This window comes from Gracilinanus agilis, chromosome 2 (assembly GCF_016433145.1).
Source record: "Gracilinanus agilis isolate LMUSP501 chromosome 2, AgileGrace, whole genome shotgun sequence".
NCBI classification, from domain to species: Eukaryota; Metazoa; Chordata; class Mammalia; order Didelphimorphia; family Didelphidae; genus Gracilinanus; species Gracilinanus agilis.
Genome location: NC_058131.1, coordinates 581,958,881 through 582,026,931, shown reverse-complemented (window position 1 = coordinate 582,026,931; position 68,051 = coordinate 581,958,881). Strand labels below are relative to the sequence as shown.

Below are 68,051 nucleotides of genomic sequence, written 5' to 3'. Positions count from 1 at the left end.
AGAGAGAGAGGGGGAGTGGGGGAGAGAGAGGGGAAAAGTGGGGGAGAGAGAGAGAGAGAGAGAGACAGAGAGAGAGAAACAAAGCAAGGGCCAGACAGAGAGACATGATGTCCATGAACTCAATTATAGCAAAGAGAAAGTTTTATAATGAGAGGGTTGTTAGGCAATAGATCCATACACCAAGTTATAGGTGCATTAATGAGACATCTGCCTGTAAAATGCCATGAAGTTCTTTGGGGAGTGGAGGATTGGTACAAGACATTTGGAACAGAACTTAAACATCTCTTAGTGGTTTACATAAAGACTTCACAGAGAGCTTTGGTCATTTCCCCAGATAAGACACTTGTAACAGCATAGCTTTGTATGTGACTTTTGGCTAAGAGCAGCAGTGCTTCTGTGTATGAGAGACTGGGACCTTGTCAGCAATCTTCAAGCAAGCATGGCTGTTTTCCTCAGTGGGCCTGACTTGTCCCAGGTACTCTATATTTCCCCCTTTTTAATTTTTTAAAAAAGCTGTATTTCATGCCCAGAAGTCTTAACATTGTTAACAGTAAGTATAATAAATCATAAGAAAAAGGAAAAATTATACATATAATAATTTTAACAAAAATGAGAATAATAATTACTCATATATGAGTTTTCCAAAAAAGTTGAGACTTAAAAATATTGAGTATTAAATCTGCTATTGCTCTTGTGTTTGCATTAAGAACCTTGCTATCTTGTTATAAAGAAAAATAGATATGTATATGTTGTGGGAAGGAAGGGGTTAGGATGAGGAATATAGTAAGGTAAGGGATGATTGGGGAGTATAGGAAGGGCTGCTCAAACAGGCTAATCACTGAGGCTAGAGACAGAGGATAGGTGCTGGGAGGAAATAGGCTACTCCTTCAGGTGGGGCTATCTCTGTGATACAAGAAGAATTGAGTCAGCCAGAAGTAATATGGGTTGTTAATTTCTCAGGTCCCTTGAGGGAGGAGACAAGAGGCTCCTCCCTGCCAGTGAAACTGAATCTGTAGGAAGTCTCTGCTGGCTACTTCCTGCCCAAAATGGATGCCCAGGTTTTCCCTCAAGAAATAAAAATAGTTATTCCTTCCTTTTCAGCCTTTGTCCTAATATCAAGTATAATGATTCACCAGAGGCTTTTGTGTGGATATCAAAGGGGATTTATTGATGTCAGGGATAAGCAGAGGGGAAAAGGGTTTTAGGGTTTTGTAACTGCTACTAGGGAGAAAGCTGGTGCTGGGGGAAGGGACTATAGGAGAGGGTCAGACTGAGAGAGGCCTGCTTTCTCAGTCAGGGAAGGTTTCACAGTATTTTATCAGATCACTAGATAAGGGGATTGTTGACTTAGTTTGTCCTTCCTGCCGACAGAAGCTAAAACCACGATGTCTAACCACCAAACCACCCTTGCTCCCAGGGCCCAGTGAGGAAATCCAGGGAAAATAGCAGGATGTAATGGAGAGGTCAGGGAGAGGTCTAGAAAGAACAGACCAGGTCCAAGATGCCCCAAAGGCAAAAGGCCCTTCAGTTGGAACTTCAGGGCTATTTATAGCCTAGCTCTAATGGTTTTCCAATGAGCCCATCCCCCAAGCTGGTTGAACATTCTAAACCCTTTCTAACTGACAAGCTGTTATAGTTGGTTTGTAAAAGCAAGGGCTTTTGCTGGAACCCTGCATTACAATCTTCAATAAAATGTGTTACTGCAAAATAAATCTTGTATGTCCATTAAAATGATACTGGAGTAACCATTCTGGCTGGCAATTTGGAACTATGCTCAAAGGGCTATAAAAGAATGCCTGCCCTTTGATCCAGCCATACCATTGTTGGGTTTGTACCCCAAAGAGATCATAGATAAACAGACTTGTACAAAAATATTTATAGCTGCGCTTTTTGTGGTGGCAAAAAACTGGAAAAGGAGGGTATGTGCTTCAATTGGGGAATGGCTGAACAAATTGTGGTATATGCTGGTGATGGAATACTATTGTGCTCAAAGGAATAATAAACTGGAGGAATTCCATGTGAACTGGAAAGACCTCCAGGAATTGATGCAGAGCGAAAGGAGCAGAGCCAGAAGAACATTGTACACAGAGACCAATACACTGTGGTAAAATAGAATGTAATGGACTTCTGTACTAGCAGCAAGCAATGACCCAGGACAATTCTGTGGGATTTATGGAAAAGAACGCTACCTACATTCAGAGGAAGAACTATAGGAGTAGAAACACAGAAGAAAAGCAGCTGCTTGAACACATGGGTTGAGGTGGACATGATTGGGGATGTAGACTCGAAACTACCACACCAATGCAACAATCAACAATTTGGAAATAGGTCTTGATCAATGACACATGTTAAAACCAGTGGAAATGTGCATTGGCCATGGGTGGGGGGAGGGCGAGGGGTGAAGGGGAAAGTAGGAGCATGAATCATGTAACCATGTTAACTTTTCTAAAAAATGAATACTAATAAATGTTTTAAAAAAAGAAAGAAATGGAAGTTGGAGCATGAGGCACATAACACAGAAAAAGGTGTCCCTAAATTCAAACAAAGTAGGGAGAACGTTTACAAATCAGAACCATATGAATCTAGCATTTGGTATATTCTAGGGAAACTGCCATAGAGAAGTCTAATCCCTAAAAAACAGTATGTGATCTCTAAACAATATTTTAAGTGTGTAAAAGTGAAATTTGGGAAATGCCATCTAAAAGTATATATATATATTTACTATGGACATGTGGGAGACTTTGAAACTACATTTCCCATGATTCCTCATGGTAGACAGGAAGTGGGATGATGTAAGAGAAGGGATATAAACTCCTGTAGTGACTTCGAACTTCCTCTTTAGCTACTGGGCACAGGAAGAGAGGAGAGATAATTATGGCTGAAGCGGCAGTTTTGAATTCTTACAAGTGCGTGGTCTAATGACTTTATCTATCAGCATGGCTTTAATTAAAATACTAATTTCTATATTTATATCAGGCTTTATTATTTTTAATTGTAATAATTATGGTGACCTTACGAAGTTTGGATTAAGAATTCTCAATTTTCTAGATAGTCTAAGAGGAAGCCATGAGGCTCTGGGACCCAGAGTCTCAGAAGCAATCTTTTTCCTCGCCCAGTCCTCTCCCGATTTTCCCCAGCCTAGAGGCTGTTTTACGGGGAAAAGAGACAATGGCTTTAATGGCTGCTGGGCTGCGAATTATTTTGCTCAATGCCCTGGGCCTGGTGGCCCTTGCGGACGCAAAAACGCCAGAGAGCCAAGCCAGTTTCGTCTCACCGCTGATCTCCTGACTCCATTCCTGCCGCTTCCTGCTGCATCACATTTCTGCCTACTCTGATCTCCGCACCTTTTCCTGACTCACCGGAGCAGACTCCCTGGTGCTGCTAGTCCTGTTCTGAGCCCAGAACCTCAAGCCCCAACAGCGATGACCCCCGGCTGCTGTGTTTGCCGAGATTTTCGGAGACTTCTGCCGCTACTGCTTAGGCTTGGGTAATATATTTCCACTACCCTCTCTTGGTAATGGCCTGCATTCTAGCCCTCCACGTGTTTCTCTAAAGACCTAATTTAGGCAACCTCCACCCCCACAAGCTCTACACGTGGGATTTTCTACAGAACTGACCTAAGCTTTTCTCTAACCCCGAGCCCACGTGGACCTAGCGTCTGAACCTCTCAGGTGCTTGGCCTGTTCAAACTTTTGCGATTATTAAAAACTGAACTTAGGGGAAGAAATTTCACCCCATACCTGCTCAGAACTTTGAGCAAAGACTGATTATATATATATATAAAAAAAACCTTTCAGAACTGAATGACTTTTTAAAGAGACTATATCTTACTGTATTTTGCTAATTAGTTTTGTAAATTAATCTTATTTCGTTTATTTTTCCTGTTGCACTGAATGATTTTAAGCTAATGAAGTTTCTGCTTATGATGTTATTATATTTCCTAATTTACTTAAAGCTTACTGTATCAGAAACAATGCGGTTATATATATATAGCATCTATGAACAACTTATAGAAGCACATGTCTTTTAAAATTTATTCTGTCTTGGTAATTGCAAAGAACCTTGAAAGTTTCCATGCTTTGAGACTTAACTTGTAATTTTACAAGAGATCTTTTAACTTTTACTTTAAATCCTTAAGAATTGTTGTCTTAAAGGATAAAGCTTTTATATATTTTATTATAAGAGAAATTATTGCCTTAAATGGGTAGAAGCATTTCCTACCCAGGATTTTTTAAAACAGGAAGCCAAGGAGCTCCTGTATATTCTTATCTGAGGATGATTATACCAGAAGGTTTCTTTCTTTTAAATATCAGATTTTGCTATGGAAGCAATAACAAAATTTGTTGAGAAACTCTTAGCCAAGTTTAAAAGTTGTAACAAGTATGTGATTTTTTTAAACATCATTGTTTATTGTTTTAAAATGTGCTATTGGAAATAATGGTACTCTATTTAAATGTGCATTGTGAATCTGCACATGGTCAGAGACTTGACTAAAATCTGCATGGATTGCAGGAGTTCTATGCCAATACTTTAGGGTTTGGAAATTGGGGTTTGAGTTCTGGAGTCCCAGTCTTTTCTAAAACTTTAGAGGACATGGGTCCCCTCAGCTTCCTAGAAAGCACCTAGGATTGGTTATTTATTTGGCTCACTTCCCTGAAAAGCTGATGATAAATCAGATCAGAGAGACACATTTCCTTTAGTCCTGGCCCTGAATGGGTAATTGCAAACTGCTGAATTCACTTTAATTAGGTCTTCATTCAAAGGTCTAAGTTTATTTTCCCTAGATTTTTTGCACATTTTACATTTCATTCACAAGTTAATTTTCTCTTTTTTCTTGAATTTTATTCTTTTTATTTTGCCATCCTTCGCTGACCTGAGGTACCCCTTTTAAGAAAAAAGGTGTGTTTAAAATTTACCTCAGGGGGATGTCTGTTAAGTTTTTTAAAATTCGATAATGTCAAAATATATGTATATTTAACTCTTTTAGGAGTAATTTCAGGGGGAATTGTATAAATCTTAGAAGAAAATGTATGTTTTGTAATCTATAAAGTTTAAATTCTTTTGAGAATAATTTCAGGATAAGGATCTTGACATCTCCCCAGAATCCAGATGACGAACCTGTTTGGTGAAGACACCATGAAGATGTCTGAAAAGCCTTCACTGTACCATGAAGACCAAATTTGAACTTTGGGGTGCAGTTGATTGAACTATGGGGAGTGGAAATTGAGTTGAATGCAATTTGTTCTAATTGTACACTGTTATACCAATAGGGGACTGCCCCCAAATTGGTTTTTTGTCAATGTGGCTAGTTTTATCCATTTGTTTATCCATTTCTTTTATCCCCCAAATTCCTAAATTTTAAGAAGTTGTCTATTTTTACAGGTCCAGCAAAGAAAAAGGGCTAACCTTTTTTTTGCCGGACCTCAGGGGGAATTGTAAAAGTGAAATTTGGGAAATGCCATCTAAAAGTATATATATATATATATATATATATTTACTATGGGCATGTGGGAGACTTTGAAACTACATTTCCCATGATTCCTCATGGTAGACAGGAAGTGGGATGATGTAAGAGAAGGGATATATAAACTCCTGTAGTGACTTTGAACTTCTTCTTTAGCTACTGGGCACAGGAAGAGAGGAGAGATAATTATGGCTGAAGCGGCAGTTTTGAATTCTTACAAGCGCGTGGTCTAATGACTTTATCAGCATGGCTTTAATTAAAATACTAATTTCTATATTTATATCAGCCTTTATTATTTTTAATCTTAATAAGTGATAATATCATGTTAATTTTTACTAGTTATTCTTTTTTTCTTTTCTTTGCATCTCTGGTTCGGGATTTTCTTCAAAGCTGAATAGATGGAATAAATAGAATCAACATGGAAAAAAAAAGTTACTGGAATATTATGCTCCAAGAATCCCTTAATATCTCTTCAATGGTTATTGAATGGAGTATGGCAGCAAAAGCTGCTCATATCTTCTAACAGAAAATTTAGAAATCATTCACCATATTCCATGTCTAGTTCTTCTATCACTGACCCATCTTGCCTTAGGCTGCAGCTTTAAACAAGGTTTTGGCACATATTTTTGTGCATCTAGGTGAGTAGAGGTCCTGGTGGCCAAAGCTGATAAGATTATATGTCATAGTAGTCAAGTCACTATACAATGTATTAGCTTGTATAGTTCATAGTAGAAAAGAATTATCGGTCATTATTTTCAAAATATGTCAGGGGTCTCACCCAAGGTGGAAAAGGTAGGTAAGCCTAATAGATAGTTACTTGTGACCTTGGCATGCTTAACAGCACAACCATTGTCAAAAATACGATTTCAAATGTCACATTATATCCTTAAGTCTGTACCATGTGTACAGCTCTGGGTGCTGAGGCTTTGACTTGGTCCTAGCCGGGCATCTCTGCTTCTCTTGTCCTCTTGATTGCTGGTCAGTGGCATCTTCTTGCTGGCTGTGTTTCTCAGCTCGAGTCGCCTTAGTCTTTCCATAACATGGGGCACAAGCTCCAACATTCCTCTGGGGCACCCACACCAGCTTCTCAACTGTCTCCAAAAAAAATATAAGTGACTCCTCTGCTCCAGATTAATAGTGGATCAGGGTCTTGTCATTGATTAGTTAAAATGTCCTTCCATATAACATAGTTTTCACTCCCTTTTGAGTCATAAAAATGAGTCATAGCAACATTTAAATTTATCACATCAAAGATTTAAAAATTGAGTATGAATATGACATTGTCTTTGGGGGGGGGAATCTATTCACATGAATTTGTTTTTTCTCATCATGTCCAGTTTTTTAGTAATTGCTGAAGGCTTTGCTGCCACTGTTGGTATTCTAGGGATGCTGCTAAGATGCTAATGAATTATCTCTCTCATTATCAGAAGCCCACAAGGTTCTTTTCTAGTCATGTGGGTAAAAAGGAAGGGAGCCAAAGGTGAAGGCATTCTTCTCTCTCCCAAGTGACCCCTTCGGATTTGGCTGGAAGACTTCTACCTTAAAGTACTAGATGCTAAAACAACCACCACCACCAAAAAACAAATCAACAAAAAAACCTCAGTTTCCAAATGGATCACTATTATCATCAGAGTGTGAGCAACTTTCCTCAACAAACATTCTTCCTGTACAACATTATTCCAGTTCATGCAGTGGTATTCAAAGATATCTAAATTGATTAAGGACTTTTCCCTCTCTTAGTCTAAAGTCTATATGTCTGACTAATCCAATAAGAAGCATTCTCATCTGGTTAAAATATCAGGGCAGAGTATCTTGTATTGTATCAGAGTATTTATGGGTGACAATTTGACTGATATACTCAAATCAGCTGGGTGGCTCAGTGAATTAAGAGCCAGGCCTAGAGACTGGAGGTCCTAGGTTCAAGTCCGGCCTTGGATACTTCCAGCTGTGTGACCTTGGGCAAGTCACTTGACCTCTATCGCCCACCCTTACCACTCCTGGGCTAAGGACAGTCCCTAGCCCAGATGAAAAAGGAGGAGGGTTGGGCGTGGGGCTAGCAACCCCACCCTGTAAAAACTACATCTGCTAAAGAAACTGCAACTTAAAGTAGGGGCAGCTGGGCTAGCTCAGTGGATTGAGAGCCAGGCCTAGAGTCGAAAGGTCCTAGGTTCAAATCTGGGCTCAGATACTTCCCAGCTGGGTGACCCATTGCCTACTGGTTGTGGCCCTATGCTCCTAGAATGGAGTCCCAGGATAAAAATTAAAAAAAAAAAAAAAAAAAAAACTCAAATCCTGCCCTCTTACCCACAATACTTTTTTTTCAAAAGCATATTCCTTGGGGACCAGCTAGGTGGCTTAGTGGATTGAGAGCTGGACTAGAAACTGAAGGTCCTGGGTTCAAATGTGGCCTAAGATACTCCTTAGCTGTATGATTCTGGGCAAGTCACTTAACCCCCACTGCCTAGCCCTTATCACTCTTCTCTCTTAAAACCAATGCATAGTATTCATTCTAAGACTGAAAGTAAGGGTTTAAAAAAAAGTGTATTTATTGGTTCTACATGTGTCTCCAATTAGAATGTAAACTTAGCAAATAAAAGGTTTCCATTTGTGTTGTATAGCTCTAGAGGTCCAATAAGCAATATTCCATTCAATATATGCCATTAACAAACTGGCCTATTCATGGATCTGCCCAGCCACAGATCCAGTCATCTATTTATTTATCTATTCAAACTTCCAAAAATGCTTTCATTCTCTCATTTTTATGTTCCCAAAGTAGTATGCTCTGAAAGCAAGTTGGTCTCAAACAATCTAGAAAGCTTTGGCTTAAAAACTTAGCTAAAAAAAAAAACAAAAAACAAAACAAAAAAAAAACTCACCTACAAATTGCTTGCAAAACAGCTTGTTAAACAGGATAGTCCTAAACATTTAGCAATCTACATCTATATCAAGGTGTCAATGCACCCACTGTTTAGTAGTGGGGTGGGAGTGGGAGTTAATCTCTCCATATAGAGAGCATTTGTTCTACTGTAAGCACATATTCCTCCGGTATAACTAGCACACATTATTCAGAGAGATTTCATACCATTTAGAAGATATAATTTTATTTCCATAAACATTATTTTTACAATTTATTAAAGGTTTGAATAAATATTTCCTCACAGAACAGGAAAAAGTAAAAATAATGTGTTTTTGTTATTTTATTCACTTAATCTGTCAGTTTGATTTTTGAACTCTTGGGACAAGACATAACTGAGGACACTGAACAGAGATCAAATATAAGATAATATTTCATTAGGAATTATCTCTCATTATAAATTTTTCACAACTTTAAATCAAGCTTCTTCAAGTTCTACAAGGACTCCACCACAGTCTTTAGGATGGAGAAAAATGACCGGTTTGCCGTGTGCACCTATTTTAGCCTTCTCACTCAGAATACGGATCTTCTTTTGCTTTAAATCAGCCACAGCTGCTTCTATATCATCCACCTTTGTGAAAAGAAGGGAAGAAAAACATACTTAAACATATTAGAATATCCAATCACCAAATTTTGAAGTCAAAATGATTCTTAAGAGATCAACCTAAAGCAGTGAAGTCAAACTCAAATAGAAACAAGGATTACTAATCCACACATAAGGACAACTGGAAGCCACATATTTACTTGGTTTTAGAATACCATATTATCTATACTTAATTGTATTTTTTGCTAATTTAAATATTTCCCAATTACTTATATTTTAATTTGGTTTTGGTCTACTCTTATTGCAGGCTGCATGTGGCCTACAAGCTGCATATTTTAAACCATATACTCTGTCTTAAATCACCTAGACTATATTAGAACCCTATTTTTATAAAGATTTCCAGAGGAGATTGCTGGATTTCCTCTTATAATAAAGTGCAATATTTAAGAATTCTCATAGGTAAATCATATGGACTGAACTAGATGGCCATGGAGGTCTCTTCCATTGCTTGGATTCTGTGAAATTCTTTCCTGATATACACAAATGTCTCATTTATCTTTCAGACTAAAAAAAAAAAAATTGGTATCATTCTGAGTGCAAAACATTTCTGTATGGATAAAAGAAAACCTTTAGTTCCTTTCAATGAGTTCCAGTCACCAGGCTTGAATAAACCAACACCAGGCATAGTGAAAGAATCCGCAGGTGTGATTGCTAAGCCACTATCAGTGATCTCTAAAAAGTCTTCTGGACACAGGAGAGGTGCCACAGAACTCAGAAGTCAAAATGTCCCTTTGCTCCAAAAAGAGAAGTGGGTAGAGTCTTTAAATTATAAACCTGTGGTATTTACTTGTTCCCTACTAGCATTCTTGAACATATTAAAGTGATAAACCATAACTATTTAGAAAAGGAAGAATGACTCAGAAAACTCAGCATTGACTCTGGGTTCATTTATGTAGAGAATGTAAATACCAGTAAGGTGCAGTTCCCACAGTAGAATTCTTATTCACTAGTCTGAACAATGATCCCATACTTAGAACACCAAGCTTTAAATTAATTAAATAAATACTTATAAGCTTTGCTTGAAAAGTGTGACTATTAGAACTGTCTTTACCCTTTTCCCACTGCCACATTTCCCATTGCCACATTCACTGCAGTTACAGAAGCAGAAAAGGATGGAAGATAATTTTGTATTTTACTTCATAGGTTGTCATGGCTAGAAAGCTCATGACTTAGTGACCAAACTACTGGCAATAAGCCTTTTTTGGAAAATGATTTTATTAATAGAGAGACTGGGTCCAAAATAAGGAAATGATAATCTGGGACAGCAAGGTGCTTCAGTGGCTAGAGTCTGTAGTCAGGAAGATCTGAATTCAAATCCAGTCACAGACTGCATAACTGGTTAAGAAATACAATTTGACAAAAACTACTGGGAAAACTGGACAGCAGTCTAGCACAAATTAGGTCTAAACCAACACTTTATATCATATACCAAAATAAGTTTTAAATTAACGAATGATCTAGATATAAAAGGTCATATCATAAACAAGTAAGAGGCATAAGAAAGAAATTATCTTTTGGTTCTATGGATAAAGGAAGAGTCCATGACTAAATAATTAATAGAGAAGCTCAATGAAGTTAAAATGTTCGATTTCTACTACATAAAATTTATAAGTTTTTGCATAAATAAATCTCACATAATTAAAATTAGAAGGGAAGTAGGTAAATGGGGAAAAATAATATTTGCAACAAGTTTCTCTCATAAAGATGTCATATCTAGGACGTATAAGAAATTGATCCAAATTTACAAGACTATGCCATTCTCCCAATAAATATATATTTATGTATATATATATGAACATATATATATGAACAGGACTTTTTAAAAAAATTTTTTTAAACCCTTAACTTCTGTGTATTGGCTCCTAGTTGGAAGAGTGGTAAGGGTGGGCAATGGGGGTAAATGACTTGCCCAGGGTCACATAGCTGGGAAGTGTCTGAGGCCGGATTTGAACAGAGGACTTCCTGTCTCTAGGACTGACTCTCAATCCACTGAGCTACCCAGCTGCCCCTGAGCAAGATGTTTTGAAAGAAAAAAACCTAACCTATCAACAACCAAGTGAAAAATCAAAATTAAGCAACTCTGTTCCAGCTGATAATCATCAGACTGGCAAAGATGCTCAAAAAAGGAAAATGGCAAATGTTGGAAGGGCTGTGGGAAAATAAACACACTAATATATTGTTGGCAGAATTATGATCTAACCATTCCGAAAGGCAATTTGGCACTCTGCCCCACAAGTTACTAAAATGTGAATACCTTTTGACCTGTATTACCAGAAATCTGTGCAATCTGCAATAAAACAACTGAGGCAGGGCTTTGAGCCAATAACTACAAAAGGGACTTGGTCCCCTTCAACAAATAGGATCCCAAACCTTCCTCACAGTCTAAGATCCCTATTTGATCCAGATTACAATTTTTATAACCCTCAAGTCTCAGATTGCAGCCTTTATGTCTCAGATTGTCCAAATGGTAGAGTACCAAATATACATTCTCATTAGTGGTTGCAGGCTGACAGAACTACACCAACCCACTCTATCAGCTCATTGTCACAAAGCAACAGGGTTAACATAGCAACAGGCCAGTCAAACTCTTCCCCTCCACTATTTCCAGGGCAATAGGTCCTAATAATGTCTGTGGAACTGCCTCTCCCCACTACACTTCCAACCTATAGACACAGGGTCCAAAGGGATTTAAAAGGCTAAAACCACTCCATTTTAGTCAATCAAGGGAAATGACAAAAGGCTGAAGGACTACTAAAATAACCAGGCATTTTCCACTGAACCTATCAAGCAGGACTTAGATGGATAGGCTTAGAGGAAGATCCTTTAGCAGTGATCAGGGAAAGAGCATGTCCTGACAAGTTTAAGTCTAAAAGATGGAAGAACTACTCAACTATTTAACCTAATCTAATGATTCTTAATCATATTATGTATTAAAATTAGTTGATTATCACTAATTGTATATTAATATGTGTTAATACAAAAGAAACATCCAAGAAATAATCACTATTACTATGGAATTCACATTAAATTGGAAAACATAGATTGAAACATCACAGGGATAAAATAATTGATTCAATACTAAGGCAGGGGTTAACCCAAACAAAGTAGGAGTTAAATCATTTCTCTCAGACTTAGCTATGCTACCACTATACTACTACTAGACCCAATATTCCAAAAAGATCAGAAAATATTATGTACAAAAATGGTCATAATATGTTCTAAAATAGTTGCAGCAGGTTTTTAATAGTAACCAAGCATTGGAAACTAATGGGTTATTCTCCTATGAGCGAGTGGCCAAACAAATTATAATATATAAATATAATGGCATATTACTGTGCCATAAGAAATGACAAAATGGACAGTTTCAGAAGAAATTAGAAAGTTTGCTATGAAAAGATGCAGAGTGAAGTGAATAAAACTAGAAAAATTTTTATGACAACAGTATTATAGGGGAAAAAACAAAAACCAAAAAACAATTTTGAAAGACTTTAGAACTCATATCAATACAATGATAAATCACAAGTCCAGAATACTAAAGATGAAACAATCTTTTTCTGACAGAGAGGTGATAAACTTAAAAATGCAGAGACATATACTTCCAGGCAAGGCCAATGTGAGAATTTGTTTTGTTGTACTATGCAGGGTTATAAGAGATTTCATTTTCTTTCTTTTCTTTGTTTTTGTTTTGTTTTGTTTTGTTTTGTTTTAAGAGTAGTTTCAGTTTAGGAAAGATGGAATTCAGATTGCAAAGGACTGAGTAGAGAGGAGAAGTGGAGGTAAAAAATAACTTTTTCTAGAAATTTGGCTCTGAATAGGAAAGATGATTATTTGAAAGGATAGTAGAATCTCAGTGAGGGTGTTTTAAAAATGGGGAGACTTCTACTGCTACATGTTTGCAGACAGCAAGGAAGGAACCAATAGACAGGACTTGAAGTTTAGAAGAAAGAGAGGGGAGGGAAAGGATATCAGAGAGGGCAATCTGCTGGAGAAGGCAGGAGAGGAGAAGATTACAGGAATGTGTAGTGAGATTAGCCTTCATGAAACAGAAGTTCAATTCTTTATCAGAAATTAGACAAAAGGAGGAAAGAATGGGGAGTTCAAAGCAAATGGGTGCTACTTCACCAGCAAAGTATGAAGTAAAGTTCTTAGCTGTGAGCCTAGTGCAGGGAAGAGACAGTATGGGAAATTTAAGGAGAAAAGAGAAGGTTTGGAACAGTTATTGTGGGGAATAGTAGGGAAGATTAAAAGAATTGTTTTACTAGTTGAGATTGGATAACTTAAACTCAAATTCAAATAGTGGTTCAACATAACTCCCAAGACTAGGTGCTGATTCCCCCATTTATCTATTTAAAACAAAATTTCAGCTATCTAGCACCCCCAGGAAATGTCATTTTGGATAGCTGTTTTGAAGATGGTGAAGGTTTCACAGTTTTAATTTATTTTTAGTGATCCTAGATGGAAATATTTCTAAAATGTTTTCCAGCCTTCATAAAAAAAACTTCATCATGAATATTAGTTATTATACTGTGTTATATATAGTTCTCAACAGGCCCCCAAACTCTGTGGCTTCTGAATTTTTGTATATTTTGGGGTTTTTTAGTTTTTAAAAAAATATCCTCTTTTGATGTCATTCATAAATTCTCAGGGCTTATCAGGGTACCTGTCCATTTCTAATCTGTAGTTTTTAATCTGCTGTGGGTTTTTGAAACCTATGCCAATTAGGGCCCCTAGACAGATAGGTGGGATTCTACATTGGAAGGTTCTGTTCAAGACTCTTTATGGCTTGTTATTCTCATCCAGAATTATTCCCTAAGAATAAAAGAATCTGAATCATATCCCTTGAATGACCTTCCAGCTCCCAGTAAGCATCAGGTCTCCAAAGCAATAAACACAGAATAGGTTTATCATGAGAACATAAAGACAGAAGAAGAAATTTACATTCAAGCCCTTCTACCAAGAACTAGAATTCAATTGAGTTCATAATTATGAAGTGAAAGAGGCAAAAGGCTCACACTCTCATACAGCAAGAATACGTTCTTCAAGAAGACAGAAGATAATAGATATGGTGAGTCTCAAACACAAAGTAGAAAATGATTATATCTTAACAGAAAACAGCTGATCGCTAATGTGTAATTTATGAATCTGACTCCTTATGTAGTCAAATCATGGACTAGCTACATCAAAGGTCAAAATTAACACCAAATTAGAAGAAAAGATAAAGATAAGAAGATATTGCATGGGATCACAATAGGTAAATAAAATGTTAACTGAAAAATGAGGAACCGATAGACATTGATCCTAGTTATCATTATCTCCTAGAAAATTGTCTATAAAGCAGTTGATAAAATAAAAAAGCCAGCACTAAACAAACATTAAGGGCCTACCTGAAGTGCTAGGAATCCAAGACAAAAGAGTTCAGAAACTATTTCAGCCAACAAATATCCTTTACAAAGTATGAGTCTTTGGAAATGAGTTGGGGAGTTTACAGAGTTTAAATGAGTCCTTTAAATGTTTATTAATGGGATAGCTAGGTGGCTCAGTGGACTGAGAGCCAGTTCTAGGGCCTGGGTTCAAGTCTTGCCTCAGACACTTATTAGTTGTGTGGCCCCAGACACTTGTCTAGCTCTTACCACTCTTCTGCCTTGGAACAAATACACAATATTGATTCTAAGACAAAAGGTAAGGGTTTAAAAAATACATGTGTTTATTAGTTATTCTTTAATAAGAAGAAAATAGAAAAAGGAGATCAGAAATGAAGTATGATACAAAGCCTAAATATCTAGATAACTATACACTAAAGATTGAAGTTAAGAAGGATAACCTTATAATAACTAGATTGTAACCAGACTAGATGTTCTTTCTTTTTTATCATTTGCACATAAAATGAAACAGCAAAATAAAATCAAGATCATTTTGTGTCTTTTTAAAGGGTAGCCCAGATCCTTTTCCCAGTACTAGCTAGAATGAATTTGACTGAAGGGACCTACTCAGCAGTAAATTTCATTATGAGGCTACTTTAAAATGACAAAAGAAACAGGTAAGTGGTTAGCTATGGTGAACTTTACGAAAGCTAAATATCTAAGGAGGTAAATGCAAATAAATTATTAACCAATGCATAGAGAAGAAGATGGCATCTATATGTGCTAAATTCATCACTTGGAGAATAAATTAATCTCCTTCATGAGATTATTTTAGTATAGAGATCTATTTCTGTAGAAAATTATAATTGGCTAGTTTATGTGTTTCTCTCTCTCTATCTCTCTCCACTATCACAACTGAAGTATCAAATCATATGCCATTGCTAAGGGTAGTAGTAGAAGTAACCTTGTCATCACTGACAATTTGGTAGTGGCTATGAGAATTGAAAAAATGAAAAGGGCATTTTCAGAGAAACATGAGAAGCCTTACATGAACTGAGTGATATAAGCAGACCAGAAGAACAACTTACTGTCACTAAATAGCACTAAACAACATTCTTGGGGAACAATCCTTCAAGTCAGTTGTGTAGCCACCCAATAGTGGTAAAATATCATTATTATTAACTATTCATTTTTGTTAACCATATACATATCATTTGTTGCTAAGAATTCCTTATGGAATGGAATCAAAAGTCTTATTCAAAGTCCAAGTATATAGCAGTAATGCAATGACCCAGGACATTTCTGAGGGATTTATGGAAAAGAAAGCTACCATTTATTTCCCTATTTTAGTTTGATTTCCAACTCTATCATCATAAGTAACTATTAGGTCAAAATTTTTAAAAAATATATTTTCCCTATAAAGGAAGGAGGAGGCCCCTTGTAATTGTCATCCTCAATTAGTGCTTTTGTAACTTATATACTTAAATACCATTTTCTATTGTTATTTCTATCTCTTGCAGGCCTTGAGTATGTATATGTGTAAGTGTATGTGTGTATTTATATGTTGTTTGCTTGCCTTGATTTATTTGACTCACTATGAGAGAGTGTATTTTCTTTGTATTCCTCTGACTCCTGTCTTTGAGGTCTGTATCACTTAGAGAATCTAAAATGGTTTAGTCAACTGGATGGATTTCATGCTGTTCTTAATATTTCTGGACATACAAAAGAGTATACTTGTGAGGCATTCAACTATCATAGAATTCTCTGCCTCTTAGAAACTGTACCTTCTATCTCCCTGGATTTCTCTTGCTGTTGTCCTAGGTTTCCTGAATTTAGTTGTCCTTAACTTTTCTTTACATTAATTTTTCTCCTTCCTTTCAAAGAGATCCTAAATTCTTTCATCTTGTGTTCAATATATTAAGATTTCAAATTACCTTTAAATAAATCTTCAACTAATTCTTCCTTATTAAAAAATAAAGATAGTTTATTATTTCATCTCCTATGCATAGATTTACCCCAAGATATTCCAAGGACCTATTTGGTGATAATGTTCCAGTTGAACTAATGTTAGCAACAGCGAACCCCTTCTTTTCAAAATCTTTACAAGACATGAGTTTAATAATTTATTGGCATCAATTTCATTGTCTGGTGATTTTTAGTCAGTCAGTCAATAAGCATTTATTAAGCATCTACTATGTCCCAGGCACTGTGCTAAATGCAGGGAATGGAAAAAAAAAAAAGGCAAAAGGCCTTTCCAAGAGTTCACAGTCTCATTGGGGAGTCAACAAGCAAGAAAACATGTACAAAGAAGCTTATGTACATGATAAATGGGAATTAACAGAGAGAAAGCATTAGAATTGAAAAGGGATAGAAAGGGCTTTATGTAGGTAAGATAGGGTTTTAGTTGGGGCTTGAAGGAAGCCAGAGAAGCCAAGAAGTGAGGGGGAATATACCTTTTATTTATCCATGAGTACTGGAATAGTTGTCTGTATCTAGTTTTCTGGCACTTCTTATTTTCCACTATCCCTCAAAGATTCAAGTTCTTTCAGTATTTTGGGGATATGGCTCAACACATAAACTTAAATTCATTTAAAATTGCAAGGTGCTTTTCTCCTATCTTGAATTACTTCTTTATTATATTCCTTCTATTCTTTCCTATTTGAAGACTATGATTCCACAGGGGAAACAAAGAATAGCACAGAACTTGAGGACCTTGGCTTTCTGCCATTACATTGAGTCTATCACTTTCTAGTACTTGCTACCTCAAATGAAACACAATTTATAAAAAATTTTTTTGTCTTCCTTAGCTATTTTTTATGAGCTTCTACTTATTCTGGATATTTATTCAGCTTGAGAATTTATTCAATCTAGCATTATTTGAAAACAACTCTGAGGTATCACCCCACACCTAGCAGACTGGTCAATATGGCAGCAAAGGAAAGTGATAAATATTGAAGGGAATGTGGCAAAATTGGGACACTAATGCACTGCTGGTGGAGTTAGGAATTAATCCAACCATTTGGAGGGCAATTTGGAACTATGCTCAAATGGCTTTAAAAGAATGCCTGCCCTTTGACCCTGCCATACCACCGCTGGGTTTGTACCCCAAAGAGATAATAAGGAAAAAGACTTGTACAAAAATATTTATAGCAGTGCTCTTTGTGGTGGCAAAAAATTGGAAAATGAGGGGGTGTCCATCATTTGGGGAATGGCTGAACAAATTGTGGTATCTGATGGTGATAGAATATTATTGTGCTGAAAGGAATGTTGAACTGGAGGAATTTCATGTGAATTGGAATTACTTCCAGGAATTGATGCAGAGCAAAAGGAGCAGAACCAGGAGAACATTGTACACAGAGATTGATACACTGTGGTACAATGAAATATAACAGACTTTTCCATCAGTAGTAATGCAATGACCCAGGATAATCCAGAAGAATTTGTGAGAAAAAATGCTATCCATATCCAAAGAAAGAACTGCAGGAACAGAAAAGCATTAGAAAAATAAATGCTCGATCAAGGGATATGATTGGGGTTTTGATATTGCAAATATGAATAATATGGAAATAGGTTTTGAACAATGATACTTGTCAGGTCAGGGAGGGGGAAGGGAAGTGGGAGGATTATGAATCCTGTAACCATGGAAAACTACTTTAATTAATTAGTTAATTAAAGCTCTTCTCATTTTTTAAATACTCTCTGGACCTGGAACCATACCTATCTAAACTTTTAAAATGTATTCCTAAATCCTAAGGTAATATCTCATCTATGTTCTGCATCCTCTGCCCTCTAGGTTATAAGCTACAAAATTATATCATCATTTGTTTCCAGGGCCCCTATCACTTGCATAACAGACCAATTACTACTTGTTGATCAGAATTAAGTCCCTAAAGAGCAGTTTCTCTCTTTACCTTCTAAGAGATTCAATTATTGGCAAGACTAGTCAAGAATTTAGAATATGTTCTGGGCTTAGTAGGATGAAATTGCTTGCAGACATTCAAATAAAAATTGATACCTTAAAATGTTTTTTAAATATAATAATGACTCAGTAATGTAGACACAAGACTTTTGGTACCTTGGAATAGTGCTAACTTCAGAAGTAGAAGAAAGAGGGGAAGGAAGGAGATGAGACATGAGGGAGGCCTTGTATTAAGGGAAATTTTGCAAGAGGAGAAGATAGGAGAACAAGTGGAGCCTTGAATATAACCTGAACAAAAGATCCAAAGTTGGAAAGTGGAAATATCAGTTTGGGGAAAAGTGAAAAATTTAACTAAGTATAATTTAATTAAGTAAGGACTAGGCAATGGGGGTTAAGTAACTTGCCTAGGCTCACACAGCTAGGAAGTGTCTGAGGCCAGATTTGAACCCTGGACCTCCCATCTCTGGGCCTGGCTCTCAATCCACCAAGCCACCCAGTTGCTCCCTAATGTTTTGGAGAAAAGGGATATGCTGTGCAGGAAAAATACTCTAGTAGTGATAAGTATGGTGTTTGGGAATAGACTTGAAGACTTGTTAAGGATTATAGCAATCATCAAGTAAGACATAATCAGAGCTTCAAATGAATAAATACAGTTGATTAAATTGTGTTTTTTTTCTGATGGGTGGCTCTGATATTTCAAAGCAAGATACAGTATACAGATATATAGAAGATATAAAAAATTATATACAGCTAGTGAAAAAAATCACCAAGCCATGAAAGTTGAATAAAAAGTTCAAAGTTTTTTTTAGGAAAATAATTCCTGAATACCCCTTTAATAGTTATTTAATGTTAAAACAATAGTAAATTGCAGCAGAAACCTTCAATGTCAATCAGTAAATATTTATTAAGCACCTACTATGAGGAATGTAAAGAAAAATAAAAGATAATCTTTGCCCCTGAAAAGTTTAAAACCTAAAAGGAAAAACAACATGCAACTATGTATAAACAAGGTACATATTAGCTTGATTGAAAATGATCAACTGAATGAAAGCATTAGAATTAAGAGGAACTAGAAAGGCTTCCTCTAGAAGGTAGGATTTTAGTTGGGACTTGAAGCAAGTCAGGGAAGCCAGGAGGCAGAGAGGTAGGGAGAGAGCAATCCAGGCCAGGAGAATAGACAGGGAGAATGCCTAGAGTTAGAAGATGGCATGTCTAATTGGAGGAATAGCAAACAAAAGATAAGTGTCTCTGGGTTGTAGTATATGGAAAAGAAAAGGTGGGGGACAAAGTGCAGAGTGGTATACAGTGTAAGACTTCAGAGAGAAACAGATTATAAAGGGTTTTGAACACCTAACTGTGGGTTTTAAAGTGTTGTGGCTGGGGGAACTGCATCCCCCAGTATGCCTCAGTGGTCTCTCTCTACTACTTCCTGGCATGGGATTAGTCTTGAATTGGACCAATCCCATGCTAGGGAGGGGCCACGCACCTCTACTTCCAGGTGCAGGATTAGTCTATATAAGGACCAGGATTGGACCAATCTTGCACCTAGGAAAGAACTTTGGATCTAACTAGATTCAAAGTTTAGTGGCGTTAGTTAATTTCAGCTGGTGGAAACTCCGTTTTTTCTTATTTCATTAAAGTTAATCAGATAAAAGAAATTGTTTTTATTTTATTCATTTCAATTGGCAACCACGAAGGGATCCCAGAACCTAACCTCTAAGGTAAGCAGAAACCACAAAACAGAAATCATATGAAACTTCAGAAAACTGAGATGGAAAAATTAATTGACTTGCCCAAGGTCACACAGCTAATAAGTGTCTGAGACCAGAATTAAATTCAGCTCTTCCTGACCAGTGCTCAGTGCCACCTAGAAACCACTGATAGTGAGTTAATTGAGGAGGTATGAAAGGATTACTTTGAAAGAGTGAGAGTGCAGTTGAGGTTCTTTAGCATGAATTTGTAGTATACTCAGTTAACATGACTTTGTGATTTTTCCCCACTTTGGTTCAGCAGCATATATGAAGGAAAGAAGGCAGTGGATGGTAAGAGTAGTCTAAGGCTGAGGCTTGGCAGGTATGATCAACAGTAAGATAAGAGGGCAAAGGAACTTAACAGACAGATCAGTATAGAGCTTGTTCAGGTAAAGAGGGAGAAAGGAGGAAAGATTAGCTAGTGCAAATGTAATGGCCAGGATGAGAAATGAGAGGTTGAGGGATTAGAGATCAAGGTAACTTCAAAACTACATGATTTTAGTCTGTTTCTAGATTCAATTGAGCAAATTTTTATTAAGCTACGTACTAGAGTTACAAAGATTAAAAGAACATTGTTTCTCTCCTCTATGAGTAACCCTGAAGAAGCTTATTTACCATCTTATAATAATTTTGCCAAGTTCCTATTTGTCAATGATATTTCTCCAATCAATGAACGTGGCATGGTGAGAAAAGGTTAGGAAAAGTGAGTTCAATAATTCAATTTTGCTTCTGATTCATGTGATACATTAATTACATGTTCTTTACTTCAGTTTCTCTATCTGCAAAATGAGGAAAATTATCCCCACAGGAATGTTATAAAGAACTGAGATTATGTCTATAAAGTATCTATCAAGTAGTAGATTTTAAAGAAGGCTATTTTGTAATATTGAGGTATTAAATAACTGAGTCTTTCTGGTACTATGCATCTGAAATCTCCAAACTTAAGAGCATTGCATGTGTCTGTGTATATATGTAACATATATTGATAAATTACATATGTGTTAACTACTATACTAATAGAAATTAAAAATTATGAGATAAAGATTAAATAATTTTATTATTTATGAATAAATAAATATTTTTAAAAGATGAAATAAATAAATTTTAAAATATTTCTTAAGAGTTAAAATGTCTTTTTGTTTTCTAAAAGAGAACAATGTAATTGAATTTCCTTCATTATTTTTGAGATTTTTTTTTAACATTTCATGATAGTGAAAGGGCCTAGTTCTAAGTTTTAATGTTTTCTTTCTTCATCCCATTGAATTATCTTGCACATGCTATAGAGTAGACATACCCCATTTTGGAGATCACTGTTCTTGACCATTAAAAATCTGTACATACACTTTATTACTCCCCTGACAAAGTCTCAGACAGACTTGCTATAAGGAATCATGTTAAGTAACCTTCTAGAAGTTATAAATTCACTGAGTTATTTCAAGAAAGCACTATATGTATAAGAAACTTGAGGTCCTAAGGACAGAATTAGCTAAATGGAAATAGCTGGAGCTTGTTTCCAGCTACTTTAGTTACTCAATTAACTTCTTACCATCTCCATGGCAGATGAATTCCTCCACCTAACTCACATGGGTATTAAAAGACTTAATTAATGATTGTAATGAGTTTTGAACTCCTGGGATGTGTTGTTATACAATTTAAAAGTTTCTTCATTTATCTATTGACCTTAATCTTGATCTGCAGTCCTTTTTCTAAGTTAGGTGCAGTACTTTCTGAAAGCCTTGTCATCTTTGGTAGCTTTTAGCTTTACATGAAGTTTTTAATTCATGCCTATGTTGAGTGAATATCTAAATTAATAAAATAAGTTTTAATTGCATTTGTACCCAATGACATGTTACTATAGCAACTAAGAATTGGGGGATTCTGTCTAAAGCCTCAATAGTATTTCGAAGTGCTTTTTATTAATTCTAATCCACTAATTGCTTTCAAGATTGCTGTACCAAGAAATAGAGAATGGTTCCTAAAGTTTTAATACTGGGTGATGAATAAATCTGTAGCATGATTAAAACATTCCACTTATGATAGAAAAAGATAGAGAATATAATGAACTTGAAGGATCACTTTGCCCCTTAAATAAAAAATAATTTAATGGAATTGGCTTTTACAAAGGGAAAGGTACCTTTGGACTTTTGCTTAAATTGATTTTGAAATCTGAACTGCTTCTCTGTCTTCCTCAAGCCTTCCATGATAACCACTCTCACAGATCAGGACCTTGCTTTACAATTTACTGAGAAAATGGAGGTCATTTGTCATAAACTCTGTTTTCTCCCCTTCTCTACATCTCTAATCTTCCCTCTTCTGCTCCAGTCTCTGATAAAGAGAGCCCTTATTTTTGCCAAGTCCAACCCCTAGATCTCTATCTTTTTTTAACAAGTTGTTCCCACGATCATGCTTTCACTCTCCCTAATTTTCAGCCTCTCTGAATTCCACCAATTTTCCAGTGCTTACAAATACACCCATTTTACTTATCCTTAGGGGGAAAAAATCTCTAGATCCTTCCCCCTATCTCTCTCTCAGAATAAACTGTTTATACTTACTGCCTCCACTTCTTCTCATCTCATTCTATTCACAGTTCTTTGGAATCTGCAATTGCTCAACTAAAATTGAAGTGACCAGTTATCTCCTAAGCACCAAATCTTGAGGCTTTTTCTCAGTTTTTATTCTTTTGATATCTTTGATACTGTAGAGTTGACATCTTCTCTCTGAATTTTTACAACTCAACTCATAGTTCTCCTACCTGTCTTATTGCTCTTTCTCAGTTACCTTTGCTAGTTTATCATCCATTTCAAATACCCTAATGGTGGCTAACTTAAGCCCTTTCCTTTTCTCTCTCTCTGTTGTCTCTCTTGGTGACCTTATTAGTTCACATAGGTTTATGATCTTTATGATATGACTCTTGTATCTATCTGCCAAGTTTAGTCTCTTTCTTGAGCTCCAAATCATTACCTATTGGAAAGTTTGAATTGAATATCCCATATGTACATTAAACTCAACATACCTAAAATTAAATTCATTGTCTTTCCTGAAAATCCATTCCTTTTCTAAACCTCTCTACTTCTGGAAAGAGAAGTAGCATCCTTATAGACACCCAAGTTTGCAGCTTTGGCATCAGTCTCAACTTCTCATTCTCCCTCATTCCACTTTTCAATTAGCTCCTAGGCTCATGCCATGGATAGAGCACTGAGTGTGGAGTTAGGAAGAGATGAGTTACAAATTTAGCCTTAGATACTTATTGGCTAAGTGATTGAGTAAGGCTCTATTTCTCTCAGGTTTCTTATCTGTAAAAAATAAGAAAAATAATGGCACCTACCTTGAAGGGGGTACTGTGTGGATAAATGAGATAACATTTGTAAAGTGCTTTGCAAACCTTAAAGTGTTATATAAATATTGGCTTCCCTTAAATCTCTTTTCAATCTCCATAATATCTCTTGAATCTGTTCCAGACACTAAACTCATATGGTTGCCACATTCTATAGGCCTTCATGACCTCCTGCCTCCTTATTGCAATAGCTTCCCAATTGTTCTCCCTGCCTCAAATCTTTCCCCTAGCTCTAAACATTCTCCACAAGGCTGCCAAAATGACTTTTCTAAAGTACAGATCTGACCACGCCTCTATCCAAATAAATAAATTTGGAAGGCTGTTATCTCTAGGATCAAATTTAAATTCCTCTGTTTGGAAATTAAAGTTCATCACAATTTGGCCTAGCCTACTCTTCCAGACTTATTACATATTACTCTCCTTCACACATGCTATGGTACAGTTAAACTGTCTTCTTACTGTTCCTCACACAAAGCACTCCAGGTCTCAATTATTTTCTTCACTTCTGGACTGTGTTGCTTTCTCACATTGTCTTTTTATGATTCCTAGTTTCCTTCAAGGCTCAGTTCAAGTTCTATTTCTATATGAAACCAATTTTAAATTCCCTTAGCTGTTGTTAATACTATCTCCCAAAATTACCTTGTATCTATGTTGTATATTTCTTATATGTACTTGTTGTCTCCCACAGCTAGACTATAAGCTCCTCAAAAGAAGAAATTATTTTTGTTTTTGTACCCCCATTACCTTGCACAATGTCTGATACATGCTAGACACTTAATAAATTTCTCTTGATTGATATACTATATAAAACTCTAAGTTAGGTTCTATTCTGACTCCTGAAACTAGCTTTCATCTGACTAAAGGCAAAAGCAACAGGATAACAATGTGAATTTGAAGTTCTTCCAGTCACATCTCACACCTCTCTTTTTAGGTAGGCAGCTTATCAGAAAGTAACCAAAAAAGTTCCCTTTAAAAGCAAAATATATTTCACAAAGTCCATATACTAAATTAATACTTTGTTTTCCTCCAAAACCTAATTAGTTTTATTTTAAGTGTAATTTGAACACATTTGTCATTCTGGCTTCCCAAGCTATAGCAAGTAAATTTGATTCTCTGGTTAACCTAGCTTATCTGGAATTGGAAACAGTGAATCAATAAATGACTGACAATGAATGAAAAAACATTAAGTATTTAGTACTGTGCTAAGCATTAGAGATATAAATTGGAAAGCAAGACAAGTCTTCTCTTAAGGAACTCATTCTAATTGAGGGAATCAACATATATTGTTGATGTCCCTCAGAATACGCTGGCAGGTCTGATGGCAATGGAGTTGATGGTAAGGCCAAATGTAATGGAGATGCTAGAGGTAAATAAGATGAAAGTTCCCACAAGTGATAGCTGACAGTGAGAGAATCAGCCTAAGAGGTCTGGCTCTGCTTTCTGTGTTAGTCATCATAAAGCTATCTTCAGTGACCAATCCTCAACTTGGTAGGCGTCAGGTGGTTTTGAAGTTTTTAAATATAACTCTACAATTCATTCTAGGAAAGATCCAAATGATAGGATTCATCCATAAATAAACTCAAGATTTCTTTGCATTATAATTGGCTTAGATTCAGATTCAACATTTTATTTTACTCTATTTTTATGGTCCTGTAACTAACTATAATGTGTCTTTGTCTTGTACCTCAAAAGTCAAGTCTTATCTGAATAAAAATAGATTGTTCCGCAGCTCAAGGATTTATTTCCAGTATATTTCTAGAAAGACTCAAGTTTTTTCAAGGTATTGTTATTAGATACAAATCAAATGTTTTTTAAAATCACACAAACTTTCAGGAAAAAGAAATGACTCCCAAGACACAGACCTCTGTAGATTTAAAGAACAATCAGTTGAATTTTGTCAGAAAATGGTGAAAACATTTCAGTATTTTCTCTTCTTAATTTCTTGAAAGCAGCTTATATAATATTTTGGGAATACTACCAGTATAATCCATGGAGATCTTTAATAAAGGGTTTTTTAAATGTCATTAATATTCTTAGCAAGTCAAAGATAATTGTAGGAAAAAGAAATATTTAAAGAAGTTTACATACCTCAATGCAGATATGATGCATTCCTCCTGCTTTGTTTTTTTTCAGGAAGCTTTCAATTGGGCTTTCATCTCCCAAAGGATGCAGTAATTCTAGCTTGGTATTTCCAAGTTCCACAAAAACGACAGAGACACCATGTTCAGGAACAGGGACCACCTCGCTTACCTGGGCCCCTAGCATATTCTCATAAAAAGAGCTGGCTACCTTCAAGTCAGGCACTGCAATTGCTACATGATTTAATCGACCTAGATTCCACAAGCCTTCTGGAATATTCTGAGACAAAGGCTGTGACCTTGAAAAAGTTCTTACTGTTGGAGTCAGAGTTTGTAGTGTGGTGAAAGTTCCTGTAAAATTGAATGACAATGCGTTAATTTGTTTGAAAATTAATGTATATCTTTTCTTCTTTTAATAAAAATGTAAATGTATATGTTCTGGTGTACTATTATTATTTTTTTTTAAGTCTTACCTTCCATTTTAGAATCAATACTGTGTTTTGGTTCGAAGGGAGAAGAGTGATAAGGACTAGGCAATGGAGGTTAAACGACTTTCCCAGGGTCACACAGCTGGGAGGTATTTGAACCCAGGACCTAGCTGCCTCTTATTATCTTTTAAGAGGTATTAGAGACTATTAAAAGTATAAAAAAATTAAAAGAAATCTTCTCCTAGAGAATTATTTGAGGTCCAATGCCAAAGACAAAGAGGTCTGGTGCTAATTCAAACCTTTGTTTCCTCAGTCACAGCACCTTTCACACAATATCCAAGAAGGGATTTGAAACCAGGTATTCCTGACTCTGAGGCTGGCCCTCTATTATTATGCCATACTGCCTGCCAATATAGTTTGCTGAAGGCAACTATAGCAGAGTCTAAACTCTACCTGATCCTAGGAAACTAGAAATGTTTTCAGTATGGTTCAATGACAGTATGTCTGTTGTCTAAGGAAGGACCCAGAAAAATTCATAAATGCTAATTATCAGGCTGGCTGCAGTGTGAGAAATCTGACAGGTAACTCTTGAAGACTATCTCCGAAATTGTAGATGTGCCTCAAACTTTGTAGGTAGAGGGAATGCCCACACTATTAAAATCACCAATCCTTAAAACATGCTGCATTTCACATAAAAGGTAATAAGGAACATAACAAGAAGAACAAAGGATAAAGACTAATCAGTTAAATTTAAATATAATAGAGTAACTATATATATATATATCAAAGTAATGTGCTTTTATCTTTCTTTTTTTAATTTTAATTTTTAAATTAATTTTAATTTTCTTGAATTCTATGGTTAAGTTCATTAAAATGAATACTCTAGCAATATATAATGTTCCATTCACATGAAATTCAATTGGAAAAATGGTGAATTGAGAAGAAAAATAAAATTTAAATTGAAGATCATAGGCAACATTAAAGTTACTTATGAGAATTTCCTCTGAGGTAGCTGAGGTATTTTTGTTCCACTCCCTCTCCTCCTCTTAAAGGATAAAGGACAGAAATGTGTAACTAGTTGTGGGACAACTGAACATGTATCTTTGGAATATATGCATACTTAAAGGTCAAAATGAGATTTTAGGAGAGATTTAAAGTTGGAAAGGACCTTCAACATCAGCTAGCCAATGCCCCAGGTGGTAAAAAACTGATGCCTAGAAAGACTGAGATATTCCAAAGATCATATAAATCATAAGTAGCAGAGCTAGTATTCAAAATCTAGTTCTCACTTGAAATCCAACACCCTTTGTATATTTCCAAGACACTCTTTCAGTTATATGTTACTAAGTTTTGTTATTCTTTAATATCAAATATTAAAGTTTTTTTTAATGTTCACATAAAATCTAAATTAGAATTATGGTTGTTGAAGATTCAAGTGTAATCTAGACTATAGAACTTCTTTATCAATTTATGCTAACATACAATTTAGCATAAGAAAAGACTAGGCAATAGTGATTTGTTGCTGGCTCTTAAAGAGAAAAACACACTGACAGTAGACAATATTACTTATGTGCCAAAGAAAGCAAAAGACTACATTTTGGCAAAATTTTTGGTCACAGGGAATTTAAGTCCCAGAGTTAAATTATTTTCTCTTATTAACATAGTACAATGGAATTCTGAGGCTGAATAGCACTAATCAGAAGTATCTTTCTTACATTTCTTACCATGTTCTTTAATTACTGAATTAACCAAAAGGAGCTCATCACAACTATCCTTATGTAGAGAGCACCCAACATAGCCAAGTTTCTAAGGATAATGGCAAGATGAAGCCCTAGTATACTGATGATTTTAAGTCAGCCATATAAATATGTGGACATATCCAAGTAGGCTATTTTTCACCACATTATTCTATGGAAAACTACACATGCTCTAACTTTACTTGCTAATATTCATATCAAAGGAGCAGTAAAATGGTAAGCTAGCATGTAGTAATAGGATTGGATAATGTGCAGTATTACTTGTAGAGACTATCACATTAGCTCATGGGGCAATGGGCTAGTAAAGGTTCTTTTTTTTTTTTACTTAGCAATCTCCAAAATTACTTCCAATACAGCTTTAGATAGTTACATGCACCTCCCCAGTTGCCTCTTCTCTTCATTTAATATTAGTCACAACTGTTATTAAAAATCTAATTTCTGGGGGCAGCCAGGTGGCTCAGTGGATTGAGAGCCAGGTCCAGAGATCCTAGGTTTGAATCTGGCCATGGACATTTCCTAGCTGTGGGATCCTGGGCAAGTCATTTATTTAACCTCCATTGCCTAGCCCTTACTACTCTTCTGCCTTGGAACCAATACACAGTATTGATTCTAAATTGGAAGATAAGGATTTTTAAAAAGAAAAAGAAAAAAGAAAATCTAGTTAGTGTAAGATTAAGACAATTTCACATCATTATGATACATATATAATACAATTAACTGAAAATTATTCTTTCCTTTTCTAAATTTCCTGCCTATTGACGTTTGACCTTTGGCACACACTTAATCACATTCTAACTTCTATGATATTTTTGCATATGAGAGGCATATGTCAAAGTAGACCTTTTGTTGGACCTAGGTTAAGTGATTCATACCATAGTATGAAACCTATGCTTGGAACTATGAATTATTTAGATCAACAACTAGCTATGACTAGTAGAGGCCAAGACTAGGATTTTTTATTGGAATAGGGGAAAGAATGAAGTTAAAAAAAATACAGCAATTGTGGGGCAAGAGGGTAGACCTAGAAAGGATGATGGATATCTGATAGTTAGATGGCAGCAAAAGGACTCTGAGCCTTTGGAAAAGTAGAGGAAGAAGGTAGAAGGGTTCAAAGGAGGAGGTCAAAGCAAACTTTGTTGTTTTACTTAATGTTGTGGCAGTAGGTCCTATACTATTAGAAATCAACTCATGATGACTGTGGATGATAATGCCTGAGTCAAGATTTTAAGGTTAATTTGGAAGACTGCCATCCTCAGCCTCACCTACATTGGCTCAAGTGTTCAGTTCGGCTCAGTATTTTTCCTGTCAAAGCAATAGTTGCTCTTCTGTTTCAAGGAGTAAAAATAAGGAAAAAGGAAAGGAAAAGATGCACAATCATTTATTTAACAAATATTTATTAAATGTTATGTCCCAGGTACTGTCTTTCATGCCACTCAGGTATACAAAGACCACCTAAGATGCAGTTCCTATAAACAGCTTATGTGTACCCAAATAAAATTCAAAAAAGAGGTCCAAATGGGAATTTAGAGGAAGACCTGCTTAGCTAAGAGTATTGAAATTTTCACAATGGAGGGTACCTGTGTTAGATCTTGAAAGATGAGCAGGAATGAGATGTGTGGAGCTGGCATGGGAGGGCATTTTAAGAAACAAGTGTTAGCAGAAGCAAGGAGAAAGAGAAAAGTTCAAAGTGTTAAGTCCAGTGTGGCTAAAGTTTGGGGTAAGTGAAGATAATGGAAAGACTTATCTATACTTCTGCTTCCACTTCCACTTTTCTCATACTTTTCTACTTTAAAATGGCTTCTGATCTTATTACCTACCTGAAACTGCTCTCTCCAAAGCTACCAAGGATCCCATGCTAGTTAAATTGAGTAGCCTTTTCTCAACCTTCAACATTCTTGTCCTCTCGTAAGGAATTTGAAGTTCTCTCCTGTCTGGGTTTTTGTGATATTCTTCTCTCTCAGTTCTCCTCCTGTCTGATTATTCCTCCCTCACGTTCTTTAACTGTATCATTATCCATGTCACATCCACTAATTGTGGATATACCCAAAGGCTCAGGCCTTGTGCCATCTTACTTCTCTTTGCAGTCTCTCGTTTAGTGACATCTTCAGTTTCTGTTGGTTCAGGCATCATCTATGTACAGATGACTCTCAGATCAGTCTATAGATCCAGACTTAAGTTTCTTGAGCTTCAGTCCCTTATCACTGTCTACCTATACATTTTGAACTGGATATCTCATCATCCTCTCAAATTCAATATGTTTATTATCTTTCCTCCAAATACCTCCTGCTTTTCCAAATATCTGTCATTATTGGAGATATAATTATCCTTCCTTTGACCTAGCTTTGTAACTAGGGTGCCATCCTTGATTCCTAACTCTTCCTTGCCCCACATATCCAACTAATTGCTAAATTCTGGAATTTCTATCCCTACATCTCTTGAATATGACCCCTTCTCTTTACTCAGGGCCATCCCCCTAGTTCAGATATTTATTTTTTCTTCTCTGGACTCTTACAATACTTTAATTGGTCTCCCCCCACCCCATTCCATCCTATACACAGTATCAAATTGCTGGTTTGTCCAGGTGAGCCCCCTACTCAACAAATACAGTGTCTTTAAATTACTTCTAGGATCAAATATAAATTCCTCTGCTTGGAATTTAAAGTGCTTTGTAATCGGGCCCTTTCCTGTCTCTCCAATCTCTTTGCATAGTATTGCTCTCCATGTAATCTATAGTCCAACTATACTATCTTTCCACAATATTTCAGTTACCGTCTCTGTGCTTTTGCAATCACTGTCCCTCATATTCTCCTTCCCCATTCCTATCTCATGTGTAAGAGGGGAAGAAGAAAAATGGGTTGCAAAAAGGTGAAAGAGAGAGATTTTGCAAAGAGAGAGGTTTGCTGGACCTGACCACATGCTATGGAACTGATGAGGCTGTGTTCTGGAATACAGGGAAGGGGATAAAAGTGAACACAGGCAGTTACTGAGATGTTCTTAGACTTCCTGTCCTCAGGGCTATCTGGAGCTGAGACTTCCTCTCTATCTCGGTGACCTGAGGTGGTTTTTGGTTTCCTATCTCCTGGAGCCAAATACCTTGATCTCTGCTTTTCTGACTGGGAAAAACCCTTCATTTGACTTGATATCATCAGTGCTCCTGCAATTGTCCCCAACTGGTTTTTTGTCAATGCACCTAGCAAACACACTGGTTTTGCTCTCTCTCTCTTCTATTTCCCTCTTAACTCCAACTATTGTAGTTTCCTCTTAGAAAGTGCAATATTGTGTTCACTTTTAGCTAGGAGATCTTTAGAGGTATAAGCTAATTATATTAAACGATTCACTGGGGAGACTTGTCTCCCAAAGAATCATAGTGGGGATTGTGAAGAAAAGATTAACTCTCACCTTGTCTATTTTTAGCTAATCAAATCAAAAATTTAAAGTACCCCTTTTTAACACTAAGTAAGAGAGTTCAGGAGTCACTTACTAGAGTAAGCTCACACCTCCAAAAGCCATTGCCCCACTCCTTGGGCAGTGCTAGGCAAATTGAAATTTCAAAAAAATTTTCAAAAAAAAATTCAAAAAATTCAAAAAAATTTTTGAAAAAAAAAACCATTGGCTTTTGTGAAGAAGGGGGAATGACAGGAAGTAACGTGGAAAAGAAGAGCATAAAAGAAAAGATCATTATGATCCAGGGGTCATTCCTTTCCTGGCGTTTGGAGAGATTGGTTCTCATCTTTCCTTCCTGGCGTTTGGAGAGATTGGTTCTGGAAATTCATTCCTTTCCTCGAGTTTGGAGTGAGTGGCTGAGATCTTTCCCTTGGCTTGGAGGAGACGTTTTCCCTGGATCCTGCATAGGCTTGCTGGGTAAGTGGCTGAGATTCCTGCCTTGGCTTTGGAGAAGGTTGCATTGCTGGAACTCTGGCTGAAGACACCTCCAACAGGACTTTTGGCTGAGGACTACTGGGAAATCCACGTGGAGACAAGAGACTTGGGGAAGCCCCTTCTGGGGCTGAGCCTGACTTCATTGGAGAAGGGCTGTTAGACTGTCTCTTTACTTACATTTTTCTGTTTCTACTCTTTCCATCTCTTTATAAATAAAGGCTACTAAAAGTCATTTTGAATATTTTAAAATTAGTGACCAAAATATTACTTTATAACTTTCATATTTAGTATAAATGCCAGGTTAAGGATGACTTTTTTTCAGAAAGTGATGTGGTGGTGCCTTTAAAGGTTTTTGAGCGGAGAGTGACATAATCAGTGCTTTAGGAAGATCAACAGGGCAATAACTGGTAGAATTCCTTTGAAGGGCAAGAAATGGAGACAGAAGATTAAGTTAGGAGGCAATTATTAGCCTGGAAGCTCCTAGAGAGCAGGGACTATTCTTTGCCTTTTTTTTTTATCCCAAGTGCTTGGCACAGTATGTAGCACATGGTAAGCATTTGAAAGAGTTGACAACTGATAGTTTTATTATTCAGAGATTTCTCTATCCCTCAAGAATTCCACAGTGATCTAGACTTTCTTTTACAATAGTTGTCTTAGGTGTAAAAGGCTTTAAGAAAGGGGGCTGGATGGTACAATGAAAACAACAAGGGTGTTGAATTCAAAGGACCTAGGTTCAAATCTCAGCTCAACTGTATGATTAGGTAAGTTATTTAATCATTTTAGGCTTCTATCTCCTCATCAGTAAAATGTGTTTAAAGAATGAGGAGTTTCAACAACTCTATTAAGCAAAAGCAATCAAGAAGTACAGTATTTAGTAAGTGCTTACTATGTGCCTGGCCAAGAAGGTGGAGCAGTGGATAGAGCCTCAGGCTTAGAGATAGGATGATTCCTTTTCCTGAGTTCAAATCTGACCTCAAACACTTACTGGTTCCTGGACAAGTCATTTAACCTTGTTTACCCCAGTTTCCTTATCTGTAAGATGGATCAGAGAAGAAAATGGCAAACCACTTTAGCTTTGCCAAGAAAATCCCAAAAGAAGTCACAAAGAGTCAGATAAGATCAAAAAAATGACTAAACAACAAAAACTACATGTTAAGCACTGTGACAAAAATCACTAGTTATAAACAAAAGTGAAATATTTCTATTTTCAAGTAAATTAGATTTTAATGGGGAAGACAACATGCCCATATAGACATTCCCTAAGCACATAAGGCAAGATTAAAGCTAGAGATTTAGAAAGGGAAAATAGCAAGAAACCTATTAAGCTGGGAAGAAAGAAGAAAAAAGATTGGGGGCTATTGGAAATAAGGGAGAATAGTGTTGGAAGCCAAAAAACTTGAATTTAATCTTGGTTCATGGAGGTGGGAGAAGAGAGAAGGAAGCTAAATATCCTAAAATTTTAACAAACCAGTTTAGAACAAGTCTTTCTAGCTGGCTTGGGGCAGCTAAGTGAGTTAGTAGATAAAAGGGCTGGGCTTAGAGTGAGGAAGACCTAAGTTAAAATCCAGGCTCAGACACTTTCTTGTATGACCCTGGGCAAGTCATTTAATTTGTTTGCTTTATCTATAAAATGGGGATAATGACAGCAGGTTACCTCCCAGAGTTGTGAGGATCAAATGAGATCATTGTAAAGCACTTAGCACAGTGACTGGTACATAATTCCATATAAATATTATTATTAGCTTCTGTAAACGTAGTGTGTGTTTACTATCATTATAGGTCATAAATATTTTGTAAGCTCTGGATCTGATTCTTTCACTCTTTTATAGAGTATGAGCTGAAACTGACCATTTTTTTATTGGAACTTTTTAAAAAGTCATTTTAAAAAATCCAATTTGGATTGAAAGTACACACTCTAGTCGCCTTCTTAAATGACCTTTCCTCAGTTCATTTAATCTTTGATGGCCTCTGGGGATGCTAGTTTGGCAATAGTGGCATTTACCCTACTAGCCTCCTCCACAGGAAGGACTGCTTTGCCCTCCATGGGAGCTTTGATTGGACAAGGGAGAGGCTTTGCCTGGGGAAGGTCTCAGCACTGACTTAAAGGACTTAAAGAAAAATCCAGTTCAATTACTCACTGCTGAACGCTGTTAAGGGACTTTAAAATGTTTAATTTCCTCCAGTGAGTAGGTGCAGGGACTTGCTGCCCTTGGTTGCGTTACAGGGTACCTTGCCCAAGGGTTCTACCTGGTACAGGGGAGTAGGAGGTCCTGAGTTCAAATCCAGATTCTTCGCATTTACTAAACCTGAGTGACTTTGACTTTTTTGAGCCTCGGTTTCTTCATCTGTAAAAGGAGGAAGACTAGAAGTTCCTTAAGATTTCTTCGAACTCTAAATCGATTACCTTTCCCTTCACAAAGCCCCGCCTGGTTTGCCCAAAGACTTCTTAAATTTAATTAGCTCCCTACTCAGGCCCGGAGACTGCGCTCCTCAGTCTTTGACCAGACCCAGCCTCCCATTCCTGTCCGCTCTAAAGCACTCACAGAAAGCCCAGAGGTGAATACCTGCAGCCCGGGCGGCAACAGACAGCCCCAGGATGACCTTCTGCACATGCGCCATCTTCGGAGTTGGGCGGGTGGAGCGGGTAGGTGGAAGAAGGCGGTGGCTCAAGAGCAGCCACAGGATTGGAGCAGGGATGCCTGCCTAAAGTGGACCAGGGGGCGCGCGCGAGGGGAGGGGCGTGCCTTAGGAGTGCGCACGACTGATGCAATTGGTCGAGCGTCTACGAGGAGGAAGGCCCATCTGACTATGTTAGGTCTAGCGGGGCTTTCAACTCCAACTTTATTGACAGTCTCGCAGAGAACAGAATTAAAATCTATCTAATGACCATTCTGCGCTTGAAATGGGATTTTCTAATATTAAAAACTCCCCGCCCAGCTGTCACAAACGACTATGGCCCTTGTCACAAACGACTTTTCAGTAATTTCCCTTAGGCTTGCCTTGCTGTAGGCGCAGGCATGATGGCTATAAGTCCTGAATAGGGAGGGGCCAGAGCAGTAGGGAGGGAGGGAGGTAGGGAGGTGGTAGGGAGGGAGGGAGGGAGGGAGGGGCCTGGGAACTTGTGTGTTGCGGAACCATAGTCCCATGCCCCGAAGTTCCCTAGGATTTGGATCGGCTTCTTAGTCGAGTGGTTTCCGGAATTTCCTGTTCCGTTCCATGTGAGACCAGGAGCGGCCAAGATGTCGGAGAAGAAAAGTTTACGGGGCAAGCGTCAGCAGACCTTGGATCACTGCTTGAAGGAGCTGGGCACTGCCACTGCTCACCCAGAGCAGTTCCTTACGTAAGTATCCTGATATGGGAGAGCTCCGAGGAGAAGTCAGAGTGGAGGATACCTCGGCCACGCGGCCTTGTCCCTCGGTCTCGCTCTTCTGTCGCGGGCTCATCTGGCAGGGTTGAAGATAGGGAGAAAAATGGTTATCGTTGTTACCCTGGCTTCGTAGGCTGTTTAAAGGCCAAGAGCTACCACCCTGTGGTTCTAGGCCAACCAGGCTGGGCATTTAGACCAGTGATTTTGCTTGACAAACCAAGGGTTTCCCACCAGGTCCCTAGGAACAGCAGTATTTGGGGATGACCAGAAATAAACATTTATTAAGCGCCTTCCGTGTACCAGGCACTGGAGATGCAAAACATTGCAAAAGATAGATCTCCTCTCAAGGAGCTGAGAGTCTAATAGGGGAGACAACATTCAAATAACTATATACAAACAAGCTTTATGATGGTTGAAGATAATCACCAGAGTGAAGGCATTGCAGGAAAGGGAAAAGATCCCTGTAGAAGGTGAGATTTTAGCAGGACTTCAAGGAAGAAGTAGAAGGGGATAGGGCGGGAGAAAATTCCAGGCTTGGGGAAAGCCAGTGAGAATGGCTGTGGTTAGGAACAATAAGTATGACTGGATCAAAGAGTATCTGGAGGAAAGGAAAAGGTGTAAGAAGGCTGGAAAAGTAAGGGAGGACAGGTTACAAAGAACTTTAACTTACTTTAGACCACTTGGATCCATCGGACATGCTAAAATTTCCTATAAAATTTGTCTTAAGAGTTTTCAAGATCTCATTGCCAGTTGGAGATATTTATAAAGAGTTAAAGTTTGCCCATCAAGTATTAGAAGAACTTTCATATAGACAAGAAAGTAAATAAGTTCCTTTCAGTCTCAAAAGGCAGAACTTGGTATTAGGTATTAGAAACAGAGAGGCAGTTATAATGTAAGAAAATACAGCCTTGTAGTTAGAACTATTTAGAAGTGGAAGGAGATTCCTCAAAAAGTAGTAGATTTTCTGTTACTGGAGGTCTTCAAGTAGTCTTTCAGGGATGTAGTAAAAGGATTTCTTGGTCCAGGTTACAATGTATTCTACATGCCCTCCGACTTCCATTACTGCCTTTAGATTCTGTAATTCTATCAGGATAGGTGTTTATATGAGTTCAGTTTTGAAGGAAAAGAGAAACTTTGACAGGCTGAGATCTAGAGAGTACATTTAAGTCAATGTGATGCCCATTCTGCAAATAGAATGAATGTAGACAGATCTAATTCAATTAACTGAATTTTAAGAACTTCCACTATCCTGGAGTGTGAACTGGAGAGAGATTTTTAGTAAATCTCCTTTGAAGAAATTAGAGCTACCTAAGCTAGAGAAAATTCTGAGAGTAAATGTCAGCTATCTCCAGCTATCATGTAACAGGGATTAGATTTATTTTTATTGACATCAGAGAACCAAACTAGATATAGTAGTAGGTAGAAAGTCCAGAAAGAAAACTTTAATAAAATCAGAGCTGGCCAAAGTGGAATGAGATTTCTCAGAAGGTAGTGGACTCACTACCACTAGAGAGCTTAAAGTGGACTCTAGATGACCATTTCTCATATTGTAGAGGAGTTTTCTGTTCAGGTATATAGGTTAAACTAGATTCCATGCAGGGGGCAGCTGGGTAGCCCAATGGATTGAGAGCCAGGCCCAAAGACCGGGGATCCTTGGTTCGAATATGGCCTCAGACACTTCCTAGCTGTGTGACTCTGGGCAAGTCACTTGACTCCCTTTGCCTAGCCCTTAGAACCAATACTCAGTATTGATTCTAAGATGGAAGGTAAGGATTTAAAAAATTTAACTAGATTCCATGGGGTCCCTTCCATTCCTGAGATTCCAAGTTCCATTATGACCTGTAATCCAAGAGGCCTAAAATATTAGCAGTTATACTTACACCTTAGGCCTTTGGAAGATTTTATAGGATGGCATGTTTAAGAATTGCAAAGGATGAGAAGACTTGGATAGGTTAGGTTTCTAGCAGTGCAGAGAACATGTATGATGTTAATTATCACAGATCTGTTGAAGTATGGCTTGCCATTGTTTTATATTTCATGTTGTACATGTCATGCAAACACCCTTAATAAGTTCTTAGACATATCTGTGCACAATGACCCAGTAGTGATTATTCAGCATCTACTATGTGCCAGGTACTCTGTATACTAAGCAATGGAGATACAAAGAAAGGCATATATAATTCTTACTCTCAAGGAACTCAATCTAATGAGGGTGGGAAGGTGGGGAGAGATAACATATAAACCATATGTACAAACAAGATATGTCCATATTGGACATAGTCTTAGAGGGAGAGTCCTACCAGTATGAAAGATTAGGAAAGGCCTGGAAGAAAGTGGAATTTTAGCTGAGCTTAGGAAATAGAGGTTGTTAGATAGAGCTTTCCAGGCATTGGAAGCAGCCAGGGAAAATGCAAGGAATTGAAGTGGCTTATGTGAGAAAGAGCAAGGAGGCCAGAGTCACTGGATCAGGGTGGAGTGCATGGAAGGAGTGAGATATGTAAGAAGATTGGAAAGGTAAGAAGGAGCCAGGTAATAAAGGACTTTGAAAACCAAAGAGAATTTTATATTTATCCTGTAGGCAGTAGGGACTTACTGGAGTTTGTTGATTTAAGGATGACATGGTCAGGTCTGCTCTTAGAAAGATCACTTTGGGAGCAGAGTAGAAGATGGGTTGGAGTAGGATAGGACTTCAACAAATTGATGAATTATCTTAGGTAGGATAATGATAAAATAGGGGCAAGGGTGGTATGAATAATTGAAATATTTTGCTTATCACCAAATTTTGTTTTGCCATAGATTTTTTACTTCTTCCTTCAACAAAGTTTTGCAGTAAGTTACCGAGTAGAGTAGCAAAATTTCTCCTTAATTTTACTACTCCAGGAAATGATGTAGGAACGTTGGTATGTCCTAAAATTTTGTACCTAAAAATGTGGCAAGTATTAATTTGTTTCATTCAATTTTTCTTCTCTTAATATAGTGTTCAAAATGGATTGGCTGTAAATTTTACATTTTTAACGAAAACACTTTATGATTTACATAAAACATTCAAGACTGATGTCGTTCTTGGGAGCCCTTTAAAAGAACTGGTGATAGAAGACTTTGATGATGAGCAGATTTGGCAGCAACTGGAATTGCAGAATGAACCAGTTTTACAATACTTTAAAAAAGCTGTTAATGGAAGCATTAAAGACAAGAAACTCTGTCTTCTTCCAGAGAGTGAAGAGGTTGACTCAGAGATGGATGTTGACAATGAGGAAGAAATAGAGCAGGATTCAAACTTGAAGCAAAAGTCAGATCTAGTTAATGATAGCCTTAAAGAAGAGATTAAGAAAAATAAAAAGTTAGATAAAATTGATGTTCAGAAAAGTTCAGATTTTAGTGATGAAGATTCTGACCTTAACTTTGATATTGATAAATTAGAACAACAAAACAAGTCAAAAGTGTTTATTAAATCAAAAGAGAAATCCATAGTAGATGATAAATTTTTCAAGTTGTCTGAAATGGAATCCTTCTTGGAAGATATAGAAAAAGAGGAGAGAGAAAAAAAGAAAGATGGTGAAGAAGAGGAAGTTGATTATTTTGAAGAAATTGTGTCTGATGAGGATGGTGACCTATTTGGAGACTCTCCAAAAAAGGTAAAGTTATTCTTTTGTCTAATGGTTAAGTTTTGCCCTTTTTCTTTTATGATATCTTTAATATAAAAAAAGGACCTCCTTTTTCATAGTTTGATGAGGCTGATAATAAAAATGACCTAAAATTTTACCAAACCCATTGCTTCCTATCCTATTTTCTGTGTAAGTTATGAGCATATATTCTGATATACTCCAGCTTTCCCATGAAACCTCAATCAAAATAGAAAAGATTATAACCTCCAGAATTCAATTATTTAAAAGTACATTTAACAATTAGTGCCTAATTGTTCTGATCATTCCACCTAAACCTACTCCTTTTACACTTTCCAGGTCCAGAACATCATTATCCTTGTAGTAGGTACCATTTGAAAACTTGGAGTCATCCTTTACTTTTCACTCTCTTTTATCCCACACATCCAGTTAGTTGCCAAGACTTGTTGATTCTATCTCTAACATGTTTTGGATCGAAAGTATTTTCTCAAATCCTAAGGCCACCTTCTAGTTCAAGGCCACATTGCCTCTTACTTATACTATCATAATGGCCTCCCATTTCGTTTCCCTGTTTCAAGTCTTTTCCTATCATTCCATCCTCTAATTTTTGCCAAAGTGATTTTCCTAAAACACAAATCTGTATCACTCTTGTACTCTTATGAGCTTGTAAACTTGTAAACTTATGAGCTCTTCATTATATCTAAGATCAGATAAAAAAACTCCTTTATGTGGCTCTTGAGACTTTTTACAACCTAGATTCAATCTACTTTATATTCTTCTTCTTACGTTCTACAGCTAATTTAGCTTTAATATTTCTCTTATAAAATGTTTTGCATTGGCTTTAACCTCTCTGAGAATTTATTCTTTCTTCATCTATAATTTACATCTTCCACACGAAACCTTTCATATTCTCTGCTATTAGTACACTTCTGCTTCCCTATCATGATCTTATATTTGTTTTGTATGTATATGTACTTAATATACATATATATTATTATACATGTGTGTATTTTGTCTCCCTCAATGTAGTGTTTGCTTCTTGAGAACAGAGACTTTCACTTCTGTTTTTTATTTTCAATGTCTAACAGTCAATGTTTATAAATTTATTTTTCTTATAGTAAGAGATATAGAATTCTGTGTTGTCTTGTCAAATTTGAATATTTTTGTGTGCTAAAAAATCAATGAATGATCTGCATGCTGATCTTATGTGTTATGTTTTTCTTTTGCACTTAATTTCTAATTTCAGTTATTGTCATTGAAAAATATCAACATGTAGAAAGAACTTTTTTAAAAGTTTATCTTGGTGGGGTAGCTGGGTAGCTCAGTAGATTGAGAACCAGGCCTAGAAGATAGGAGGTCCTAGGTTCAAATCCGGCCTCAGACACTTCCCAGCTGTGTGACCTTGGGCAAGTCACTTGACCCCCATTTCTACCCTTACCACTCTTCTGCCTTGGAGCCAAATTGGCTCCAAGACAGAAGGTAAGGGTTAAAAAAAAATTAAATTAAAAAAAAAAAGTTTATCTTGGTACAGGTAGGTGGTTTAGTGGATAGATAGGCCTGCAGACTGGAGTTTCTGGGTTTGAATGTTGACCTCAGACACCTCCTAGCTTGAGTAATCCTGTTAAATGCCCCTGCGTCCCCCAACACTCCTCCCAAGTTGCCTACCCCTTACTGCTCTTCTGCCTTGGAACTGATAGTGTTGATTCTAAGACAGAAGGTAAGGGTTTAAAAAATGTATTTTAAAAAAGCTTATCTTTAAGGTCATTCTCAAATACAAGGGTTAAATGTTTTATTTTAGTCAGGTAAAAGTTCCAGAAACCTAAAGTACAAAGATTTCTTTGACCCAATTGAAAGTGATGATGATGAACTGAGTCTGGATGGGGATGAAGATGAAGTCAGTGAAGAAGACTATGAAGGAATTTCAGAAGAGTAAGTATTTTTGTATGGTTACAATGTGAGTTGTTATATGTGTTATTTTGTTATCCCAAGATAACCCCAAAGAAGCCATAATTATCTCAGTGTATAAAATGGGGTTGAAGTTTTACAGTAGCTTGTACTTTTGCTATATGGTTCTTTCATTTGGTTCCTATTTTTAATAAAAATCACTAATTTCAACATGTCATCAGTTATTAGAAATTATGAACTATTATTAAGCCTGCAATTTGAGTATATTTGTTTAAATGAATATTATTGAATATTAACAAATGTATCAAATGAATTTTTATGAACTCTGTTCTTTTAGCTATATAGGAATTGATTTAGAATGATTCCTTCTTGAGTTTTCATAAGTTACTGACTTTGAAAGTATAGGAAACTTATTAGATTTTGGGGTGTGGTGTATTTAAAATGGAAATGCTTGGTAAAAAATAATTTTTTTCCTTCCAAAGAAGTTACATGTAAAAATAATATTTTCTTTGCTAAATATTTTGATGGCTTAGCGAGGAAGATAATGAAAATGTGAAAAAACAACTTGAAGAGATGAGAAAAGAACTTGAAGATATGAAAAGAGTAACCTTTGACTTGCCTGATGACAAAAAAACTGAAGACACAGATATTTCCAGGGAAAAGAATAGTTCTGGTGAAGTAAAATCCTCTTTTGAACAAAGACAGGAAAAGGTAATATGTAGTCAATACATATTATATGAAGAAACAAAACATTTGACTTTCAGTAGCTGTCTTGTCATTTCTTAATGTTGGTTGAAAAAATGTGCTTTTAAATTTCAAAGTGGTATATAAATGGTGAATTATTATTGTTATATAAATGGTGAATTATTATTATTGTTATATAAGTATTAATATATTTTCCTAACTCACTAAAGGCCTCTTCTAATGCATGGAGGCACTCTTGTGGTCTTGAAAGCTGGGCCTGCACAAGTTCTGGTAGACGCTGCCTAGTTAGGAAAGTTTTAAGAGCAAGTTTGGTCTAGGTGTTCATTTATCTCTGGTTGGCTACCTCTTCTCTCAGAGGCCATTGATTAATGTAGTAGAAATTGTGACCAGTATAGATGGAGGCTATCCCACTAGTGAAGTGATAGGTTTGTGTAGCATTGGAGCACTTTCCTAAATGCAGAGTACTGAAATAATTACTTTTCTCTATTCTCAGATGGCAGAAAGAATTAAATCTTTAGAGAAAGAGTTGCTGGAACAGAAACCTTGGCAGCTTCAAGGGGAAGTGACAGGACAAAAGAGACCAGAAAACAGCCTTCTAGAGGAAACATTACACTTTGACCATGCAGTCAGGATGGGTAAATGTTATATTTGTTTATGTACTGTTTTTAAGATAGCATTTGATAAAGAATTTAACATTTATTTTTCTAAAATAATGATTGATGATTCTTAACCCTACCTTTGTGAACCTTAGCAGTTACTTCATCTTTCTAAGCATCAAGTTTCCTGCTCTGTAAACTGAGGGCCTTGATCTAATTACATTTTACATATGTCTTATCTGATCTTCACAATAACCCTAAGCAGTAGATAGATACTATTATTATCCCCATTTTACAGAAGAGGAAGGTGTATTGTGATCATACAAATGTAAACTTTAAATTCTTCATTGGGATGCTATAGATTTTTTGCTTGGGATGTTTGTAATTACAAAGTATTAATACTGGCATATTGGTTTAAAAAATTAGAATTTAGATAAATGAGTGTTTAGAACTTTAAGATAGTTGTCTTAGAACCCTTTGTATTCATAACAACAAAGGTAATACCAGTTAAAACAATTTTGGAACCTCTTTTAGAATTATCCATGAGGCTATGTCACATTCTTCAAGATCCCCAGTGATGTTATTAAAACTTGTCTTTTGAGAATGAATCTAATTTTTGGAAATAGCAAAAAGTCATTCAAAATCACATTTGGATAATGAGGAAATTTATCAAGTTGGATAAAAATAATATATAGTGTAACTGATTCATAAATTGACTCTGAAGAAAATCCTCCAATAAAAAATTTTTTAAATGTGTTAAACAGTGACATTATAAAAATAAATATCTTGCCAAAGTGATTAGTTTTATGTGTATATAACTTAGATATATAACTTTTCTGACTATTTGGGGATAAGGTTGGGTGGGGTAGATAAAGATCCCACTACTTTAGTCACCTCATATATTGTTCAGTCATTTGTCGTGTCCAACTCTTTGTGTGACCCCTTTTGGAGTTATCTTAGCAGAGATACTGAAGTTCTTTGCCATTTCCTGCTCCAGTTCATTTTACAGATGAAGAAACAGTCAAACGTGACTTGCCTAGGAATCATATAGTCTAAGGCCAAATTTGAACTCAAAAGTCCAAAATTGGACTCCAGGTCCAGTGCCTTGTAGTCACTACACCACACCTAACTTCCCTAACCCTTGTATACTAGACAGTAGTGGCATTTTACAAATCTTGCATAGTGATCTTTAAGTTTAAAAAGTACTTTCACATCTGCTATTTTATTCTCATGAGAACCCTGTAAGGAAGGCAGTACAAGTAGTTTTGTCCCTATTAATTGGTAAGGAAGTTGAAGCCCAGCAGGTTTATTCACCTTGGAAGTAGCAAAATCAATTATAGTCCAACTCCTTTAATTCCTGCTGTAGGACTCTTATATCAGTTGATTTAAGTGGACTTTGATTTATTTTAGTTTAACCAGTCCTGGTAAAAGAATTTTGTTTTTTCAAGATGTTTTGATCAATAGAAAGGACCTCCATGTGGGTGCTGAAATAGTTTTTAAAAATATAGTAGCACTTTAAATGTTATTAAATATTATCTTAATCTATGTTATATTATCTTTTTAGCACCTGTGATTACTGAGGAAACCACTTTACAACTTGAGGATATCATCAAACAAAGAATAAGAGATCAGGTTAATAAAATTTAATTTACAACACTTACATTTTGAGAAATGAAGATAAGATTCTTTTGACTTGATTAAAGCAGTGAGCTATATTTTTTATTTATTTCAGCAATTCTCAAATATTTTTATAAGGTTTTCATTAAAAAGTTGGAGTTTGGTAGGCAGAATTTTACCACCTTTTTTTAATTAGGAAAATCCATTCAGTTCTTTGTGATTAGGATGGACCTGGGATGGGGCAGAGCGAGAAGAGACTGTTCAAGCCATTTCCTTGCTTGTATACCTTGCTGATATTTTAAATTTGAGGAACAAGAAGCAGGATATGGTTAGAAGCCATATGTTGCCTTGCTATAGTGCCATGAAGGAAAGGGTAGATGTTGGCAGCTATTGCACTGAAATCAGGCTGATTATTTTAGCCAGCACAGGAATCCTTGATGTTGTAGACACATCTTATAATTTGGTTAGTATAATTATCTTATAATAATTTTGAAGTATTAAGCACTTGATCATTTTATTTAATATATGAAAATTTTGTTTAATTGTTCTTATTCTGGGACCATTAGAATAAAACTTTAACTAGCTTTAATATTGTGCTTTTACCCATCTGCTTCCCTAATATAAAAATAGATAAGAAATTTCTTCCCTTACAAAGTATACTTGAATTTTTTTTAATGGCAGGCTTGATTTTTAAATAAATTCTCATGGGGGATTCCAAGTGTTCATCATATCTTTTGCACAAGTATTATTAACATCTTGGAAGAATTTATTTTTGCTTATGCTGAAACAGTAAAATAACCATGTTTTAGAAAGAAATTATTCTCTTATATATTCCCTACAAATTCAGGAAGGCCAGACTATTAAATAAAATAATTGAATTAAAATTTTCCCTTTTATTTTTTAGGCTTGGGATGATGTAGTACGCAAAGAAAAACCAAAGGAGGAGGCATTTGAATATAAGAAACGTTTAACATTAGACCATGAAAAGAGTAAATTGAGCCTTGCAGAGATTTATGAGCAGGAATACCTCAAACTTAATCAGGTAAGAAACCTTTTGGCCTTTTACTATATTTAAAAAAAAATTAGAGAATTTTCATACATTTCTTTTTCGTCATTGAAGTGAATGATGCCAGTTAGATTGGGTAGAAAAATAACAATTTTTTTTAGGGTGTTTTCTGTGAGGTAATAGAAAGTAACATTTCATTTGAAGCTGAAACTATCCTAGAGAAAATGAAACTATCTTTATAATTGTTTTAATTCACTTCTCAATAGTTCTTTTAAAATTTAGTATATTTGTAAAATGAACCAAATGAATTTATTTTTATATAGTATAGGGTTCCCCCCTATCCTCTGTTAAAATGGGATTATGTAAAGAAAATTTCATTAATTAACTAGACAGGTCATACTCTTCTAATTCTAGTAAATACTAAATTTAATTAATTCTCATTATGTGATTTCTAGGAAAAATGTTCAGATTTTGCTTGGGAATGGGAGAGTTTACTAGATTCAGTATAAGTTTGAAGACATTCTGTAATTTGGAGCTGTCAGAATTTTGTGTGCACTGAAGAGTTGATCTAGAACTTGATTCTAATTTAGCTTTCCTCATTCCCCTTCTAGAAAAGACCCAAACTCCTGTGTAGTCCTTGAGTCGTCCTAGTCTCCTTTTAAGTTTTAGACTAAGAGAGATTAGATTCAAGACTTGGAAACATCCTTTGAAGTTAGAGCATGAAGGCAAATAGCCATTCACTTTTCTATTTCTCTTATCTCATAATATTTGAGGCACTCTGACCTTTCTGTGGTAATGATTTTATTAGGGTAAATAGACATTTGAGAACTATTGTTGAATTTAGTTGCATTCTAGGAGTGCCATTTTTGATTGATATAACTTGGAGTAAGATATTAGATGAAGCAGCTAATGGACCTCCAAAAGCACACTTTAAAACAAAAGCCCCCATTAAGAATTCCTCTTGAGAAAATAGAACTATCCTCAAAAGTACCTTACCTACACGTTCTTTTCTGAGGGTTGTGTTAAGCTTACTTACTGAATTCATTATTTTAGCAAAAGAAAGAAGAGGAAGAAAACCCAGAGCATGTAGAAATTCAGAAGATGATGGATTTACTCTTTCAAAAATTGGATGCTCTTTCTGACTTTCATTTTACACCTAAACCAGTAAGTATATTGGATTTTAAGATTATTGAAAATTTTACATGACTTGCTGCTTTTCATATTTCTGTGAAATTAAGTATGAATTTTATATATAGCACTCTAGAAGATTAAAAACCATGGCTCAAAAAAATGGACCTTACCACAAATATATATAAATATGTCCTTATTGACTATAGAAGTTATTTTTTAATTATCTGATCTCAGTGGATCAGTTGATATTCAAGAATGACATAGTTGATTGCAATGTCAGAAACACATTAAGAAGTGGAGAATGGCAGTGGTTGTTGGCCATTCTGGCAATTCACAAGTCACCCTTTGTCTCTCCTTCCTGGGAACAATCAAATAAATCAGTTAGCATGAAAAGTATATACAAGGGAGGTGAGCTTGACCAGAGACCCTTGTTCAGTGTCATCATCCCCTACCTCTATCTCACAGCTTTTTTTTGCCCCATCTAGCCATTATCACCAATTCCAGGCTGTGTCAGCACTGTGCTTTCCCTCTTTCATACTCTCTCAGTCCTTTTTGAAGATTCTCCACCCCTTGCCATTCCCTTCATAGGAAAGTTTGGGGAACAGTGTCTTTTAGGATCAAGTCCAAATCCCTTATGCAAAACTGATATGCAAAACTCTCTGCTGCTCACTACCCCACTTCCTTACTTTCATTCTTTTACCATGCAGTTCTCTTTATTATGCCTGTTATCCTTCCCTAAAACTGTGCCTTTGTTCATTCTTGTGTTTTTTACCTCTCCATTTCACTCATCTAATTTTTTATCAATCTACTATCAAGGCCCATCTTTCTGCAAAATATTCCTAACCATGTCAACTCAGTGTGCTCTCTTATGTAAAAGGAAGATTATTGCCTCCTTCTAGGGAATATATTTTTACTTATCCTTGATTTAACATTTAATCAGCCATTGCCTTATGACATTGATGTCCTAAACCAGTTTTTGTTTGAATACCTATAGTGATGAGAAGCTTATTGACTTGAGATGGCACCTATTCCACATTTAGATAGCTCTACCTTTTAGGAATTTCTTCCTTATATTTCAGATTCTATATCTGCCTCTTGGCCATTTCCATTCATTCATCTTTTTTCCTAGACCAAAGCAAAAAAAGTGTAATCAGAATTTAAAATGACTTTTGTTAAAAAGGAATGAGGAGTAGTAGATATATAATCTTCTTTCTTTCTTTGTATCTCTTACTACTACTATCTCCCTAGAGATCTTCCTTCTAGATATTAGAGGATGGCTGGTATGTAGATCTTAAGGATATTATGGATGAAGGGAGGGATTAGGTGCCCAAGGCCTAAGGCAGCTATAATTGTTGAAGGAGGAATACCCACTCCTCTCACAATGGCTATTGATTTGATCTATCCCTCTTCTCTCTCTCTGACAGACTTGGTTGGTTAAGCCTGTCAGTGGCTTCCTTAACAGTTGCCCAGGTTGGGACCTCTTGAGAGGTTAGGTAGATTGTTAACCTCTCTAGGCCCAACCTGAGGTTGGATTAGTTGTTAATAGGCTATTGATTGGCTTTGGAAATGTTGGTATCTGACTGCATATTGGTTCTCCCTTTCTAAGGGCTGTGATAGAACGACCACTCAGGAAGGTACTTGTTGGTAAATCACTGTATTAACTTTTTTTTAAACCCTTAACTTCTGTGTATTGGCTCCTTGTTGGAAGAGTGGTAAGGGTGGGCAATGGAGATCAAGTGATGACTTGCCCAGGGTCACACAGCTGGGAAGTGTGTGAGGCCGGATTTGAACCTAGGACCTCCCATCTCTAGGCCTGACTCTCAATCCACTGAGCTACTCAGCTGCCCCCACTATATTAACTATTAATGGGGAAAGGATAACAAGGGTAATAGGTTTGGGGATTGGAAACCCTATTGCTATTGTTTGGCTACTAAGCTAATCATTGATCAGGACTGGAGATTGCTAGGCTGGTAGAGGCTTGAGGTCTTCACCCTCTCACTAACTTTGACCTGACCTGGCCACAGCCAAATCAGAGAATAGGGAAGGCTATTTATGTAGATATTGATTGATGATCTGTAAATTCTCTCAGCTCTACTACCAATAATATTGATGGATCACTAGCTCTCTCTCTCTCAGTCAAGCACAGGTCACAGGTTACAGGTTCAGGTTCAGGCCTACCTTCTTCTTCTCCTACCACTCTTCACCCTTCACCTCCCTGTGTCCCAGTTCTTGCTCCAAGAAAAGTTTGCTCAAGTCTCAGCTCTGAGTTCTGAGACCCCAATTCTAGTTCTTAGGGGGTATCTATCAACTAACTTTTGCCCCTGGCTCATGGCACCTGGGAACATTCTGAATCTCTCAACTGCCATCCCTGTCAGTCAAGGTGGCATCCATCTTTCTATTTTTAACACTTTCTATTATATGAGAAAATAAGTTTGCCTTTTGATTACTATCTATTCTTGGTTTATTTTGGGTATGTGCAAATTAATAGGTATATTTAGCATTTTTTTCAAATATCAAAATTAAGCTCATTCTCAGTTTACCTACTTGTCAAATGAGTTTGACTAGATAGCCTCCTCTACAGCCCCTTCCAGTTCTAAATCTGTTTCTCAGATCTCTAATGTCTGCTGTCATCTCTCAGGTCCTCTCCTAACAAACCTCTTGACAGAATCTAAAAACTATAATTTCTTAGATTTCCCTTTTCCCTCTTTTTAAAGATGGACTTTCAACAGGTCTCAAAAAACCAATAATATTACAATTATTTCATCAGGACCATTTTGATCTGATCATATCTAATTTTAGGTAATCAATATGTAAGCTGAATATTATCTCATTTTTACATGTTTTATTATATCACATATTTTTTTACAAGATTTCAAATCAATAGCATTATATCTACTCTTGTGTTTTTAAAGTGATTCCTGAGATGCTATTTTATATTATTTCACTTTCTAGCCTGTTCCAGAGGTTAAAATTGTCTCTAATCTTCCTGCTATCACTATGGAGGAAGTAGCACCTGTACATGTTAGTGATGCAGCACTCCTAGCTCCAGAAGAAATCAAGGTAAGAAGCAAATATTGAGAAAACAAGCAATTTTATAAATTACACACTTGTAACTTAGGTATTTGTGCTTTTAAATGTCTTTTTTGCTTATTTTCCATTTGAAAGTAAAGTTTATTTAGTAGATTATGGTATAAATTTAAAAAACATTTTTCCTCCTTTTCATCATTATTGTCTTTTCTAGGGCTTGTTCACATTGAAAATGTAAATTTTAATCTTTTCTTTCCTGGTTATGAAGAATAGAAAAGAATTAAAAGCAGCTAGTGGGTATCAAATACTACACAAATGCCTAAAAGAGGCCGCAATGTGTAGTAGGTAGGCAGAATCAGGAAGATGACCTGTTCAAGACCTGCCTCCAATACAGGCAAGCTGGGTGAATGTAAGCTAGTTACTTTTTTTCTCAACTCTATAAATCATAATTACAGAAGAATTGCTAATCTGTATCAATGAAGACAGAAGACAGGTGAAGTCTACAGGTCTCTCTCTCTCTCTCTTTTTCTCTCTCTCTCACACACACACATACACACACACACACACACACACACACACACGTGCACAGGATACACATTTTTAATTGTGCCTGTAATATTACATTTCAGCAACAGTTATTATAAGTGAACCCATACCAATGACATTGGTAAAAAAACTACCCTAAAGGTTTTTCTTTTAACTTTTATTGACAATAGAATTAGGCATTAATGATGGAATAAGAATATCCAGCTAAAGTTTGGAGACACCAGATATATAGGCAGTTTCCTTTATGTATGTACATTGTTTACATTTGAATGGTTGCTTCAGACATTGAGCTATCTTGTCCTGCTGGCCTCTGCCCAAGAAGCTGACCCTTTCTCATTCCTGTCTCCACCCTCACTTTCCTTCCCTGCCCATGTGGCAGAAGGATACTGATCTGCCCTGTTCACTCACTACTAGAGCCCTGGACACCACAGGCATTGGAAAGAATACTTCAAATCCCAGCACTGCTGCTTACTACTGCTGTGACTTTGAGGGAATTGTTTAACCTCCCTAGGCCTTAGTTTTCTTACTTGTAAAATTAGGAGGTTGGACTAGTGGGCCTTTAAAATCCTTTCCAGTTCTAAGTCTATGATATGAATCCTGTCTTCAGCTATTAGTTAGTTTCTCATGTCCCTCTATAACAGACTTCATCTTTGAAGATGCATGTAGTCAATCCTTACTTTTTAAATTGAATCTCAAATTGTAATTCTAAACATGTTTTTCCACAGAAATGTTGTTATAAATAGTAATTTGCTGATTATCACTAGGGATTGCTAAGTGGCACAATGAATAGTGCTGGGCCTGAAGTCAGGAAGACCTATCTTCCTGAGTTCAGATGTGCCCCCAGCCACTTACTAGCTGTGTGTCCTTGGACATATGATTTAATCCTTTTTGCCTTTGGTTTTCATCTATTAAATGAGCTGGAAAAGGAAATGGCAAACCACTATAGTATCTTTGCCCAGAAATTGAGTCAAGAAGAATTGGACACAACTGAAATGACTAAACAAAACCTAGTAATCCAACTTGAAATTTATTCTATTTTTTCTTTGGAAAAAATGTGCTTCATATTTTCAAAAGTAATTTTTAAAAAGTAACTTTTAGAATGTGTTCATTAATACATGGGAAGATTGCTAGTATATCATATCAGATTTATATCATTGATTTGCTCTGGAACTTTAATGCTTTTATTTTTCTGCATTTTAGTTTCTTTTTATGTAAGATGAGATTGCTTGCCTCTACTTTTTCCTTGAATATTGAGGATAAATTAAAGGTATTGTTTCTGTTTTCATAGGAGAAAAATAAAGCAGGTGACATAAAAACAGATGCAGAGAAATCTGCTACAGACAAGAAACGAGAACGAAGAAAGAAGAAATATCAGAAGCGTATGAAATTAAGAGCAAAGGAAAAACGGCAACAACTGCTAGCAAAGACCAAGCCTGAGCAGGCTGAAAAATTAAACAAAGCAGCAGCATCTGCGCAATTAAAGAAACTAACTAAAACGGGCAAAGCATCTATCCTAAAGGTAAGGCTGATCAGAAACATAAACCCTTATTATTTAAGAATCTTTGTTAAAAAAGTAGATGTCAGGAGCCAGCTAAAATGATACAGTGGATTGGGAGCCAGGCCTAGAGAGGGGGGCAGTCGTGGGTTCAAATTTGACCTTAGATACTTCCTAACTCTGTAACCCTGGGAAAACCACTTAACTTCCAATACCTGGTTCTTAACACTCTTGTCCCTTGGAACCACTACACAGGATCATTTTTAAGACAGAAGGTTAAGTTAAAAAAAGAGTCAATATCAGGATTTCTGCTATATTTGCCCTAATTGAATTGAGTTGGTTTCAATGGCATATAAGTTCCCTTTCAGTTCTAATTCTATGATCATAGCATTCTGTAATGAAAAAATTGATGGTATGGCAGTCTAGATGGATTTTTGATTGGCTTAAATTATGAATTCTACCATGCTGGGTTTGTTATGTCTCAAATTTCTTGATTAAACTTAGTATAGTTCTTTTGCCCTTCAAGCCTTATTTTTTTTTTTAAACCCTTGTACTTCGGTGTATTGTCTCATAGGTGGAAGATTGGTAAGGGTGGGCAATGGGGGTCAAGTGACTTGCCCAGGATCACACAGCTGGGAAGTGGCTGAGGCTGGGTTTGAACCTAGGACCTCCTGTCTCTAGGCCTGACTCTCACTCCACTGAGCTACCCAGCTGCCCCCAAGCCTTATTTTTTATAATTATTTCCTTCTTTGTAAGAAAAATATTACTGAAATATGTCACTAAATAAAAAGGAAAAACTAGCTAAAAGATCAAGTTCATTTAGCACAAAATTTATTTTAGTGTTTATTGGTGTTTGATTCAGAGAGTAAAATAGCTAAATGCTTATTAGAAGTTTAATTTATTCATTTTTATACCTGATCCTTCCTTCCTTCCCCTACATACAGTTCTTTCTCAATTTTTTAGACAGAATTGATGAAATTTGGATTCCCATTTTGAAATTGTTGTGTTTTAAAATGATCTTCCTGAAATAACAGCATATTTTACACTTACAATGAAGAATCCAATGTTTTGTGGTTTGCTTTTATTTATATATCCCATGGTGATGGTTTGCTTGACAATTGCCATTCTTTTGCTTTGGAATAAAGGGGAAGTATATGAGAGGAAGAAAGAAATCCACTGTACTCAAACATCAAACCGTAGCAACTCCATCCAAAATGCAGTTATTGGGAACCTAATACTTGGGTATAAGCCTATGACTTTTTACATGACTTTTAATAGGCCTTCAAATAGGTAAAAGGGAAACTTTGTTTTGGAGAAATATTTTTTTATATATGCTTTGTTTGTTTCCTGTTGTAGGATGAAGGTAAAGATAAGGCCTTGAAGTCTTCTCAAGCGTTCTTTTCTCAATTACAAGATCAAGTGAAAATGCAAATCCAGGATGCCAAGAAAACACAAAAGAAGCAGAAAAAGAAAAAAGAAATTTCTGTGCATAAACTCAAACTGTAACATATTTTATCATAATGTAAATATTAAACTAAGTAAATATTGGTTTCATCATCCTTTTTTTTTTAAAGACATTTTGGATAAATTTTTCTTTTCTTTATATTAAATATTTGTAGTTTCTAAGTTTTGAAGACTAAACCTGTAGATGTGTGTGGAACAGATAGATGCTGATCAATTTAATTCATCTGTTATGAGAAAAGGAGAGAGTGGGTGTAAACAAATAAGAGAGAGATTTTGCACAGAGAGCAGAGTGCAAAACATTGCCGCATGCCCAGGAACCAGATGCTGTGTTCTAAAAATGAGGAGACATTATAAAAAAGGACACAGAGGAGTCAAGAGACTTTTGGACTTCCTGTTGGGGGAATAGTCTGAAGCTGACAACTTCCTCTGGCTTTGGGATCTCTACAAGCTTAGGAGGGGGTTTTGATTTCTATCCCCTGGAAGCCAAAGCTTCAGATCCTGCTGTCCTGTTCTCTGATACATCCTGCATACCTGTGATCCACTTGTGTTCCAATGTCCTGAGAGAGTGTGACTTTAACTGCTGTGTAGATTTCTGCTGGCCAGCCAGTAAACTGTCTGTGAGAAAGCCTGAAGCCATCTTGGGTCTAACCTGAAGAGGGTTGATCCCTGAAATAAAGAGGTCAGCCTAACTACTCTGAAAGACTATATAATTCTAACCAAAACATTATCTGGGAGGATTATTAGCTTCAGGTAGTTAGTTAGCTGGGATTTTCTAGACAAGACAGTGTAGAGTAGGCAGCCAGAAGGCCAGAAGACTAGAAGACAACCCTTTTCAGGGTTCTTAAAAAGGGGGGTGGTTTATCTAGAAACTCTTTAGATGGGTATCCTATTCCCTAATCCTCCCTTCCAGTTTACTTTGGTTTAAAATAAACCCTGAACTGTTTTGTATGCTGCCTAAGAGTTTAAGAAGCGTGCTGAGCCTGTGGAGGCCTCTGGGCCTTCTCACTATGGGACACCCTCAATCTTGGTATCTTATTGCTACAAAACAACCATACAGACTATCTACCTATTTCACATCAAATATTTATTAAGTACCTACTATGTAACAGGCACTGCTAAGCACTGGGCATACAATTAATAAAAAGAAAGATAGTCACTTCCCTCAATAAGTTTAAAATCTGATGGGAAAGGGCAGACAACACAAAAAGAGACAGGAAAGCAGGGTTGAGGGCAAGTGGGGGTGGTGGTAGAGGGAGACACTAGGGTAACACTGACAAAGGTTTTCAAGTTCTCATGCCCAAACTGCAACTTCAAGCTGCCTCTGAGCCCCCATTACTCCAGAGAGCAGAGGGAGGAAGTGCTTGCTTTTGGCATCTGGACAGAGGGGTAGGGCATACCAAAAATGTCTTCGGGGCAGGGAAGAGGGGAACGGAGTAGTTCCCCCTTGCCAGCATGCCTGAACTTTGCCAAGGCTACCCTAGGTATCTTGTTCTCTAAAGTTAAAAATCAGCCAAAGCTACATACACAAAGTAAATTGAGTTGAGTCCAGTTTCTTCCCTCTATAAAAGAAAGCTTTGAGAGAAGTTAGTCCTCTGCCCTCCAATCAGAGGGGAGGAAGTAGAAGGTAGTGGTGCCAATCAAAGCTAGAGTTGGCAGGATGGTGGTGAGATTAGAGGTGATGAGGGAGGTACAAAAGTGATGGCATTTTGTAGATGAAACTTTCATTTTTAATAAAATAAAAAGTAGAATTTTTTAAATTAGTGGTAATGTATTGCTGTATATATACCTTCCTCTTAACCTCCCTTTAATAGCAGATGTGCAAAGTCATTGGTCAGGGCTAAGTGATGGTGAACCTTTTAGAGACAGCGCTGGGCCCTTGCCCCCCCAACCTCAACACCCAGTGCCTTGCCCTTGCCCTGCACTGAGTGCTGGATGTACCTCACCCAGCTCTTACCCCCACATGGGAAGGAGAAAGTATTCCCACTGGGCTGCTGGGCAGAGTGGCTGGTGAAATGAGGAATGTCCCCAGAGAGTGGAGAGAGAGGGAGGGGAATGGCCCTGAGTGCTCTGCTCCCCTTCTAGCTCTGCCACCTGTGAGCCACCCACCTTCCTCCTGTGTGTTCCCATTGGGCTGCTGGGCAGAGGGGTGGGAGATGTGAAAAAGTGTCATCAGGCACAAGGGGGATGGGGGCTTCTCCACTGGAGTCCCTCTGCCTTTCTAGCAATAACCTTTGGGGGGGGGGGGGAGTGGATAAAGATGGGGAAGGTGACCACTTGCCCACAGAGAGTGCTCTGTGTGCCATTTTTGGAATCAGTGCCATAGATTTGCCATTACTGATATAGTCCATGGCTTTGGGAAAGCATAAGCTGGGGATCAAAACTCAACAGGAACCAAGGAAGTAGTTTCCAAACTTTTAATCTTTTTTTTTTTTTTTTCCCTATTCTCCCTTACTGCTCCTCTGGTGCATTTTACTGGAAAGGCTTTCTGTTCATGGAGTTGAAAACTAATTTGCCCTGTTCAAAACTGCTGGATCCTCACTGAGCTTGGGGAGACCTAAATTAAGCAGTTATAGGGATCCATCAGTAGAGGACAGGATGAGTAACAGAGAACTGAGAAAGGGGAGTGAAATGGCAAGGTTTGTTGGAAAAGTAGATGCTTTTAGTGCTATCTACATCATCTTTCATAGTTTTAATTCAATTTAACAATGGTTTCATGAACCCCTATATATTCTAATATGGGGCATTAGAGATGAATGATGAAAAACAGTTTTTGACAATCTGATCTGGAGGAAAACTAGAGGAGTCATCTATAGTTTAAATCTGCTATTAAAGCTGATTCTCAGCAGAATCTTTCCAGTGCTAATCTTAAATAAGGCTGAGGAGAAGGAAATAAAATCCTTATATAGTGCCTACTATATGCCAGGCACTGTGCTAAACAATTTACAAATATCTCATCTTATTCTCACAGCAACCCTGGGAGGAAAGTGCTATTTATTTCCATTTTACAGTGCAGGAAACTATATAGGTAGTTTTAGAATTATAAAAAACATTAATATATAGTCATACAACTGGTAAGTGTCTGAAGTCATACCTGAAGTCTGATTTTTCTGACTTCAAGTCTAACTTCTGAGCCATCAACTGAAATCAGTATGTAAGTGGGCATAGCCTTTACCTAAACAAGTGGAATTAAAGAATTTCCAGTTAGAAAAGGTGAAGTTGAAATTACAGAGAAAAAAAATAAATTTAGGTTTTGCTTTCCATCTTAAGAAACCAGCCAGGCAAACACATGAGCTAGGAAGCCAATTTTGATGAGGGAGTCAGCCTAGCTCAACTTGTATGTGGAAGATGCGCAGACATTGTAATCACTGACACTTGGGAAATGTATTTTGCTCATTATTTCATTTGATCCCCTGGACAATCTTGTGGGGTCCTGGAGGTCCTCTAGATAACTTTTAATTCTGTGCCCTGAACAATTTTGAAAAAGTTTGTAAAGCTGCAGAATAAATTCAAGGTGGTGAAAGGGGTTCCTTAGGTCCACCATGGAGTTTTTTGTGGTATTTAGACATAATACCTAATACTACCTCGAATATATGATGCATTATGGTTTGCAAAGTGCTTTACATCTCATTTATTCACCCAACCCTGGGAGATAGATACCAGCATTATGCTCATTTCACACCCGAAGAACCTTGAAACTAGGTGGTTTGCCTAGGTCACAAAGCCAGTAAATGACTGAAACTGAATTTAAACCCAAGTTTTCTTGACTCCAGGCCCAGTCTCCAATTTTAAAATTATTTTTCATTCCAAGACAAGCGTTTATAAGTCCTTTACTAAGCACTTTTAAAAGTATCTCGTTTAATTCCACCTCCTCTCTTTCCCCTCACTTTGCATTTAAGGCTGGGATAAACCGACCTTACTGTTCAACCCCGGAACTATTGCCTGAGGTTGAATTTGAACTTGTGTCTTCTGGCACGTCACTCTAACCACTGCACCACTCATAGATGCTCTGAAAGTGTCAGCGAGATGTGGCCAGAAAACTGACTGATTGGGGAATGGAAAACTCCATCCTACAGCCAGAGGGATCGATTGCTCGAGGCTCCTCCTGTTGTGCCTTGCGCGACTGAAGGAGCCAAGAGCAAGAGATAGATTGAGGGTGTCTGGGGAGCAATGGAGCGCAGAACCAGGTGAGAAAAGGGGAACCGCGAGGCCGAAGGCGGACCATTCTATCCCTACGCCTCTGCGTCCCCTTCTCGAGAATTCTTGGCCTTCTCCCTCGCTACGGGGATGGCGGGGCGGGAGGGAAATTGGAGAAGTAATTGAAGGCGCGCGCATGGGGTGCGTTTGAGATCGAGTACTTTTACCCCGCTGTGGGGGTCGGGAGGGGGAATCCTTTATCCGTCTCCTGCTTGCCCCCAATCTTAGCTAACCCTCCCCCTTTTGTAATTATTCCGCGTTTCCTGCCCCCAGCAGCCCCATCTCCTTATAGAGTCTGTCCTGCATTCTGCTGTGGGCCCTGCACTGTGCTGGGCCCTGGGGAAATAGACAAATGAAACTTACCTGCTGTCCAGGAGCTTGCCTTCTGTTGGGGGCCGGAAGAGAACACGTGCCCAAATAATAAATACAACCTAGATCTGGTTTTCCTGGGAGAAAGCAACATACCTATGGATGAGTTAACATAAAATATAGATTTGTTATGTTTACTAGTAGTAAAGTGAAGTAGCCCCAAGGAGCGACGTAGAACTCTCCTGTCAAGTCAAAAGGCATTTATTAAGCCTATGTGCCAGTTCAATCCAGTAAACATTTACTGGATTGAACTGACTTGGATTGAAAGCACGAATATATGCCAGTGTGATGCAGTGTCTGGATAAAGCGCCCTCCTGGGGCATCTTCTTGAGTTCAAATTTGGCTTCAGACGCTAGCAGTGTGACCATGGGCAAGTCATTTAAACCCAGTTTGTCTTCGTTTCCTCATCTGTAAATTGAACTGGAGAAGGAAATGGCATACCATCCAGTTACTTTGCCAAGAAAACTCCAAATAGCGTCACAAAGAGTTGGACACAACTAAAAAAAAACAACATGCCAGACACCGTGCAAAGATATGATTTGAACCTCAAAACAACCCTGGGAGGCAGGTGCCATTATCATACCCATTTTATAGTTGAGGAAACTGAGGCAAACAGGTTAAGTTTAGCCTGGTATCACACAGCTAGTAGGAGGCCAGGGAGTCTCTGTCCACCCCCTGTGCCATTCAGCTGACCTAAAGGAAAAAGATTATGACTCTGAAGAATGACTTATCTTCTAATTTAGAGAAATATCCTACTTTACTGGGATCTGTGGTTTCTCAGTTATTCTATGGAGTTTGAATTCTTATAGAAAAATTAATTGTATGATAATTCAGAAGATTAGTTATTTGTAGCTATTGGACTCTGGAGACTGAATATTCACATCTCAACACCTTTTTCTACCTTTCATTTCTGCAGGTTGTACCTGGAAGTTTTTACAAGGATTTCAGATTAATATGAGCAACAAAAAATAAAAATTTGCTATTTTCTCCCTTTACATGTGTGCTGTTCCAAAGAATGGGCAGGAGAAAAAAAGTTTTTGGAAAAGTATGTAACTGATTGATGTATAAAGAGAATGTTCTTGTTGATTATGCAGTTTTAGTTCAGAAATATGAATGATTTAACAAAACAGTTTATGGTTCTTAAAATTTTCAAATAAGTCTGTTTTAACAATTCAGGATCATAAAATTTTAGAATTGGTAGCAGTATTAAAGATCACCTAGGTTAACTAATTCTACAAATAAGAAAAGTGGGTTTTACCCTCCCCTCAACTCCTTTGCAGAAGTAGGGGGTCCATAGAGTGTAATAGTACAGGTAATATCAGATTTTTTTCAATGTATTGATCAGATTTGCCAAACTTTTTCTCTCTTCATCTTTTTCGTTCTTTCTTTTTTGGTGTTATGAAAAGGATTTATTCATTCTACTGAACAGGTTAACCAGCTAACCCTAGAAATAAACCTTCTTTGAAATATAAGTATACCCAAAAAAATCTGTAATCAAATATCCTCTTTTTCTTTAAAAAGGATAACTCTTTGGGAGAGATGAGGGAGTAGAATGCATGGGGGAGTCTAGGTGATGTAAAATCAAAAGCAATAAAAAGAGAAAAGAAATATTAGGTAGATTGCTGAAGTTCACAGTAAGTGGCAGAATGAGACTAGGGACTATATAGGCAGTATTTTCTCTAAGCTGCCCTGTCATTCAGTGTTTAAAACATTTGGGCTTTCTCCCACTTATTCCCTTTTGTTAAATTACTAGATGTTTCTAATCAGTTTTTTCTTTATTTGTAGGAAAAAGAAATCATCCAGGCAAAGAATATGAAACAAAACAGAATTCCACATTTTATAACTTCAGAATTAGAATGTCATATGTTACTCTTTTTTATATGAAGCAATCTATGTTGTATAGAATTTCTTGTTCTTAAAATGTCAGACAAATCTCCTGAAGGAAAAAGACCTCGTAAAAGTTTGTCAAAAAGTAAAAATCACAAGAATGAAACCAGAACTAAAAAAGCTCTATTTAAATCCAATTCTGTTATTTCATTTTTTAACAATGTACCTCCAGCCAAACTTGCTTGTCCTATCTGTGGTCAAATGGTATCAAGATATGGCTTAAATAGGCACATTGATGAAATGTGTCCACAGAACAATGATGAAGTAATTCAAAATGATACAACAGAATCTGATAGCTCAGTAAATTCAAATCCATCTCTAGTTGATTTAGCTGAAACAACTATAGGGCATACACCTCCAAAGCAATCTTTACCTCCCCAAATAAATTTGGGCCACATCAAAAGTAATTCTGCAAAAAGTAACATGACACAGAAAACTAGTCCATACTTTAAGAATAATGATAATTTAGTAAGCAGTAGTCGAGAGGAATTGAAACTTCAAACAATGAAAATTATTCCCTTAGGAAGCCTCTCATCAAAACTGTCTAGGAGATACATCGAAGCTAGAAAATTGGTAGCTAAAAATGAGAGAGTAGGGAAACAGGAAGTTCTTAGGACACAAAGTCCAATTCCTCCAGTTGTTAAAGAAGTGGAAGCCAACTTTGCCACAGATGGGGATGAGGATCAGATTTTGGGGAGTGGATCTCAAAAGGAAAATGTTTTTGTTTCTGCAAAGACTGCTGGATCCCTTGATAAAGAAAGCACTACTTGTGAATATGCCTTAGAAGATACAGAAAAGATAGAAAATGAAACCCAGCCTGATACCCAAGAATGTGGAACATTAGTTTCCACACTTGTTTTTACAGATAAAACTCATGGCAATACATTGTCAACTTCAGAGAATATTCTTAAGACACAGAAGAATTTTGAAATTGTGAGTAGCAAAACTGGAAATGAGAATATAATACAATCAAATGGATATAATCAAGTAATAATGACTGCTGTTTCAGAAGGCCAAACTCAGAGGACCCAAAATGCTTTCTCGGAAGCTAATTTGGCAGTGACATGTAATAGTCATGTAAGCACTTATTTTGAAAGGAATAACACAAAAACACTAATGAAGAAAAATCACGTCGACTTAAAAAATGAAATCATTCATGACTCTGCTTATTTGGATTCCAGTAAAGAACTGGAACCAGTTGATGATGAATCTGAAAGAATAAGTCAAGGTAGTTGTCATTTGGACTTGACCTCTGATTTTTTGGAGCATCCATACTACCTTAGGAATTTCCTCATGGTACTAAAAGCAGTTTTTGAGAACGAAGATGATCTGAAGCTCTTTGATGAACAGGATATGGAAATCATAACCAAGTTTTATAAACTATCAGGTATCTACAAAGAAAAAACCAAAAGATGACTATTTCTTCTTCATTTTAATTAAAAAAAAAATTTAAACCCTTACCTTCCATCTTGGAGTCAATACTGTGTATTGGTTCCAAGGTAGAAGAGTGGTAAGGGTGGGCAATGGGGGTCAAGTGACTTGCCCAGGGTCACACAGCTGGGAAGTGTCTAAGGCCAGATTTGAACCTAGGACCTCCCATCTCTAGGCCTGGCTCTCAATCCCCTGAGCTACCCAGCTGCCCTCACTATTTCTTCTTGTAGAAAAGAATTGTTTCAGTTCAGATTCTTCCATGTGTATAAATAGTATAGTACTTTAAGAACTATATTTATATAATAGATGGTAGCTTATAAAAGTCAGCAATGAACAAATAATAGCTTGTTCATTAACAGGGAGGTCCTTTTTTTCTTTAAACTTTTCTGTTTTAGAATTGACACTTAAGTGTCAGTTCCAAAGCAGAAACAATATAAGGCCCGGGCAATTGGGGTTAAGTTAACTCAGGATCATATAGCTAGGAAGTGTGTGAGGTCAAATTTGAACCCAGCACCTCCTGTCTCCAGGCTTGGCTCCACTGAGCTATCTAGCTGCCCCTTATTAACAGGTTCTAGACCATAGAACTTCATATGTAAGAGAATGATCCTGTGACTACTAATACTTATATGCTTTATAGGTACTAGTGCAGTTTTAATGAAAATCATTTAAGTGAAGGAAAAAAAATGAAGTAAAACAACCTTGGGTTTTAAAACAAAGCAGTGTAACTTAGGAAAGTATAAATTCTATTATTTATAGGAAAAAAAATAAAGAGAAGCCTGCTTTTTTTTTTTTAATGCTCCTTTTTGCAGATGTCATATTAGCATGGACCATTGGACTTATTCTTAAGTAAAGATGAAAAAAAATGGAAAGTGTAAAGTCATAAGAGTAATAAAAATAAGAATAGGTTCTTAAAACTTGCTTCTCTACTCATGGAAAGTCAGTTGTATCTAGAATTGAATAGTACAATTTGAAGACATTACTTTAAGATTTCTTACATAAAAGGAATGTCTGCAGGAAATAGCAGGAGGCTGACTCTGGCCTTAGTAGTCTCTAATGTACAAGTAACCTATATTTGCATAAATGTCATACAAGTGAGTTAATAATATTTAAATATTGCTGATGAGCAAGAAGAGTTCTATTGTAGGTCTCAGTGTGGTGATGCTTTTAGTGTTTCCTAATTATTTTATATCTTAGCATGTATAAATATCTCTGGGGGATAGTTGTTCTCTATTATCTATCCTGCATCCCTCTCTACTCCTTTCTTTTCCTCACAACAGAATAAGGACATAATGATGTCAAGTTTACTATCCTATCAAGATATTCAGAATTCTATAGTCTGGTGCAGACTGAATTAATGAGAATTATCATGAATTCAGTTTGAATAGTTAATGTGTTGTATGCTGCACTATAATTCAGAAGTCTGATCATTTTCCCTAATGAAACTTGTACATGTTTAGTTCTTCTGAACCCCTCTCAAAGGCATCTCTTTTATAATTATATTTCTTTGTGTTACTTGAAACCCACTACTAATTCTTTTTGTTGTTTTTATGAAAATGAGAAAGGAATGTGGTGGTTGTTAATTTCTCTGATTGGTTATAGAATCTTAGAGCTCTAAAAATCATTAGAAATAATAAAGTCTAACCTCACTTTGTAGATGAAAAAACCAAAGTCCAGAGAATGTGACTTGAGAGGATTACACAACTAGTTAGTGGCAAAACTAAGACTAGAACTAGGGTTTCCTGATTCCTAGACCAATGCTTTACAAAACTAGCAATGTCTTTGGTTTGCAATTAAAGATTTTTCTCATGAACAAAAATTTGTTTTATTAAAATCTGATGTTTAAATGTTAATATTTAATCTAACTACCCAAAAAAACCAATTCAGTCTTGCATTGGATTTCTATAAAAATTGAAGGTAAGATTATATGGTCCAATTTGAGTCTAGATTTAAGAGATACATGAATTTAAATGGGAAAAATACATTTTTATTTTTTATCAGTATCTGTTATCTAGCATTTCTATCAGTTGTAAATTTAAAACAAAATAAACTCATTATTCTGAGACGTGTTCTATAAACTTAACCATACTGCTAAAGGGGTTTATGGCTTGAAAGTTTAAGAATCCTTATGATAAACTATAACTGAAATTAGAAGGTTCATCTCAATGTGATGGTCATATTTATATGTTCTGAATTTTTAATATCAAAATAAATTAATTATATGCTATAAGTAACTTTAATTGAGTTCTTAAGGTCCTAGTTTTAAAAGTAGCTTTTTCTTTTTCTTTTTTTTTTTTTTTAAGAGAAAGATTGACTTGACTTCTTAGTTTAGTGGAAAAGTTGAAAAGGAAGATTGTTGTTATAATTTTAAACTGTATTGTAATTTAGCAGTTGTTGAGGCAAAGAAGACTTGTTTGATACTTTATGGGTCAGAAAGATCCCTTTTAAGGAAAGTAGCAGTAAACACAAGGATGGATTAAGTTTAGGTTATGATAAAGTGATTTCACTTAATTCTCAGAATCCAGAAATGGTGATCATAGGGTTATAGAAGTATAAAGGAATTCAGAGGCCATCAAGTCCAACTCTCTCATTTTACTTATGATTCAGCTAAGGACTGAGTTTAAGTGACTTAGAGTCACACAGCTAGTATACAGAGAGCAAGATTTGAACCCACCTCTTCCTGACCTCAGATCCACTAAGCTCAGTGACATTTCCCTTGTACAAGAAGATTCTTTCTATTTGAATAAAATATGTTCCTTCTTAAAAACAAATTCTACTTGAAATAAAAGGCCTTAATTTCATCATCTGTAAAATAAGAGCTGGAGTAAATGAGACCTAAATTCCTTCCTGATTCAAAACCCTATAATCTTGTTACCACTTCCAAAAGAAATTAAGAATTTCTTTAAAGAGGTACTTAAATTCTTGTAAACAATTTTACTTTAAAGAACATATTTGCATATACATACCTGCAAAATAATGGAAATCTCCAAGCATCTAGGTGGCACAGTGAAGGAGTACTGAACCTGGAATCAGGAAGACCTGAGTTCAAATCTAGACTCGGACCCTTAACTAGTTGTATGACCCTGAGCAAGTCACTTGACCTGTTTGCCTCAATTCTCTATACTTTTAAAATAGGAATAATAATAATATCTACCTCCTAAAGCACTTGGCATAGTACTTGTCACACAGTAGGTGCTATCTGAATGCTAGCTATTAGTGAATTTAATATTTTTATGGAGAAAGTTAATTTACTTAATTTTTTTTCTTTTAATTACTGTAGCAAATGGGCAGAAGTTATATGTAAGACTTTTTCAACGCAAGCAAATATGGATAAAAACTAACAAGCTGGATTATGGAGAGATTGACACAGATTTATCACCAACAATTGAAGAATTAAAGCAAGTAGGCTTTCTGCAGACAGGTATGATTAATAGTAAGAAATGTGAAATGAACTTAATATGTACATTGCTTTTATTTTATTTAAAACATTTTTATTTTTATTGTCATGCAAAACACACTTCCACATTGGTCATTATTGTAAGATCACTCATATATAACCGAAACCTCAAAATAAAACTATAAATACACTGATGTGTGGGACGAAGTTGCGGACAGTGGACCCCACCACTGAAAGGAGTTCACAGACACGGAGCTTAGAAGCCAAAGTAGGAGACAGCAGTTTGTTCTTTCCTTGAAAGACCCAGCTTTGGGTGCATAAGGAAGTCCAAGTATTGAGTCCAAAGATTCAGTTTATAGGATCTCCAATCAAAGAAACCCCTCTCCTCTGCTCCCTTTTATTCTGGTCAGTCAGCTTCATCATTGACATCTTTAAAAGATAAGTGAATTACTGGGTTGTAGATTACTTTATTAGTGAGTTAGACATCTAGTTAATTACTGGGTTGTAGATTACAAGATTTGATGGATCTTGTGCGACTCCACCCCTCAAGGCCTTTGAAATGTGAAAGGCCAAGGTTTTGCTTGTAGAGGAGGAGGGATGTTCCAAAAGGAAAGCACTCACTTCTATCTAGGTTCTTAGCACTTCTTATGAGAGACAGATTTTTATCCCATTCTATGTGAAAGACTTCCTTGGTTCTTTCTCTGGAGGTTCCCCTTTTAGAATTGTCCTAGATCACTGCATTGCTGAGAGTAGCCAAGTTTTCACAGATAATCATCATCCAGTATTGCTGTTACTGTGTGTAATGTTCTCCCAGTTCTGCTTATTTCACTCTGCATCAGTTCCTGCAGATCTTTTCAGCTTTTTCTGAAATCATCTTTTCTTATATATTAAATATCTATATATTATATATTGTATATATTCTTATATCTTATAGCACAATAGTATTCCGCCACCAACATAATTTGTTCAGCCATTCCCCAATTGATGGATATCCCCTCAATTTCTAATTCTTTTCTGCATTGCTTTAGAATAACATTAATTCAGCATGAATTTCTGCTTGGTAGTCAATAAATATTATTTCCCTGGTTATTTGAATTATTGGCAGTTTCAGTATTCTATGCTCTTAAAAGATCCCAGTTGATAATGTGCTGCTTGGAACAGAGAAAAGTCACTCAAGGATGCTTGCATTAGCAAATACCACAGAAAGGAAGAACTTAGTTGATCCTGATTTCTTCCTCTGTCAGGAATCTGAACAGCCACTCAAAGGCTCTTATCAGTTATAATGGTAGAATTAAAAGCCCAAGTTTTGAACCAAGCTAAAATTAAAAATGCTGCTAAAATTTGATTTTTAGTTTTTACCACTCCTTCATCTCTCAAAATATTGAGTTTATTAAGTGTTTTACTAAGTGCTTATTTACTATGAATTGAGCACTGTGCATTTAATCTCTGAGGATACAAATCAAAAAAGAAAGGCTAGCCTTATTTTCAAGGAATTCAGTCTAACTGGGGGAAACAACACTTATGAAAGAATTCAGTTTCATGAAAGATAGAAAGGCCTGGGAATCCTAAGGGTATGTCACTGAGTGGATGGCAAAATTAAGGGATCGTTAGGGTACATTAGCAGGTCAGACAACAGTGCTTGTGGATATAGACTGTACAGTGGAAGGGCAGAGGGGAAGGACTGAAGGTCATCCATCTTGCAAGAAGTGATTTCCATTTTATTCAGGCAATAGGAGCAGTCTGTTGCTCTTCTCAGCTAGCCCTACCATGAGTGTGTAGGCAGCCTAGGATTTAAGGGAAGGAAAAAGGAAGCCATGATGTAAGAAGCCACCCTCACCCCTGTTGGAGCTCCCTGAGTAGCTAGAACTGACTTTGTTCCTTCTAAGATAGCCACATTTTGTACTTCCTGCAATGAGTTTCTGTTGAATCCGTGACTCCCAGGTTTTCCTTCTGGATCTCTGCCCAGCAGCCAGCTTCACGGTGGCAAAGGCTCTACCTCTTCTCTGATGGGTGAATTTGCCTCTGAACCTGCATTTGAGGAAGCAACCTTGCTAGCTGTTCTTACTCCAAATCTGATTCAGCTGTGACTCCTGGGTCTCCTTTTGGACCTCCAGCCCAGTGGCCATCAGGCCCTCTCAGAGGATATTCAGTAATAAACAACATCTTAAGTAACTTAGTTGATGGAAAGACATAGGGAATATAGCATCCTATTGTGCTTATTGTGGATTGAGGTTTGACTCAATAGAATGTAATGCCACCTTATAGGTTCTTTTACAATAAGGTATCTCCTATCCTTATATTACTTATTTCAGTATTCCTTGGAAGATGTAAAAATAGAAATAATGCTGTTCAGTGACCTTTTGATAATAAACATCAGGTGGGGTATAAAAAAGGAGCCACATGCTTGCCAAAGTATTTACCTCTGTGCTGGAGGAGATCCCACACAGATTCCAGGGTGAAGAGAGAGTCTCTGTGGGTGGTTAAGCCCTCCAGATGGTCTTAAATTCAGATAGTGTTGATTGTATCAAGCTCCAAGACTTTGTAGAGCCTCTGGGAAAAGTTGTATAATCACTCAATGGAGTATGTCCTGCCCATCCTCACAGGGAAGATTAAATAAATGAAATGTCTATTGTCTCATTTTCAACATGGATCTGAATGGAAACACTATAGAGCAGTGATTCCCAAAGTGGGCACCACTGCCCCTTGGTGGGTGCTGCAGCGATCCAGGGGAGCAGTGATGGCCACAGGTGCATTTATCTTTCCTATTAATTGCTATTAAAATTAAAAAAAAATTAATTTCCAGAGGGCTAAGTAATACTTTTTCTGGAAAGGGGGCGATAGGCCAAAAAAGTTTGGGAACCACTGATATAGAAACTGATCTTGGACAGAACATACAGCTGGATGATGAATTGGCCCAGAATTGAAGAGGAGGGCGGTGGATTGCTTTTAGGAAAATGGAGAGCACTTTTACTGACCCCTAACTTCCTATAACAGGAAAGGCCCATCTTTTCAATATTAACATTTACCAATGTTGCTCTGTGGCAGCAAGACTTGGAACGACACTGCCTGTTCGGATGAATGCCACATAGAAGGCGACGGAAGGGAGCAGGGTGGGTGTGAACAGATTGCAACTTGTAGCCAGTGGGTGGGCCTGAAGGACAGGAGAAAAGCTTCTCATCAAAAAAGGGTATGACAGAAAGAGAAGAGAGGCCGGCCCTGTGGCAGCACAGGGGATGGCAGGTGGAAGGTCACAGTGCTCCGCTCACATCCCTGAGAGAGTCCCACGCGGGACCACAGGAGCAGGCTGCAGTCTGCCTCCCTGGAGGGAACTCCTGCACGGAGGGCGTCTCTGATCCGTTTGGATATTATGCATTTTTACTTTGATACCTTTTCTTAACATGCCGCCAAATCTTGTCATTGGTATCCTCATGCCATCCCTTGTATGCCTCCTCTCAGCCCACATGACCACCACCTTAGCTCGGCCCTCATTCTCTTGACTAGACTGTTGCGGTAATCTTCTGATGGCTTTCCTGGCTTCAGGACTCTCCATTCTAATCCATATTCCAAAGTCTCCCAAGGACAGGAAAATAAGTATGGTGGCTCCTTCTTACCTTGTGATTCAAATAATAATTTTTATATTTAACATTCAAGGCCCTTCATAATCTGAACCCTTCCTATTTTTCCAGTCTTCTTGGGTGTTATTCCCTGCCATATATTCTGTGACTTAACAATACTTTCCTACTTGCTATTCTTGCAGTTCATTATCTCCCACCTCCTTGTCTTTGCCCTGGCTCGCCCCTGCCTAGAATGTTTTCTGTCTTCACCACAGCTCCTGGATATCCCCGGCTTCTTTTAGGAATCAGCTTAAAGCCATCTTCTCCAGGAGGCCTTCCTGATCCCCACCAGTTACTTGAGTCTTCTCCTCTAACATTCTTTTATTCTCTGTGTATGGTGGACATACATAATTATTTAAATGTTCTCTTCCCCATTAACATCTTAAGTTTCTTTTTTTTAATTAATTAATTAGATTTGGAATATTTTCCCATGACTACATGATTCATATTAATATCTAAGTTTCTTGAAGAGAAGGACTGTTTTGTTGTTGTTGCTGTTTTTTGTATTTGCCTTAGTCTATAGCACAGTACTTCGCATATTTTAATAAGCCTTTAATAAATGTTTGTTGATTAATTTTTTTTAAAGTTTATATCAGTGGAATAGATTTTGGGAAGACTTAGGAAGCTTAAAAGGCTTTGAGTACAGATTGTATATCTGTTGTCTGAGGAGGAGTATTATCTATTTGTGAGAAATTTTTCTCTACAATATTGGCCACTCCGTCTTTTTTTTGGGCAGGGTGAGGGTGGATGATGACGCTGCCATTCATGAACACTGATTTTGAGGTTGATTGTATCAGTAGATGGAACACTGACAAGGAAGACATGGCTTCCTAAGATATTAAAGCTTAAGATTGTAAGCTATATGATCATTTTTATTAATTATTTTATAATAAGAGGATCATTTTTATTTTTGTAACTTATTGCTTAGTATAGTGCACATAGCTGGTGGTTAATAAATGGCCTTCGTATAGCTCAATAATTGTTTCCTTTCCCTTTGAATGAGAAGCTTTTATAATTAAGACAAACAAATAAAACTAGAAACTAGACAAAAACAGAACTTCACAGAATTACAGAATATGAATTGGATTTTGTCTCCAAGAGTTATGTAATCAATCACACACATCTCCCTCCCTCCCTCCCTTCCTTTCTCTTTCCCTCCCGTCTCCCAAATGGTCATCCAGCCTTCCGAAGT

The 68,051-nt window shown here is 36.8% G+C and overlaps 3 protein-coding genes across 3 annotated transcripts in view; 2 read left to right on the top strand and 1 right to left on the bottom strand.

Annotated features, from left to right (window-relative positions):
• Positions 1-8,543: 8,543 nt before the first annotated feature.
• On the bottom strand, positions 8,544-34,171 carry MCEE (methylmalonyl-CoA epimerase). The gene is made up of 3 exons (XM_044662448.1): positions 34,053-34,171; positions 25,435-25,775; positions 8,544-8,949 (listed from the first exon to the last, which is right to left on the bottom strand). The coding sequence occupies exons 1-3, from the start codon at positions 34,105-34,107 to the stop codon at positions 8,797-8,799; spliced, it is 549 nt and encodes a 182-aa protein (XP_044518383.1). The 5' UTR covers positions 34,108-34,171; the 3' UTR covers positions 8,544-8,796.
• Positions 34,172-34,633: 462 nt separating this feature from the next.
• Positions 34,634-53,727, top strand: MPHOSPH10 (M-phase phosphoprotein 10). The gene is made up of 11 exons (XM_044662447.1): positions 34,634-34,828; positions 37,833-38,490; positions 40,277-40,407; positions 40,917-41,094; positions 41,582-41,723; positions 43,249-43,316; positions 44,206-44,343; positions 45,361-45,471; positions 48,391-48,498; positions 50,300-50,530; positions 51,863-53,727. The coding sequence occupies exons 1-11, from the start codon at positions 34,728-34,730 to the stop codon at positions 52,010-52,012; spliced, it is 2,016 nt and encodes a 671-aa protein (XP_044518382.1). The 5' UTR covers positions 34,634-34,727; the 3' UTR covers positions 52,013-53,727.
• Positions 53,728-56,099: 2,372 nt separating this feature from the next.
• The window catches only part of FAN1 (FANCD2 and FANCI associated nuclease 1), a 42,374-nt gene continuing 30,422 nt past the window's right edge, over positions 56,100-68,051 (top strand). The window contains exons 1-4 of the mRNA XM_044665399.1: positions 56,100-56,154; positions 57,450-57,578; positions 58,319-59,807; positions 63,129-63,269. Of these exons, the coding sequence (XP_044521334.1) occupies positions 58,454-59,807; positions 63,129-63,269 (1,495 nt within the window). The 5' untranslated portion in view covers positions 56,100-56,154; positions 57,450-57,578; positions 58,319-58,453. The remainder of the gene's footprint in view (positions 56,155-57,449; positions 57,579-58,318; positions 59,808-63,128; positions 63,270-68,051) is intronic.

Bases quoted from the DNA above. Each gene is read 5' to 3' on its own strand.
- MCEE (XM_044662448.1), bottom strand. From the start codon at position 34,107: ATGGCGCATGTGCAGAAGGTCATCCTGGGGCTGTCTGTTGCCGCCCGG. The intron at 25,776-34,052 runs GTATTCACCTCT...TCAATTTTACAG, and splicing joins TGTTGCCGCCCGGGCTGCAG to GAACTTTCACCACACTACAA. The intron at 8,950-25,434 runs GTATGTAAACTT...CTTTTCACAAAG, and splicing joins TGCATCATATCTGCATTGAG to GTGGATGATATAGAAGCAGC.
- MPHOSPH10 (XM_044662447.1), top strand. From the start codon at position 34,728: ATGTCGGAGAAGAAAAGTTTACGGGGCAAGCGTCAGCAGACCTTGGAT. The intron at 41,095-41,581 runs GTAATATGTAGT...CTCTATTCTCAG, and splicing joins TTGAACAAAGACAGGAAAAG to ATGGCAGAAAGAATTAAATC. The intron at 43,317-44,205 runs GTTAATAAAATT...TTTATTTTTTAG, and splicing joins AACAAAGAATAAGAGATCAG to GCTTGGGATGATGTAGTACG.